This window comes from Xenopus laevis, chromosome 3L (genome assembly GCF_017654675.1).
Source record: "Xenopus laevis strain J_2021 chromosome 3L, Xenopus_laevis_v10.1, whole genome shotgun sequence".
Classification (NCBI taxonomy): Eukaryota; Metazoa; Chordata; class Amphibia; order Anura; family Pipidae; genus Xenopus; species Xenopus laevis.
In genome coordinates this window covers 55076310-55148398 of record NC_054375.1, presented here as the reverse complement: position 1 = coordinate 55148398, position 72089 = coordinate 55076310, and the positions used below count along the sequence as shown (strand labels likewise).

The following is a 72089-nucleotide window of genomic DNA, read 5'->3' as shown; positions in this document are numbered from 1 at the left end:
TATTTGTCAAAGGTGATTGTGAAGGTTATTTTTCAGTCAAAAATCAATTCTTTTGGGTTAAAAAAAAATAGAAAAATCCAAGTTTTTTTTAAAAGGAAAAAACTCGAATTTTTTGAGATTTGTTATACCCCGAAGCTGGAAATAGCTCATATTCAAAAAATATGCCATCTACAACCTGTCAAGGTCATGTAGAAGTCAATGGCAGAGGTCCCTTTTTGAAGATGTTAATAGCCTTCATGATGTTTGTTTTTTTCAGTGGGTTTATTTGAGTTTTTCACCCTGACTACTGACTACTGATTCAAGTTTTTTTTTTTTTTTTTTTTATTTACATTACAACCATCCGAGTTGTGAGGTCTAAATAACCCCCTTAATGGAAACAGACACTCAAAAAGAAAAGCAGTTGGCAATTCTGTTGGTCGTGGTTCACAGACCTGGTATCTTCATTCAATGTCTTCCTGCGTCCCTTTTTAAATAAAACAGATCTGCTAGACCCCCCCAAGTAAAAAAAACTGAATTCAAGGAGTTCTGTTTAAAAAATCGCACAGAAGCCTTCCTCCTCCTTTCCTGTATTAACTGCCTACAATGGTGTTGTTTTTACACTTGAACCAATGCATTGTTCTGTATTTTTATCACAAAGGCATACACATTGCCAGTAGACTCCCTCCCCTCAGAGTTATGTCCTATTTGTTGACAGAAAATAATTTTATTAGTTGGTGCAGATTTGCAGTGTGACCACTTGTTCATCTGTAACATACTTTAACCCACTTTTGTCAGGTTCATGTGTACTCAGCTGTAGCCATATTTGATATAAAGTAGCTGCTGGCTGTAGTTCAGGCTAAGCGATAAAGGGGTTGTTCACCTTCCAAACACTAATTTATTCTCAGTTGTTTTCAGATTGTTCAACAAAAATAAACTTTTTTGCTTTCCATTTTTTTTGAAAATTGATTTTCATGTCCTTGGTGTTTGTCTAACTGCTCAGTAATTCGGGTGCAGATTCTGAACTGTTACAATTTGCTACATTAGGTGATACATTTCTCAGCAGCATTTGTGGAATATTAGCAACTATTGTATCAATTCTAACAGCTGCCTGTAATGAAACTCAGAGATTCTGCTCAGCATGTACAAAGATAAGAAATGTATCAACTAAATGTATCAATTTAGAACAGCTACAGAGTCGGTGATCCCCCTCACAGAGTTGTTTCAGAAAGACATAAGGTGAAAAATTAAACTTTAAGTTTCAGTTTTTAAACAAAATGTTAAAAAAAAAGTTTTTTTCTCTGTGAACTATCTGAAAACAACTGAACTCTAAAAAGTGTTGGAAGGTGAACAGCCCCACTTTACTTTACCCATTCCTATTTTGTTTTGAGGTCCCCACAGTGTCTGTGCTGTCTGGGGGTAATTTTTCCTTAATTAACAATTCTACACACTGCACACCACAATAAAACTTTAACATTGAAATAAACTGTAGTGAAGCAATTGTACTGTAGATCAGCTGGCATACCATTTTTAATTAGACATTTCTGTAAAAGCTCTATGCTGTATCTGGCAGATTTTAGATTCTTTTCTGTTGTGCTTTAGCTCGTCTGGCAGCTAAGAACATTCCTCGCCGTACTAGCACAATGAGCCGCCCCTCTGTGGGATCCTCATCTCCAGGAGGAGAGTTTAGCTTGGTTGACTTGGCACCAATTAACAATGAGGAGGGAAGTGTGGGGGTAAGTACCTTGTTCAGATTAAAAATATTGTAGTTTGTTGTTGACTAATTCCATTGATCTTAAACCATATTCCTGCTGTTTTCACTTATCCATATTATTTTCCTTCAGGTAAGTGTAGGGTCATTGTCAAGCACCTCAGTTCCGACTTTCATTGGGATTCCAGATACCCCTCCACCTGCTTCTGCCCCCCCGGAATCCCCATTGACCCCTGTGATGGACGACTCTCCCCAGAAAAAGATGGCGGGACAGAAAGGAACTCCTCCCCCCTCCCCGCTGCTTTCGGAGCTCCTGAAGAAAGGCAGTCTGTTGCCTTCGAGTCCCCGGCTGGTATGGAATCCCGACCCTAGTGCTCAGAGAGACTGCCCCCAAACTTCCCATAGTAATAGGGAGGAACATATGCTTGGTAGTCAAAATTTCCTGCCATACTCATTTCATTCTTTTCAGGTGAGCGAAGGTGAAATGGCTATAACATCTGGCAATAGTGCCAGTTCAGGTGTACTCATGGATCTTGGAGTTTTGCCAGTTCTTCATGGTGGTGATCTACATCCTATACCAGGAACAATCCCAGCATCACCAGCCGCTTCAGGTACGTGCTTGTACTCTGGGTTGAGTTGGTTCCTGTTTATAACACAAACTTACAAGTACCGATTAATCTACTCTTCAAGTAGGTTCATGCTTTTGATTTCTGAATTCCTGCTTATTTGTTGTAATCCTTCCATTTCTCTCATGTGGATGGAATAAAACCTTATTAAAATGGTGCCACATGTGACCACCACTACTTTTAATTCTGCCAGATGCTTAAGAGGCCTAAAATGATCTCAATAATGTTAAAGGTTCTTATAAATACTAATCTAATAATGCCATGCTGTGGCACTTTCTCGTGTTCATTTGAGTGGTCTTGTCTTTCTGTAAAGTAGTAACTCCTTATACACTGCTATTTCTGGCCTCCCCTCCTATTCTTTTTCCATGTATCTTCTTACCCTGTTAGGTGCTCCCACTCTGTCCCGGCTTCTAGAAGCTGGTCCTGCACATTTCGCTTCTCCTCATGCTTCATTTTCTACTACTGCCAATGAATCTCCGTCTAAATCTTTGCTGGCTCCTATAGAGTCTCGGGCAACTATTGTAATGATGTCAGCTTTGCCAATGACCCCTGCTGTCCCAGGTAAATTATGCCTTGGACTTTTCTCCTTGTTTGCTTATATTTTAATTTTGATGAACTGATTATCTGCACATTGTAAAGCAACGGGTTATGACCTTGGAGAATTACAGCCCCAGTAGGTTGCCTGTCTCCAAGCCAGAAGTGAGGTAGACTGGCAGGTTAATTTTAATTCAATTTACACTTTTTACAGGCTTAGCACTTCTCTATTTTTGCCTAGCATGCCAAAAGTGCCCATAGACTTATTTGTATTATTGTTATATGATTATCCATCCCCTAAAACATGTGAAATAGCAGATAACTGGCCCATGACAAGAATATCTGGACATCAATGCGCCACAAGCATTCCAAGTTGCAGTGTATTTGTTATTGAGATTTTTATTTAAGGGTAATAGACCTTGATTTTGTATTGTTGTCCAGTGCCTTTTATACTGAGCAGCTCCCTCGCAAGCATTAACCTCAAATCTATTCCTGTTTGCCATTCATTCTTAACTCTCCTAGAAGGCTTAGCCCCACAGGTTGGGAACCACCGCCTCCTAAATGTGAGGAGGGTTTTTGGATCAGTTTTTGGCCTTCGTCTATTTAAGCTCCCAAACATAGCCTATAGGTTACAAGACAGGCATGCTACTGGCCAACAAGACAGCTTTGTTAGCATTGAGGTAATTCAAAAATCCAGAGGTTTTTTTTTAAACTTTAATTTACATTAATTAAAAATATATTTGCCAAGAAAGATATAGTCAAGATGCACAAAATTCATATTTATATATTTATTCCAAACTCTAGAAAAGTGTAACAGAAAAGATGACCCATCCTTCTGTTTTAACATAGTGACTCAGCAAGACAGCAATGACTCTGCTTCAGATCCTCACTCCATCTCAGTATCCATGGACAGCAGTGACATCTCCATGATAATAGACTCAATCAACAAAGAGTGCATGGCAAGCAGTGATGGGGTTGGACAGTCCAAGGATGAAACCTCAGAAGGCAAGGCGGATTTGGACCTTTCTGAAAAAATGGACATGGAAGAACTTGATTTTGAAACTGTTGGAGACATAATTGCCATTATTGAAGACAAGGTATGACTATGACACAGGGACTGGTATTTCAGTCATTGATGTCCCTGGCAGTACACAAGTCACTAATTTGTTGTTTAGCCACTTGTATTTTAGGAAACAAAAACTTACTACAACTTAAGAGATTTAGTAGTAGTACTATGCTAGTGCTCTAAAAATTCATGTTAATAATGTTGACCCTTTTAAACTATCGCTATCCCTTTCATCCCCAAGATTCTGTGTACAGGGAAACACTGATACTGGCATAGTCATGTCACCATAAGTCTGTGGTATCTCTCTGAGCAGGCTACAAGCATATCTTAGGTTTTGTTCCTCCTGTTGGGTATACCAGTTTTGCACTTCCAGCAGATTGTGTCCAGCCTCATCACTAGTGATGCCAGGCCATGCCAACTGGGTGATGGACCATACTCTTTGTTGGTTTCTTGTAAGGTGATTATAACCATACAGGGGAACTATATGCTGTGAAATGAATGTGGTAACTAACCAATTAGATTTCAGTAAGGCATTTATAGAAGAGCAATGGGGGGAGGGTGCAAGATAGACATTTTGAACATTTAAAAAAATGTATAAGGAAAATTAAACCTTTAAAACCTTTAAAAAAAAAATGTATGATGGAAATGTGAGCTATACTTTAGACATTAAAATTATGTCAAAACCACTTTAGCTGTTGATATAAACTATTTAAAGTATGCTATTAATTACCAGATGAAAATTGCATAAATGTTTTAAAGAGCCATTTTTCCCCTTGACTTAGGATGACCATCCAGAGGTGTTGGATGTGGCTGCAGTTGAAGCTGCTCTCTCTTTCTGTGAGGAAAATGATGACCCCCAAGCACTTCGAGGTCCCTGGGATCAGCCTGTCCAGGAACATACAGCTAATAGAGATACATTAGGGCAGTCACTAATTTCAGAGGCCAAAGAGTCCGAGAGTATAATGAACATCATAGAAATGAGCAATGAAATAAAATCGGAGCCTCCGGAGCCTGACCTGGAACCAGCTCAGGAGGAGGCTACTTCACTTGCTCCTCAACAACCTCTTTATCTTGGACACACCGAAGACCTGGAAGTACAAAGAGGAAACACTGAAAATGAGCCAGAAGAGAAAGTAGATCAAGTGAAAACAGAGGTATTTGTTTTGGAGCAAGACCTTTTTAATTTTTTTAAAGATTCTGCTTCTTGAATCTCATTCTTTGTTGCCTGCAGGAGCCCTATACTGAAGCACCACAGAGCCAGGTATTCCCAAAGGAAGAAGAGTCTGAGATCGGAATAGAGCCAACACCAATAGTAACTGGTGCGCAATGATTAAAACTGAATATAAGTTTGTTATAAGTTGCAGTATAGTTAAGGCTAGCAAAAATAGGGATTTTGTGAGCAGTTGATTTCCTTTACATGTTTGCATTGTTTTGCTCTTCTCCCATTCTTAGATGCAGTTAAATCAGAGCCACACCCAGGCAGCCTTCATAAGGTAATCCCATTGAGCTTTGTTTCCTTTGCAATTTCAGTGATGAGCGGTGTACAAACTTAAGCTAATTTCTGTGTCTAGGACTCGCAAGAGGAAGAAGAGGAGGAGGATGTGATGAGTGAGGCTGGGAGCCCAGAGGAACCAAAGGAAGAAGAACCTGGAGAGGAGTATCTCTCTGAGATGGATAATGAGCCACCAATAAGTGAAAGTGATGATGGCCTCAGTATTCATAATGCACATCTTCAGTCCCACACACTAGCTGATTCTATTCCTAGCAGTCCCGCATCTTCCCAGTTGTAAGTTTACAGTGTTCAGTGCAATTGTACATGTTTTTTTAGGATGTTACCATTCTTTATTCAGTTAAAACTAATAAACATTTATCATTAAAGCTCAGTTTGTAGTGAAGATCAAGAGGCAATACAAGCTCAGAAGATCTGGAAAAAGGCCATTATGTTGGTGTGGCGAGCAGCAGCTAACCACAGGTTGGTAACAAAACAATATAATTCTCCAGAATTTTCATAGTTGTTTTTTTCCCCTTTGACTGAAATATTTTGGAACAATCGGCACTAGTCACCTTTTAACGATTAATTGTTGCACTTTATTGGGACCATTAATGAAATGAAAAGTGGGGTTCAAGGGATTAATTAAGCACTGGCACTTTATAAATTATTAGTAGTAAATGAAACCAATGTCAGATTCCAAAATTAAATATAACAAAATCTGTTTGCTCTTTTGAGAAATGGATTTCAGTGCAGAAGTCTGCTGGAGTAGCACTATTAACTGATGCGTTTTGAAAAAAACATGTTTTCTGATGACAGGATCCCTTTAAAGGAGAAGGAAACCCCCAGGGCGCTAAACCCCTCCCCCCCTCCCCTGTGCTGCCCCCCCTCCCTCCTCCCCCCTGGCCTACCTGTCCCCCTGGGCAAATGCCCCTAACTTTTTACTCACCCCTCTGCGCAGGTCCTGTCCACGGAGTACGCAGTCGCCATCTTCTCCCACGCGCGTCTTCTTCCTGCTCTGATCGGTGTTTTCTGGCGCATGCGCAGTAGGAACAGGTACCGGTACGGCTCTACTGCGCATGCGCCGAATGTCACGAAGTGAAATCGGAAAACTTCGTGACATTCGGCGCATGTGCAGTAGAGCCGTACCGGTACCTGTTCCTACTGCGCATGCGCCAGAAAACGCCGATCAGAGCAGGAAGAAGACGCGCGTGGGAGAAGATGGCGACTGCGTACTCTGTGGACAGGACCTGCGCAGAGGGGTGAGTAAAAAGTTAGGGGCATTTGCCCAGGGGGACAGGTAGGCCAGGGGGGAGGAGGGAGGGGGGGCAGCACAGGGGAGGGGGAGGGGTTTAGCGCCCTGGGGGTTTCCTTCTCCTTTAAGAGGGGTTCCCAAACGTTTTCATATGACTGTATGTGCAACATGTTATACTGGTGCAATTGCCTTCTGAATGCTGAGAATCCACTATTTAGAGAGACAAAGTGTAAAGACCTTTTGTGTGCACCTCTTGATACAACTGTGATTCTCCTTGTCTTTACTTTTTTTTTCTTGACCCTGTGTCAATTCTAATTCTAATTTTACCTCTTTGGCTACAAACATGGTTTATTTTATGGATGGCTATTTGATGCAATAAGATAACAATCTGTTATATATTAATGCATTCGCCTACTGCCCTCACTGAAAAACTGTACTAATTAAGTGTTTGGTTCCACAATATTACAGAAAAAACAGACAAGAACTTCAATTAGAGTGGAGAGGAACAAGAATGTGGCCCCTAAGAGGCATAGCCTCACAAAACAGCAGTGATTTAATTTAACTGTTATTAAAGTAATTAAAGACTTTTCCGACTAATCTAATATATCTAATATAGCATTTAAATCCCTGATCAGCGTTTGAATTTCTTTTTACAAATATGTTCTCACTTTGCCTAGATATGCCAATGTTTTCCTGCAGCCTGTGACAGATGATATAGCTCCTGGCTATCACAGCATTGTACACAGGTAAGACAAGGTTGGCTTTATAATGAATTTGACACATTTTTATTTGATGACTATCAATATCTCTTTGTTTATTCTTTTTAAGACCTATGGATTTATCAACGATAAAGAAAAACATTGAGACTGGTTTGATCCGGAGCACTGCAGAGTTTCAACGAGATATTATGCTCATGTTCCAGAATGCAGTGATGTATAATAGCTCTGACCATGATGTATATCACATGGCTGTTGAAATGCAGAGAGATGTGTTGGAGCAGATCCAGGTATCTATTTATTTTCATGTTAAACTGTATTACTGTTATTGCTTAATTCCTAAATAGATTTTACTTTTATGTGGGGCATATATATTGTTTTAGGCACAGATTATTTACTATTTGCATTCATGAGATTGGGCCCCTTTACGTTGATAGACACATCACCAAAGTAAAGGCAACTTCACTGTATGGCCAATTGATGTTGCTTCTAGGGAGAATGCTAGAGTCGAGCTAAATGATGGCTGCCATCCATATATGAATGCACATATTAAGAAACGTAATACAGTTATGGGACCTATTATCCAGATTGATTGGGACTTGGGGTGTTCTGGATAATTTGGATCTTTATACGCATCTATTTAAAATTCATTTAAACATTAAATAAAACCAATAAGCAGGTTTTGCTTCCAATAGGGTATAATTATATCTTGGTTTGGATCAAGTAAAAGGTAAACAAATCTGAATTATTTGATTAATAAGGAGTCTATGGGAGATGGCCTTCCCATATTTCAGAGCTTTGTGAATAAGGGGTTTCCGGATAACGGATCCCATACCTGTAATAATAATAATAAGCAATGATCTATACCCTAATGTAAATGTATAGCCTCATTGAATTTTAAACCCGAATAAATTATATAGTAGTGTAAAATATTAAAGGGATCCTGTCATCAGAAAACATGTTTTTTTCAAAACGCACCAATTAATAGTGCTACTCCAGCAGAATTCTGCACTGAAATCCAATTCTCAAAAGAGCAAGCAGATTTTTTTTATATTCAATTTTGAAATCTGTCATGGGGCTAGACATTTTGTCAATTTCCCAGCTGCCCCTGGTCATGTGACTTGTGCCTGCACTTTAGGAGAGAAATGCTTTCTGGCAGGCTGCTGTTTTTCCTTCTCAATGTAACTGAATGTGTCTCAGTGAGACATGGGTTTTTACTATTGAGTGTTGTTCTTAGATCTACCAGGCAGCTGTTATCTTGTGTTAGGGAGCTGTTACAGCAGTAAAGAGTGATTGAAGTTTATCAGAGCACAAGTCACTTGGGACAGCTGGGAAATTGACAAAATGTCTAGCCCCATGTCAGATTTCAAAATTGAATATAAAAAAAATCTGTTTGCTCCTTTGAGAAATGGATTTCAGTGCAGAATTCTGCTGGAGCAGCACTATTAACTGATTCATTTGGAAATTTTTTATTTCCCATGACAGTATCCCTTTAAGTTTGACATCTGTCACTTTTTCAGATATCGAGTGAGAACTTAAGTGTCTCAGAATCAGTAGCAGAGCTGTCTGTAGACATGCATTATCCAGCCAAAGCCTGCGATCCATGTGGCACATGGGAAAATGCAGCAGCAATTACTGCATTCCTTAACCTTTTTTCCTCATCCCCACATATGGTCAGGCCTCCCATTTTAGAATTTATGCTGCTAAGTAGGGATGGGCGAATTTGACCCGTTTCGTTTGCCAAAAACTCGCCGCCGGGGAAATGTCGCGGGTTAAAGTCTATGGGTGTCAAAAAAATTTTTGTTGCGCGCCAAAATTGTTTGGTTTTTTTTGACGTACAACGCCATACAAGTCAATGAGCGTCTTTTTTGCAGCGAAACAAGGCAATAAAATTCGCCCATCCCTACTGCTAAGTCCATTTTGAGTGGTCATTAGTTTGTCTTTCCAAGATCAAATGAATTTTTCTAACAATTCCCTTATGTATGTGTGATTCTATTCTCATCCATAGCAATTCCTGGCCACCCAGTTAATCATGCAGACATCAGAGTCAGGCATAAGTGCAAAAAGTCTAAGGTTTCGAGATTCAACGCGCAAGCAAGATGCTTCAGAGAAGGTAAAAATACCCATGTTTGCTAATGTTTACCAGTGCAGAGAGGTCTAGCTATCGATGTACCTTTTTGATAACAATTATTTATTTTGATTTAGAGCTGCTTCAGTTCCCAAGAAATGTACAAAAAGGCAGTCTGAGAGCCCTATGGCACCTCTCTTTGCATGGTGTGATTGAATTGCTGAACTGCTAATCTTTACCTGGAGTTATGGCCTCATTCAACTGACCACATGTTGGCTTTGTAAAGGGTATTTAACAGGCACAGTGTAGGAAGGCATAAGGAAATCTATTTATGTCTTTAGTTAACTGTGTGAATTATGCTGCTCTTTAACAACTAGTGGAGGAAAGTGTTGCATTATTTCGTACAAATGAAGTTCTTTGTGGTGACAGCTCATGCATGCCAAAGCTTTCAAGCAGTTTGAACCTTTTACTTAGATTAATCAGTAACAAGTGAAGCGGGTACTTGCTATGGTTACTTCAGTCCATATCATGCAATATTTATATAAAAGCTGTGTTCTGCTATGGGTTTCTCATGGTCGCAACTTTCCGCTTAATGCTGTGGTTCTGTCTTCTCTTCTGCTTCATTTGATGTCGTGTGTCTAAAACGTGTGTTTTATGTTGGAGAGTCTCCGTGGAATCTGACCTGTTTTTCTGTTTGTCTGTCAACAGGACAGTGTCCCCATGGGCTCTCCTGCCTTCCTTCTCTCTCTCTTTGTAAGTATTGAATTGCTGCACTGGGTTTGGGAAGTCGTATCTGTCATAGCCTGCTTCCTTCAATAGTGAAAGTTATCAGACAAAGTTCTGAATGTCTTTTCTATGTGCTTTATTGGTAATGCTGTTCTCTTTCTACTGCAACTTGAACTGCTTTCTAAATTCTCTGTGCAGCTTTTCTCTTGAAACGGTGGTTTATAGCAGTGATTTAGCAGAAAGGTATTAATGTGTATGCAGGAGTTTTATTTTGTGCCTTAAAAAAAACACAAATCAGTACAGTGAAATGAAAAAGAAGAATATTTCTTCAGTGCAGATTTAGTTTGAGTAAGAGCATATTCTTCAGAGAATATTAAAATGTAAATGCAGGCAGGGTTGAGGGATGTCAGAGAACTGAAGGTATGTGAAAGTATTGTATTATATACATGAATGGCCTAATGTATTGCAATATAAATCATTAAGTAAGTATGCTGCAAGGATTAAAATGGAATAAAGTGCATTTCCCAGTAAGAAGAGGTTAATGTGGATTGCGAAATGCTTCTCTAATCCTTCTTGTTCACCTTATAGGATGGAGGTACACGTGGCCGACGTTGCGCCATTGAAGCAGATATGAAAATGAAGAAGTGAGCTGTAACCATCTGGAAGATCAGGCGCCATGGTGATCAAGTGTTCTGTTTGGAATAGAAGAATAGATTGCCATTCCAGTTGGAGCTAAATGCAAATTTCTGTTAATATATTGTGAATAACTTGTACATAATGTACAGTAAAACTCTGTGTAAACAACTTTCTTCATTATGTTTTGAATTGTCCAAAACTGGAAAATGTTGCTGTAGTTGAATGTTTGTTGGTGCAATTTGCAATTTTGTTATCAAGTATAGTAAAGTCTAGCCTTGTGTATCTACAGTATGTAAAGCTACACTTGCCCTGGAGGAACCTTTTCCCCTTATTGGCAACGGTAAAATCCCATTTCACTTCTTTTGGATATTGTGAGAATTATTTAACCTCTGTTAGTATTTTCTCCCACTGTTTGTTTTTTTTGAATCTACAATATTAATGCTAAGCATAAGCGAGTGATTGTCATTCTTTTGCTCCTTGGTGGAACTCCTATTAAAAGGGACAGTAACATCAGGAAATAAAGATGGATTCACACACACACATATAATTATATATCTTAATATATAATTGCATAATAGAATATTTTTTTATTAAATTTCCTTCCAGTCTTTGATTTCAGTATAGGCATGGTAATTGTTCCTCGTCTATAACAGTTGTATTATTTGGATAAAATCTATCTTATGGGAGACAGCATTTCTGTAATTCTGAGCTTTTTGGATTACATTTTTTTCTGGATAATGGATCAGATACCTGTACTGAGCAATGTGCAAACAGAACATTTTAAATATGGAACCAATCTTTTCTTATTCGCCAGAACATATGCGTTGTTTTAAGGCAAATACAAAAGTTTTTATTTTGATGACTGCGTCACTTGAATGATTTCTGTAATTTCTTTTGGCAGAGCATTTGTGGGCAGTTCATAAATATGCATTTACTAAGGTTCCGTTGAACACAACCGAGAGATTCACACAAAGATGACTTGAACACAGCAGACCTGAGAGAATAGGATAAGTGTAACCATAAAAACATAATTATATGTACAGAATAGAAATTAATCCTATCCTAATAAATCCCTATATCATTTCCATTCTTGTTGCTACTGGCCTTTTAAGTATTTGATAATGTACAGGTTCCAATTAAACAGTCCCAGGACTTTCATATATGTGTTTCAGACTAACAATATATTTTGTTTGTAAAGATAGAATAAATATTAGTTCTGTAAGACTCAACCTTTGGTCACACTGTTCCAGTCATATTTACATTACAAGAGTCATAAATGAATGTATCCACAGAAAGAGGGGTGCTGCATCCCAGCATCAATAAGTCAACTTTCTCTGTTGTCTCAAGGGGGACACAGGGACTATGGGGTTAAGCTCCACCCTCCAGGAGGCAGGACACTTATTCAATGAAAAAAGGGGCGTGCCAGTACTGTGGCTTAACCCCAGGCTAGAGCCAATGTATTCAGTTTTTAAGTGTCCTGCTTACTAGGAGGATGGACAACCTGCAAGCTCCAAGTTTTCAAGCTTCAAGTAGACAGGGGTGCTACCACAATCAGGGTTACCTGTATCTGTTGTGTACACCCCCTCCGTGGGAGGCCCACTGGAGTCATTCCCTGGCCCATAGGCTATAACAGACTCGGTTAGGCATGCCTGCACTCCTTGAGGGGGAGCAGAGGGCCTTACAGTGTGGCTGCATGTGAGTATAAAGGCTACTTTTACCTCACGCTGTGGTTGCTCTCCCCCCTACCCAATCTATTTCTGCTCTGGCTGTTGTGCTGCATGTGGGGAAGGTTTATCTTCTAGGAACACGCTGCTCCAGGGGTACTGTTTAGGCGTCTCCTTACTGTTGGCGCCATTAGCGCTTCAGCGCGCTTCCCCTGGAACGCATGGGTGAGGAGGGGGCGGAACCGCGTTCCAAGCCTCTCTCTCATGCCGCATCTCGCGCCCTTTCCATTGCGGCGGCCATTTTGCGCTCCTCAACACGCTTCTCTCCTTCCCTTTAGTAACTATTGAGCGCATCCTTCTCTCTAGTGCCTCTACAGAGTCCGTTTTTGCAGCGCATTGTCCTTGCAGCAGCCTATACTTTTGGGGACAAAGCTACCTTACTCCAGTGCACACAGCCAGTTATTCAGCAGGTACCACAGACACTGCTTATGGCAGAAGGTAAGTCTGGGGGACTATTCCCCAGGGCGGGGGGGGGCAGAGCACCAGCAACAGCAGGACAAATCACCTATTTTGCCTGCAAGAATTGCCAATCCAAAATCCCAGGGGGACAGGGGGAACCCCTTTGCAGATCTTGCTCCAAGGGAGCTTCTGTTGTACCTGGTTCAGGGGGCTCTCACCTCCCTCACACAGAACTATCGGGCCCCCCATCAGGAGACGACACTCCTCAAGACAACGCAGCCGGGCCATCTTCAGAACCCCCCTGCTCCTCTGTGGGCTCTGCAACTCTCACAGTCTCTGGCCTCCCTGCAAAATCTACCTGCCCTCGCAGATAATTTGGGTAAAGCCTTGACCAGACTGGGGCATAAGTCCAGCGGAAAACGCAAGAGACCAGAGCCTTCCAGACCACGCACAGGGACCCACACTCCCTCTGATGGTTCAACTGTGGGAGGGGATTCCTCCCATTCAGAGGGCGAACTTCTCCCCTCAGAGGTGTCGTCGGAGGATGAAGAGGAACTTGAGGATGAGGCTAAAGGCCACGATGTCCAACACGATATCGAACATATCATCAAAGGTGTTACTGAGGTGTTAAAAGTTTCTCAGTCAAAGGAACAGGCGCAAACTTCCAGCTTGTTCAAAAGACAACACAAATCCTCGGTTTGTTTCCCATCTCACGATCAGCTCTTAGCTATCATACAAGAAGAGTGGAATTTTCCGGAACGAAAATTTCAAGCCACTCGTAAATTCTCCAAATCCTATCCCTTCTCCAAGGAATTGGTGGACAAATGGTCTATGCCCCCTACAGTCGATGCTCCTGTCTCTCGTTTGTCAAAATCAACTACACTTCCAGTGACAGACGCGGCTGCATTCAAAGACTCATCCGACAGACGTCTCGAAGGTTTTCTCAAAGCCGTTTACTCGTCAGCAGGTTCTACCCTGCGTCCAGTTCTAGCGTCGGCCTGGGTAGCCAGGGCGATTCAAGCATGGGCTGACTCCCTCCTTACGGATATTCAGGAGGGTGTTCCTAGAGTAGACCTCGTCTCATCTGTTCAATCCATAGCTGAGGCATCGGCCTATCTGTCCGAAACCACACTGGACACCGCGCAGATCACAGCACGGACTTCAGCTCTATCAGTAGCCGCTAGGCGAACCCTCTGGCTGAAGAATTGGTCTGCTGACCTCAGTTCTAAGAAGTCCCTAACTTCTATACCCTTTAAGGGACAGAGACTATTCGGTGAGGAACTCGAGAAAATTATTTCCCAAGCCACTGGGGGAAAGAGCACATTCCTCCCACAAGCTAAAGCTAGATCTACTCAGTCCTTTCGTCAAAGAAAATTTTTTCGAGGCCAATCTGCTCGATCTTCACGAAGATACAGTCCACCTCGACGCTCCAATTTTCGAGCCAAACCTTCTGACAAGGGACGCCCAAATTGGAAGAATTCAAAATTCCAGAACAAATCTTCCTCCGACAAGCCCGTATCAGGCTGACGGGCCACCCCCTCCGGAATCGCAGCAATCCATAGGGGGAAGACTTCTGCAATTCCGGGAGGTGTGGAGTCGACACTCCTCAGACGCCTGGGTCAACGAGATCATCACAGAGGGTTATCATCTCGATTTTTCGTCCCTTCCCCCAAGAAAATTCCTCATGTCCAGAATTCCAACCAGTCCCACCAAGGCCCAGGCCTTTCTGGATTGCATCAACAAGATGGAGCAAAGTGGGGTGATCGTCCCGGTACCCCCATCAGAGACCTTCTCCGGTTTCTACTCCAACCTCTTCCTTGTTCCCAAGAAGGACGGATCATTCAGGCCAGTTCTGGACCTGAAATTCCTCAACAAGTACATCCGCTCAGTTCGCTTCAAAATGGAAACCCTGCGATCAGTCATTCGGGGCATGGAGTCGAGGGAATTTCTGATGTCTCTAGACATCAAGGATGCTTACCTTCACGTCCCCATTTGGCCTCCTCATCATCGGTTCCTGAGATTCGCCTTCAAGAATCGTCACTTCCAGTTTGTGGCTCTCCCCTTCGGTCTCACATCAGCCCCCAGGGTGTTCACCAAACTCATGGCGGTGACGGCTGCGGCATTGCGGCTTCAGGGGATTTCGGTGACCCCTTATCTGGACGATCTGCTCCTCAAGGCCAGCACAGCAGAGAGGAGCGAAGAGGATCTCCGTCGAGCGATTGTCCTTCTACAAGAATTCGGTTGGACGATCAACTGGAAGAAATCCAACCTTGTTCCCAGTCATCAGATGACCTTCCTGGGTCTCGAGTTCAATACTCTGACACAACGGGTCTTTCTCCCACTCGACAAACAGGAGAAGATACGTTCTCTTTCCAAACTTCTTCTGCACTCTCAGTCTCCTACTGTTCATCTGGCCATGAAAGTCCTGGGATCCATGGTGTCCACCATAGAGGCGGTACCCTTTGCTCAACTTCACCTACGCCCCCTTCAAGCCAACATTCTAGCTGCCTGGAAGGGCGGATCTCTCCTTCAGAAGATGACTCTCCTACCCTCCACCAAGCTGTCTCTTCAGTGGTGGCTCAAGCCGAGCAATCTTTCCAGGGGTCAATCCTGGGCCACACCGGATTGGACGGTTCTCACGACCGACGCCAGTCTCCTGGGGTGGGGAGCAACATTCAACTCCCTGTCCGCACAAGGTCTGTGGTCTCCCGCGGAGTCCAAACTCTCTATCAACATCCTAGAACTCCGCGCCGTAAAGTTGGCGCTCCTTCACTGGTCCTCCCTTCTCCAGGCCAAAGCGATAAGAGTCCAAAGCGACAACTCCACCACAGTCGCATACATAAACCGTCAGGGAGGAACCCGCAGCAGAGCAGCGCTAGCGGAAGTTCAGCAAATTCTAAGTTGGGCAGAATCCAATGCGGCAAGGCTGTCCGCCATTCACATCCCGGGAGTCGACAACACCAGGGCAGACTTCCTCAGCCGCAATCTCCTGGACCCAGGGGAATGGGAGCTTCACCCGGAAGCCTTTGCGGATCTCGTTCGTCGTTGGGGGCATCCGCAAATCGACCTGATGGCCTCCAGGAACAACCGCAAAGTCAACACTTTCTTCGCCCGCTCCCGGGATCCTCTCGCTGCAGGAGTCGACGCCATGACACAACGTTGGCTGTTCGACCTGGCCTACATCTTCCCGCCTCTTCCCATGTTACCGCGGGTGCTAAAGAAGATCAAGCGGTCCCCTGTCACAGTCATTGTCATAGCTCCATTCTGGCCCAGAAGAACGTGGTTCTCGGATCTCCGGGACATGTCCATAGCACCGCCCGTTCGCTTAGCCCTCAGGCACGATCTGCTCCGCCAGGGTCCCATCTCCCACCACAACCCGGGCCTCTTCGTTTTGACGGGTTGGCTATTGAGGCGGCCATCTGGCAACGACAGGGAATAGCGGAGGATGTCATTGCTACTATGCTGCAATCACGCAAGCCCACTTCGTCTAAAGCTTATCACAGAGTTTGGCGCAACTATTGGAATTGGTGCAACGACACCGCCATTCCCATATCCAGCCCCTTTTCCTTCACGGACTGTAACATCCCTAGAGTGCTGTCTTTTCTCCAACGGGGTCTGCAGTTGGGCCTGAAGCTCAGTTCCTTGAAAGTTCAAGTTTCTGCTCTATCTGTCTTGTTCCAACACCGTTTGGCTCTGGATGATTCCGTCCGCACTTTTCTGCAGGGTGTAGCACACATCAGTCCTCCATTCCGTCCACCAGTCCCCGGCTGGGACCTGAATACTGTTTTGGATGCTCTCTTGGATCCCCCCTTCGAACCTCTCGGGACTGTCTCTGAACAATGGCTTACCTGGAAAGTTGTCTTCCTCGTGGCAATATCATCAACTCGGAGAGTGTCTGAACTCGGTGCCTTATCCTGCGATCCTGCCTTCCTCGTCTTCCACAAAGACAAAGCGGTGCTCCGCACCTTACCGTCCTTTCTGCCTAAGGTGGTTTCATCCTTCCACATAAATCAGGAGATCGTTCTACCCTCACTCTGCCCGGATCCCAAGAACGACAAGGAACGCAGACTTCATGGTCTGGACGTTGTCCGGGCTCTTCGCTGGTATATTCAGAGATCCAAGGATTTTCGACTGTCTCAAAATCTTTTCGTACTGCCCTCTGGGGCCCGCCGCGGTCTGGCAGCATCCAAGACCTCCATTGCTCGATGGTTACGGGAGACCATTCGTCAGGCTTACCTAGCCAAAGGTAAATCTCCGCCGGAGGGCGTCCGAGCCCATTCCACGCGGTCGGTGGGAGCCTCCTGGGCTTGGCGCAACTCGGCTTCTTTGGACCAGATCTGCAGAGCGGCTACCTGGTCCTCCGTTCACACCTTCACAAAATTTTACAAAATTGACACGTTTTCCTCTGCGGAAGCCGCTTTTGGCCGCAAGGTGTTGCACTCTGTGGTGCAATAATGTGTCTTTTCTCTCGCTCCCACCCTGCTGTTCTGGGACTGCTTTGTTAGGTCCCCATAGTCCCTGTGTCCCCCTTGAGACAACAGAGAAAACAGGATTTTTGATACTCACCGTTAAATCTGTTTCTCTGTGGTCGATAGGGGGACACAGGGCTTCCCGCCCTATGCGAGTTTGACCATGTTGGTCTGTGTGGAATTTCTTCCTGAGTTATCTGTTCTGCCGTTAATATATTTTTATGAGCATTACTTATGTTCTTTGGTTAGCAGGTCTTTGGTACCAACTGAATACATTGGCTCTAGCCTGGGGTTAAGCCACAGTACTGGCACGCCCCTTTTTTCATTGAATAAGTGTCCTGCCTCCTGGAGGGTGGAGCTTAACCCCATAGTCCCTGTGTCCCCCTATCGACCACAGAGAAACAGATTTAACGGTGAGTATCAAAAATCCTGTTATCTGTTCTGTCTGCTGTATTTCAATTGCTATATTCTGTTAGTGTAGGATAACTGACTGTATTGCTTTGCTCTACTGTGGACTCCTCCATGTTTAGTATTTACTGTGTGTTAGTGATGCAGTTGAGTGCTCCATCTGTCTACTAAATAAGATGTTTTGGAATATTTTGACTGTTAAGCCCTAGCTGTAGCCATTCACCAAAAAAAATCACTTAGATGAAATCCAGAGCCTGGGCCTCCCAACTGGGGACAGTCCCGATTTTGACAGCTCAGCCCCCAGTCCCAGATTGTTACTGAAATGTCCCAACTTTCTCTTTGACCTCCTGCTCTGAACAGCCAGAAAAAGATACAAAGTTTCTAAAACATAATTGTTTTTTGGCAAAGAGCCCAGAATACATGGCAAGTGCATTTTTACATTTGTAACAATTTAACAAAAGCAAAGAAACTATTGTAACAGTTTAAGATAAGCAAAGAAACTATTGTAACAATTTTAATATAAAAAAAACTGACTTGCAGCTTAAAGGGGAACTAAAGTCTAAAATAGAATAATGCTAGAAATGCTGTATTTTGTATAGTAAATATAAACATGAACTTACTGCACCAGAAGCCTAAATAAATGATTTATGTTTTCAAAGTTGGCTGCAGGGGGCTGTCATCTTGTAACTTTGTTATACATCTCTGCAAGACCAAGACTATGCACATGCTCAGTGTGGTCTGGGCTTCAGTTGAGAGGTTAAGCTTAGGGATCGTCATAAATTATCAAAACAGCACAAGTCAAATAATGTCTACCATAGAAGCTGATACAGCAAGACTAATTAATAATCAGAATATGCAGACTGCAGTGGGTCTATGGATTCAAATCTCTACACAGTCGCCAGCTGCTTTATAGGGAAACAAACAAAGCTGCTCGAGGTCAGGGAAGTAAGGTGGGGGGGACTCTACCCTACCATTTCAAAGTATGATTGTTTCCCTGCAGAGCAGTTAGGGACCGTCTGATATTTCCTATCCGCAGCTGTCAGAGCAAGTAAAATGAAGGGGAGATGTCACTGCATACAATCAGGTTTATTATAAAAATGGTACACATTTTTTAAGTAAAGTATATTGGAGATAGATCTCTTTTTCAGGGATTTTATTTTTTTGCCTTTACATCCCCTTTAAAGGGCAATTCACCTTCATTAGCAAAGCTGTAATAACTCAAAAAAAAAAAAAAACAATAGAAAGAAATGTGTTCAAACATTCATAACCTGCCAAATTTTGTAAAATGAACATTGTAATTAGTGCATGTGGCCAAAAAACAGCCACATGGAGCACGGCAAATCTATTTGTCCCTCTTTCTATTTCCAAAATGTTGAGAGATATGGTATTTGCATCCAAGGCAATACTATTTGGCCCAGTGCTCGCTATAAACTCCCACACATTGCTCAATTCTTTAACAGCTGATTACTCCCCACATAGCTCTGCTGCCTACCACTAGTTTTGGCCACCTGCACAACTGAAAAAGCTTCCTTTTGACATTGCCATCTTGGCGACTGGCAGATTGAAAGTACATATGCATGTTTTGTTTATTTGGCAGCTGCTGTGGAGGAACTACTGTATGAAATAAGGCTTGCACACTGGGAATTGAGTTGCAGTTAGGGTTGCCACCTTTTTTGGAAAAAAAATACTGGCCTTCCTATATATTTATCATTTTTCCCTATTAATAACATTGGGATCAACCATCATTTTTACCGGCCAGGCCGGTAAAATACCGGCCAGGTGGCAACCCTAGTTGCAGTGCATAGGGCCCAGTGGAGACCCTCCAAGATTAGTAGGGGATTTAATTTACAGTACTACGCATGGGGGGGGGTGAAGCCTCTAGACACAGCATGCGTTTGTTGCTCCTTACTCCCTCCGTGTAGGCCGGCAAAAACGATGATTGATCCGAATGTTGTTAATACAAACAAAAAGATAAATATATAGGAAGCTGGTATTTTTTTCCAGAAAAGGTGGCAACCCTACCTCCATGTTTCCAAATGTAAATTCTGGGAAACCTGGTGTAATATGTTCATATGGAAACACTTTGGTTGTCTTTGATGGTCTTTAAAGTAACAGTAACACCCTGAAATGAAAGTATTTTAAAACAATTAAAATATAATGAACAGTTGGCCTGCACTGGTAAAACAGGTATATTTGCTTCAGAAACACTTCTATAGTTCATATAAACAAGCTTCTGTGTAGCTGTGAGGGCAGCCATTCAAACACAAGTTATTTAGCAGACAACAGATGCACACTTCAGAATACCATTATATCAGCTTGAATGGATGAAAAAAAAAAAAAAAAATTATATATATATATATATATATATATATATATATATATATATATATATATATATATATATATATATATATATATATACACACACACACACACTGTGTACGACATGATAATAAATCGACTACAATAAACTGACGTGAGTTCCTCTTACATATAGACTAGAGCACAAGTCACTGATTGGCGTACATTTGCTCCTCCCACCGGACACGGAAGTCCTCAGAGGCGAGAGCGTGCGCGCTTACATGTGGTTATAACTTCATCCTGCTCGTGTGCGATCTAGGAAAATGACTAAAGTGAAGAAGGAGGAATGTGAGGAGGTGCCCGAGACGCCGAGTAAATCATACGATGAGCTGTTATCGTATCTAAACCCTGTCGCTAAACCACTCGCGGGCCGCAAACTCACCAAGAAGCTGAACAAATGTGTAAAGAAAGGTACCGTGCTCACTTCAATTCCCTCGCTCTGGTGGAGACGTAATTAGAGTTTTCACATCTCGTGAATTGCGATTGAGTCTAAAATGTGTTTAAGACGCGATAACAGTCAATGCGATTACTTGCACTTCAAGCTGGATGTAGTTACTGATGCACAGAGTAACCACAGGCGGCACATGCCATTGAAATTCTTAGCAGTACTGAGCATGGTTTCAGTGGAAGCCTGTGGCCAGCGTTTTGTCATTAATACACACAGATTTGTCCAATTTGTTTTATTCCTCTTGTCACTTTCCGAAGAAGATAGTACTTTAATAGAAATGTTATTTCCTTTATAGTAAGCGGAACTATAACTGCTGTAAGTTAATCAAAGATGAATTATTTCCTGGCTGGGTGTCACACAGTGAACTTGTTTTTAAGGGGCTTCTTCATTCATTAACACTACCACTGCTGACCCCAGCAGTCTGACCCCAGAAACCAAACTGCCTGAACCCTTATACAACCTGTTCCATGTGCTGGCCCTTTATGGGGTATTGTCTCTTCACCCCCCCCCCCCATTTCATCATGGAGAAAACTCTGTGCTGTTGTTGCAGCTAATACAGGTCACTCAATCTGATCTGAAGTGTTTTAGCTGTGGCGATTCTTAGCTCCCACAACGGCCATGAATTTTCTGGCATCTTGTTGCCATGACAAAATGTCATGCGTCTTTGTCCTGTTAGGGGATCTAGAGCAGGGAACCCCCAACCTTTTAAACCCATGAGCAACATTCAAAGGAGTTGTGGAGAAATGATGGCATGAAAAATATTCTTGGGATGCCAAATCAGTACTGTGATTAGCCACTTGGTAGCCCCTATGTGGACTGTTGACCTACACGAGGCTCTGTTGGGCAACAAAAACTTGCCTCCAAATCAGTAATTCAAAAATAACCACTCAGCGTGAGGCTACTGGGAGCAACATCCATGAGCTACTGGTTGGGGATCACTGATCTAGAGCTTTTGGAGGGCACACATCATTTCACTCTGAAACACTTCTTAAAAAAAATGTAGCACATGCTTTGTTCGAAGCTTCTTCCAGCAATTAGGCCCTATATGCTTGTCCAAATAGAGGGGGGGATGGTGGTTAGCACAGCTTTCCCAAATGGTATGCATCCAATTCCTTAATAGTTGCTGTGCTGCAAATGATCCAAGTATAGGAGAAGGAAGAGGAACTAGTTTCTCTTCCTTCTCCTATACTTGACCCGATATGCTTGGCCATTAAAAGGTTAATGTATCCCTTTAAATTACTCTGCCAATAATAGCTATTTTTGAGTTCTCACTGTTATTTGAATTAAGGTGTTTGTAACTTCGGGTGGGAAAATAAGAATCACAGACATTGCCATTCCGTTGGTTTTAGAATTATTTTGTTTAAAATCCCTTGCATACATCACAAGGATCCATCTTCTTTCAATTTCAGCCATAAAACAGAAGAATATCCGCAGAGGAGTGAAGGAAGTGCAAAAGTTCATCAACAAAGGAGAGAAAGGGTAAGCACATTTATTCTTCGTTTGAAACCTCAAACTCCATATTTTCAGTGCAACTAGTGTACTGATGGGTAAAGGCTTATTTGCTGTATCACATGGGTCTGTCTCTAATGTGTGTATATATAGAGGGGCAGATTTGCTAAAACAATCTACTCTTATATTGGTGACTGTTTTTCCCAGAGCACAGCTTTCCTGTATTGTACATTATTAGAAATGGTGAAGCCCTTGGAAAATATTTCACTGTTTATTTTGATTGATTCTGATAAAATATTGGCAAGCCTTTACTAGAATTGTCAATAATGGGTTAATGTACAGCTGTATCTTCTAACAATCCTGACTTTTTAAAATGTTTCTAGCATTGTAGTAATGGCTGGTGACACCCTTCCCATTGAGGTTTATTGTCATATCCCTGTAATGTGTGAGGATCGCGGCATTCCTTATTCATACGTTCCATCCAAATCCGTGAGTATGCTTTTTCCTTTGCTTTTCTTCAAGACTGACCGTTCATTGCACTGTATACCATTGGCTGTTAGAATGTTTCAGATCAAGTCCCGTTTAAGACCCAATAGACGTGTGAAGACCTGTTTGATCATAAAATAAATGATAGATCTATGTAAATATCACTGTACAAGCCATTTGGTTTCAAACATTTCTTGGTCTGTGAAGAAGCTTCAACCCTAAATTTCATTCATATTGAACTTCAATTTGGACTATTTATAGGGAAAAAATAGGTATTTTTCACATCTCTCCTAAAGGGTCTTCATAGTCAAAGTATACTTGGCCAGCCCCACAGTATGGGGACATCTGCTCTTTACCAACATCTATTATTTACCAAATCCAGTCACTGCAAGATAGTATGTGATTTTTACTTTAGCACATTGTCCTGTAAAATATGTTACAAATGGTCAGGTCTTCTACTTAGTTACATCGCAAATACAAATTGTTCTTCTAAACAAAGTCCTCCTTCACTGAGTTCTCACATTCTAGTCTTGTTTCTTGCACGTGCTCAGTAATGATTTATAGAAGCCAGTCTCACAATTGTGCATAATACTCTTCTTGGTCAGACACTTCTGCCAAATCTTTACTGTGCAAAGGAATGGCACGTGCACCTAAGTGATTTATAGAGAATCTCCTAGAGATCAAAAATTCCTATAGTCGCCTACTGTGTGTGACAAAAGGCTTCTGGGTCTGTAAGCCAGTGCAATATAGAAGGTTATGTTTTTTTACAGTAGAACCCCCATTTTATCTTTTTCACAAGACCCGAAAAAATGGTGAAAAGAATCCTGGAAAATGTAAAATCACTCGAAGTTAGTGAATCGGCCCCTTAATGTCCTTCAGTCAAAACCTACAACATGACAGACAAGATCCTCTATTCTGTAATGTTAAATCCTATAATGATCCGAAATTGGCTGCTTTTGATTGATCCATGTACAACCGACCCGTTTTTCCACAAGAAGCCAGTCATTCCAGCCTGTATGATGAAAATGTTCTGTGTTTTAATTTAGCTCTGACAGTTGTCACTTCAATTGGCATCTCTTCTTTTTAGTCTGTAGATCCAGTATTCCAGTTATTGTAGGTCTTGTTCAACTATTTCTGACATGTGAGGCATGATTTATTTATCCCTGGTCATCTGAGAAAAACTAGACTATCCTTGTACAATATTGATATTCAGTAACGTGATACATTTGCTCCTGTTTCAGGACCTAGGAGCAGCTGCAGGCTCCAAGCGCCCGACCTGTGTGATACTGATCAAACCACACGAGGATTACCAGGAAGCATATGATGAATGTCTAGAGGATGTGCAAGCCCTTCCTTTACCCTACTGATCAGGACAATTTAGAGGATATTACTTTTCCATCAAGAGTTCTGGCCTAATGTAAAAATAGTACCAGATATCTCTTCATAAACATTTTGTGTGCGGTTCTCCAGATAAACTGTGAGGGCATACATTGTTTGCCATGTGTATGCTGACGTTTATGGTTGAGCGACTGAAACCACTGCTGGTTAACATTTTAAAAAAAAAAAAATGTTTTTGTTAAATGGATCCTAATCTTGGAAGGGGAGCTTCTTTTAAACTGATACTGGCAGTTGCTGTAGTACAGATCTACATGGCATCTCCCCCGCCTGCTATTCTGGGTTAAGCATAGCACAGTGATAAGGATCAAAACAGGTTGATTTTTACTAGAAGTATCAAAGAATAAATTACCAGTATATTTTGTTCTCTATGGATTATTTTCCCGCCTATTTGCTCTCTTAAAATAACTGTTAAAGGTGGCAAAACCAGATCAATTAGTGTTTTATGGTAAGAAAGGATGTGGATTTATTTATTTTTTCTAGGGCAGGTCACATTTCCATTAAGCTGGCCATAGATGCAAAGATCCGATCGTACGAATCATCGTACGATCGGACTTTCCCATCTCCCGACCCGCCACTAACCATTCAGATCAAAGTCTTACCAGTCAGATTAGTTAAAGAACAGATCAGCAATGTTCTGCCCCTGACAGCAATCGTACGATATCTATGTCCAACCAAAGCTAGTGACAGTCTCCCACTGAAAATCATACGATCGGCAATACACGCAGAGATATTATCGGCAGCCGACAGAAATTTTCTAACCTGTCCGATCGACCAAACAACCGATCTCCGCCGGACGAAAAATGTCGGGGACTCTCCACACACGTTCCGAAAATCGTACGAATCCTCGATTCGTACGATCAGATCTTTGCGTCTATGGCCAGCTTTAGAGACCTTTATTTTCTCGTGATGTACATTTTCCATTTAACTTTCCTCCCCATTACCACACCTTTCCTGTTGATAATGATGTTAAGAATCCTAGCATAGTACAGTGGTTTGGGGCAAGCTGTTGGGCCGTGCTGTGACGTCATGTGGGTAGTTGAGAAAACATACAGTGAGTTTGCGTGACAAGCCAGTAAGGTGGTAGCAAGTGCCTGGAAGGCTGTCACAATTTAGCATTTGAGTTTAATCCTCTGCAAGTGTGGGGTTAATAGGAAAGACCCTTACAAGTTTTCAGTTTCAGGCAAAATTGCATCAGCGCCACTTCAATTAAACCTTAAAGGGGAGGTTTACCTTTACTATATTATATAATATTATTTTTATATTATGCCTTTCCTTTTCCTTTTCTCTCATTCAAGCAACTGCCTGCTGGCTGGGGTAGACTGGACAGTTGAAATTCCTAACTCCAGAGCTGCTGAACAAAATGCTAAATAATTCAAAACCCATAAGTATAAACAATCAAGACCTATTGCATATTTCACAGAACATGACACTATTTCAGGTTACTTGAAAGGTAAACTGCCACTTTAAAGGGGTTGTTTGCCTTTTGATACTTTTTCTCAGTTCAGTTGATTTCAGATCATTTTCTGTTTGCGACCAGTTTTCTAATATTGAACTTTAAAGTTAAAATTTTTACCTTGTATGCCTTTGTAAATAAGCTTGGGGAGGGGGTGATCATATATCTAAAGTGATACATTTCTTATCTTTTGCCCTGCTGAGCAGAATCCCTGTGGTTTATTAAAGGCAGCTTTTGGAATAGATATAATAGTTGCTAATATACCATAAATAATGTTGCGAAATGTATCAACTTATGGAGCAAATTGTAGCATTCAAAATCTGCACCTGGATCACTGAGATGCCAGACTGAAACACCAGGGACTGGAGTATTCGGGTAAGGCCAGACGTGGTGTTTTTACGTTGCATTTTTAAAAAAAGAGCAGCCAGGCGTAAATATGCCACTGAAACCACATGCGACCATCAACATGCGTTTTTCAGCACGTAGGATTCTTTTTCCCCACATGCACTTCTCATTGTTCTCATTGAGAATTTGGACGTCATATTTAAAATACGCTGCGTATTTACGCAAAGTGCTGTTTCAAATGTGCAGTTCCCATAGAGTCTATTGATCTGGCCTTGCCCTAAAACTTTAAACTTACGTTTTTTAAGAACAATAACAAAATAGAAAGCTACTGAAAAAAGTATTTATTTGTGAAGAACAATCTGAAAACAAATCCACTGGAAACATTTACAACATTAACAACATTGTATAGAGATATGAATACACAGTTCTGTGTAATTGTATTAGATATATGTATGTGGTGCAACTGTCGCTATCTCAGCTTGGTCAAATATCAAACCTTGCCTGACAGTTATGTTTTTGGGGGTGCTTTCACCTCTGAAGAGCTCAGTGTCTTACCTTTCTACAACAATCCCTTTGGACAACATAAATTGCAATAGCCTTCCACTCCCTGATTTCTCAGGCATGGACACCAAAAACAGAAGGAAATTCTCTTAACCGTTAATATGCTGCTTAAAAAGAAAATGACATTCAGTTCACTAGAGGTGGTGCATTTTGGTATATAAATACTATGGACAATACAGCAAGAGGTTCAGCAAATTTGCTGGGCTTTTTTCCCACCTCCCAGCAAAGCATCTATGGTCACAGATCTACTCTCACATAACTAATACTGGGTGGATACCGACTGGTCAGAGAGCCAGTCTATATACCAAATACATAAAAAAATAGTATGAGGCTGACACTGAATAACTGTTCCCTCATTTGGCTGTGCCTGATTCTAGGGTGTGGTATTGGTTAGCTGTGGAGGAGATGTCACATAGAAGTCATAATTGACAGACTTAAGTTTTGACTTACTTTTACGGACAGAGTTTAAAAGAGTAGTCTTTTGATTTTTAAACCTGTCCAACTGCACAGAAGATTTTCATTAGTCCAGAAATCCGTTCTTGATGCCTTCTTTTACTGTGGAACTATGGTTACTATAATGAGGTGTGTATACAATAGCATAGCTCTAACAGTGAGAAGCAAATAATGTAAAAACAGATTATATTACTTTATGGAGCAAAGGCCAAGGAACAAAAGCGCTGCTCACAAACCTATTCTATTTCTACTTTGTATTTGTCTCTTAAACATTGGGTTTCCAGATTTTGTCTTTTACATGATACTAAAAGAGGAAGTAAAGCTCGTCTGGCAAATTTTTAGCTTAAAGGAACAGTAACGTCAAAAAAAAAGTGTTTTAAAGTAATGAAAATATAATGCAGTGTTGCCCTACACTGGTAAAACTGCTGTTGTACAGTCACTACTATTGTTTATATAAATAAGCTGCTGTGTAGCAATGGGGGCAGCCATGCAAAGGAGAAAAAACTCAAGTTACACAGCAGATAGCAAATAAGCTCTGTCTGTCTAATGGTGTTATCTGTTATCCATTAGTTAACCTGTGCCATATAGCCGTTTTTCAATTTCCGCCATTGCTACACAGCAGCTTGTTTATATGAACTATAGTAGTGTTTCTGAACCAAACACATCAGTTTTACCAGTGAGGGGAACAGTACATCATATTTTCATTACTTTAAATCACTTACATTTTTTGGTGTTACTGTTCCTTTAAGATTGATATGATATATTCACTCAAAAAGCGTATATTGCCTAACTATTTTAGCAAAATCTAGAAAAATAATGCAAATCAGAAGTAAAATATGTTTTTAATATACAATGCCCCTTTTTCTTAATTTTTTTCCTTCAGTTTTTGTCATTTTAATCTCAGTTGAAATATAATAAAAGTGGTGAATTTATTTACGCCACTTTTTACGCCAAAATCATTATTTTTCTGCTTTAATACTCCTCTAACCAGTGATAAAAGTTTTTGCTGGTTTTACCAGATTTTTGTGATTTTACTGCAATCTGCATTGTGTGCAATATTTTATGTCATTTGGAACTCTATTGGCCATACGTATGTTTGTTCACAAACGTTTTTACAAAGTTTTACCCAAGTCGGAAACCCAACAAATCTATTTCCACTATATTTTGTCTCAGTATCACCATTTTTGGGATCCCTATCCCCCTAAGTGTCTGGGTAGAGGCATCTAACTATAAATTAATCGGCCAGTAACACAATTAGCAAAAGATTTCTCTGACCTTCTTCATACGTCCAAAAATGGTGCAGTTGTCAAAAGTGCAGGCAGGAGGCTGTGTATAGTTTAGGAGTAAGAATCTCAGTAAGACATTTTATTTCATATACTGTGCCCTGGTTGGAATTATAAAATGGGAAATTCTTTTAAATGGAGGCTGGGAGGGAAATGTATATATTTATGTATATATAAAATATATATTTTTTCTAATAATGACAATTCCCCACTAGGTGGCACTCTAAGATGATCAAACCAATATCAAAAGCTTAGCTTTTCCATGTAATCTGTAAATATGAGTGGGTAATGAGGAAAAAACTAGGACAGAAGTTGTTGATATTAGGCAACAGAAAGGCATATGTGTATATCGTTTTACTACAGGTGTTCCTGTGCACTAAAATGGTTGCACAATTACTTCCACAGGATCTTATATTATAGTTTATATTATAATTTGCACCTATTTCAGTGACTATTGATTTAATTGTCTAGGCAACTGCACCCCTCCAGGTATTATCTACTATGACTCCCAGCATCCCACCAAAAGGAAAAGCTACGATTCAGTTACATTAGGAGTGCTGTATGCTGCTCCTCACTGGTTAAGGCTGATATCTATGCTTGGAAACATTCCCTTTTAAATCAAATATTCCTGTATTCATGAAGTCCCTGCCTGTCTATTTACAGTCCTACTGAGCCCAATACTCAGAACCAGTCCCCACTGAGGCTTGAACAGCAATTGTCATAAATGAGTTATGCACAGCTGTTCCATTTCTCATTCTCTCTCATGCATTCTGCTGCTCATGGTGTTCTGCCATATGAAATTCCATGAAACGCCTGGGAACATTTAGCCTTTAGAGCCAGAGAAAAAGCTACAGTGACAGTTCCACCGGAGAAGGAACAAGCAGAACGCAGAAGAAAGGCACTTAAGAATTCAGTCTGTACACATTAATAATGAATAATATGCACAGGGTATGTAGGCACAATTGAGTGCATCAGAACTAGGGAAACTCAGTATTTTTTCTTTTGTGTTTGATCCAGGAGGACATATGAACCTTTTATAAGTCTTATACTGCTGTACAACAACTCCCAGTGGAATACTAAGCATCTTTCCAGTACAAAAATTCCAGCAGCCATAAATGTATTTGTGACTGTAGTTGCAGTAGAAAGCAGCTTGTGCCTGTTTGCATTCTCTGCAATTCTTATTTTTGTTAAATTTTGTTCCAGGAATCAGAACAAACAGCCGGTCGGGTACCCGCAAAAACCTGCGGTACCCTGCGGGTTGTGTGTAGAAGTTCCAGGTGCGGGTATAGACGCGGGTCGCGGGTCTTCTCAATATCGATATTTACTCCTTTTTTCTGATCATGTCTACTTTCGATGATGTCACTTCCGGTCTACAATGACAGCACTTCCTGATTCTTGATGGTCAGCGGGTCTGGGTTGCGGATTAGGTACTTGCGGGTCGGATCGGGTAGCGGGTCCAATCGGGTAAGAATGCGGTCCGGGTTGCGGATTGCACAGGACTCTAGATTGTGGGAGCACTCCAGGGTTAATTAAAGTGTGATAGAAGTGCCACATTTGCTCCTACATTGCAAAATGAGTTGCTAGACCAATGCATTCCCATATAACTGCTTTTATTGGGAATTTAATATGTGCAAATGAATACATTTTAGACAGGGGGAGGAGGCTTTGTTAAAATGTTATCATCATAAAATTGCCAAGACCACCATAGCACAGCAAGTTAAATCTCATAGTTTTGCACAGGTATACTTGTGGTATGTGAACCCTTCAATTTACTTCTGGTCATATTTTTCATAGTCTGGAGGTTTGGACTTCTTTTCTGAAGAATAACTGCTAACACACAAAAATACAAAATACTTAAAGGGGTGGTTCACCTTCAAACAACTAGTTGTTTTCGGATAGATCACCAGAAATAACGACTTTTTCCAATGACTTTCTATTTTCTATGTGTGACGGTTTTTCTAATATTGAAGTGTAAAGTTTCATTTCTCTCCTTCTGAAGCAGCTCTGGGAGGAGGGGTCGCCGACCCTGTAAACTGTTCTAAATGGATACATTTAGTTGATACATTTCTTAACTTTGTCCCTGCTGAGCAGAATCTCTGGGTTTCATTACAGGAAGCCGTTAGAATTGATACAATAGTTGCTAATACTCCACAGATGCTGCTGAGAAATGTATCAACTAAATGTTGCAAAACTGTAACAGTTCAGAATCTGCACCTGAATTACTGAGCTGCCAGACTGAAACACCAGAGACACGAATATTCAACTTTTAACTTAGATTTTGGAAAAAACTTATGATGGAAAGTAATACGTAATGGAAAGTAATGGAAAGTAATTGAAAAAAGTCTTTATTTCTGGGGAACAATCTAAAAACAACTGAATTGAAAAAAGTGGAAGGTGAACAACCCCTTTAAAGGGAATTTGTCTGATAAAAGAAAACATAGTTCTAAACAACTTTGCAATATACATTCATTACATATTTTCTATGGTTTTTAAGTTATTTGTATATGTAATTCTATTAAAAGCAGTGTTTGTCCCTTTCTTTTGTCTGCCCTGATGTTTTACTGTTGATACAATGTAAGACAAGGCAGCTGATTAACAGACCTGACATTGCCAGGGAACCAAGACTTTTGCAACATTGTTTTACCTTAATAGGTTCCTAAGAATACAGCGTTGATTTATTTATCATTTTGTGGAGTGTTTTTATTTAGTTTTCATAACAGAATAAAATAAACAAACAAAGCAGTTTGTTAGAACATTCCTAGCAATTACTGAAAATGATCCAAATATTGATTTCAACTTAGATGTTACTAGTAGAATAGTAGTCAGTACAACAATATTTCGCACATAATTTAAGAATACTTAACAACTTGTATGTAACATCCGATTAATTTGGTGACTCCTGGGGGTTAATCGTCGATTCTGCTCCCGTTGTCAGTGAAGATTTTGGATATATTAATCTGTTTCTTGTACAGTGATGTTATTGGATAGTAATTCTGTGTCATATTATTTGTGGAATTTTAATTTATTATTCCATTCTGAGAGGAATATTCTGGCATGTTACATTAGTGTGTCCTCAGCAAGTGTATGCATCTCTCATGGTAATTCAGCCCTATTACTTCCAAATTCCATGCGGTTTTGCCTTGGTATCCTTATGCTGTGAGTGCCCTTCTGCCATCAAATAGTGCTCAGCTGTTGCCCCCCTTTCTCCCTGTTCAGCATTCCCCAGCTATATTTATCCACTCTCTCTTACTATTTAACTAGTCAAGTCCAAGTTCTGAAAGTGAATCTGATTCCAAAACTGTTTGGGAGACAAGAAGCAGGAGGTGGGAAAATTCCATGGGTCTGGCAAATGCATGACAGATTTATACCCAAAGGTGGTCAAAGCTTTGTCTAGTACAGTACTCTACTTCCATTGCACATAATATTAAATTAAAGGCTCAGGGGGCTCTGCTCTTGAATGCCCGTGCTATGTACTTGCTTCGGAAAAAGTAATTATTTATTATCAATCACTGTTCCTGAAGTTGTGCAATAGTGTTAATTCACTGTGAAGGCTGCAGTATTGCCACAGATTAAGGAAGGGTCTACATTTGTGTTTGGTGGTCAGACCACCCATGTGAATAAATGATAGAAAATTATGGGAACAAATGTGGTGATACACATTAAAATTCCTCCCCACGGAAACGCATGCTATAATGCCTGTGTCTAAGGGCCAAATATATCTAGCCATGGGTGTTCTGATCTGGGAATAGCATTGCAGTGACTCATCATTGAACCCTATGAGCAGTGCATCAGAAGAAAACACAGGCTAATTACAGGGGAGCAGATTTATTATAGATCAAACTGGGGAAGCCAGAACCAATATGAACTATTTGACAGTATATAACTGCATTCCTAACCCCTTGGTCATGTACAGCAATGGTATTTGCTTCACTAAACGTGCCATTACCCTTATGCAGAATGGAAGCAAAGATCACACAGGGTAACGTATTACTTAATATCTATCTACCCTCTGTTTTAAGGATATGGGCACACGGAGCTGTAGGCTCTGCTGGTCTCAGACTGTGTATTTTTGCAGGCCGAGAGAAGCAAATCATTTCCATGCCCCATTTCAATTGATCTGAATTAGAGCTACCCGTATGCACTCACACACAGGTGAGCAGAAGTCATAGGACTACCATTCTAACCTACATGCATTTTTCATTCAGGACTTACAACTTCCTTTAAAGTAAAAGAAAAAAAAATTGAAATTGTGATAATAAAAGTCTCCCTAATAGAAATTCTATAGGAGTATAAAGTTACTGGATTCCCAGCAGTTCGAATTTTAGCCTACTAAACAAGACGATTTTCTGTGAAAACAAATAAATGTGTTGATCCGTCGTCAGAATTTGTTCTATGGGGTGTTAGAGCTTAGTGCCAGCATCTAACATTAACACATCTCTCAGTCGTTATTCCCTAAATAACAAGCATTGCAAATTAATGGGAGATTACGAGTTTGGGGGAAAAAAATATGTTCTGGGTTGGTTTATGCCAGCAAGTAACAGAGATTGGGAAATCTGACAGCATTTAAAAAAAAAAAAACCATATTCCAAATAAGTCTGTTTCCGGCATGGTGAAAAGGGTACAGCAATTTGTATGGAGATATATGATTTTTTGACTGCTGCCTTGTCAAGCAAATCCCCGCCAGCCAACATTACTCCACAGCTATGCATTTAAATGAATGAAATGGCTGTGAATCAGACATCCCGGTTTCAAGATGCTCATCTGGAGACAGTATCCAACGCTCACTTAGGATCAGCCAATTGATGACATTTTTGGGCATGTGATGCAATTTTTCCGGTGCATTTGGTGGGAGTCAAGAAACAGCTGGGCTCAGTTTCTACTCCTTCTGCCAAGTTTTGGTGCCACCCACAATGTTTTACTCTCAGATCATTCCTCCATCTCCCTGCAGCTGTGGGTGACAAGCCGGCACTTGCTGCTAACAAAGTGAGAAAGCACTGATGAGCAAGAAAGGCACACATACAGGAAATCTGTGGGACATAGGGTACAGTACTATATCTTCAGACAAGAGCAAGAATGCAATGAATCCGATTCCAGCAGCACATCCGAGGCACTGCACAATGGATGGAATGTCGCTCATGTGCATAATGGCTAAATCATATTATTTGCTTGTATCTTTAAAAAAAATGTTTTCTTGCTAGTAATGGGTTTGCCAACAATTTGAATTAATAGATGAGGCAACCATACATGTCTAAGTGATGAAGAGGTGTCACCAATAGCTGAAAGACCCTAAAAAGAGGGACAAACTATGGACTTTCCCTGTCATGGGACTTAACCATGAACCACAATTGTAGCTAACAAAATGAAGGCATGGTCCAGACACACATTTAGGCATTTTAACATATGTGAAAGGGTGAGGGAAGCCCAGAAATGCATTCCCTTATGTATTAACTCTTGTTTTATCAATTGCCTTGCCACTTTCTAAAGCCAGCAGCCCCATGCCAAACGTCAGACTTCCTCTGGCATGGACCTCTTCTCAACGTGATCTGGGGTTTAGTGGATGTGCCAAACTAAGAGTGCAGGATACTGCCTTCTATATTCATGGAGAATTAAGGAAGGGGGCCAAGCTGGAAGAATGCAGATAAGTGAGGGTTGAAAGGGAAGGGGTTGAAGTGATGCGGGGGTCCATACCATAAGAACCAAGAGTGTGTTTATCATTTAGACAGTAAGCTCTATGGGGCAGGGACCTCCATCATCTTGTCTCCTTGACACTTAGCTCTTAATCTTTATTGTTACTGCACTTTGTACATTTGCTTTGTGTTTTGTACTTATTTGTATTTATTATTGTAATGACCCCCATTTGTTCCACTAATTCATTGTTCTGCTGTACAGTGTTTCGTTCTCAAGTAGCCCTATATCAATAAAAATATTCATTTCAATGTTTAATTCAGGATGTCCATGTGTACTTCTAGAAGTTGCACTACCCATATCCCCCCCCCCAAGGTTTTACACCTACTTCATGTTTTTCTCTTCATTCAGACACAAGAAAAGAGTCCTATTCATAGTTATTAAAAACAACCCAATTTATTTGAGATATAATTGGTTCACAATGAAAAAAAGAAAACTGTAATAAAAACACAAATGGAAAATGTTACTTCATTTATGTTAGGTAAGTGCCAGGCAACAGACCAGCCTCTCTTCCCTAGTTTTCAAAACCACTGAATAAAGCGGCCACTTGAAACTTGAAACGTTCCAGCTGATGTGAAACCAGAGACGAGTATAGCACTAATAATAAACCTATTGCATTCTTGCTGTTCCAAACAGCCAACAACTTTACCTGGCACTGGGATGCAAGGATGGGTTGTAGCCTATTCCCAGGACAATTATACAATTATACGGCTGGTGAATGCCAGAAACTGTACCATGTGAAACGGCATACTCAGCAAAACAGGCCTGCCATTTTGCCACCATTCCTAAACTGCGAGTGGAGATACATGCACATGCATACAAGGGCATCCCATAGATGTAAACAAAATAACGATACCTCAGTGTAACAAGCACTGATCGTATTTACAAAAATAAACATCTGTTAGGGAGGTATTTCAGTTTTTTTCTGTATTAAGTTAGAAGACTGATCACATTTGTCAGTGGTCAGGAGTTTTGAACATAGTAGTATTTATGCTCCAGTCACTATATACATGTAATTATGCTGCTAGTTCCACTCAGACATTCAAATCTGTCAGATCCAGCTTTGTCAAGGACATGTGTATTGGTTATAACCCATTGACCCTGAGTGATAAAAACTATAATACATTTAAAATTTAAGTGGCAACAAGTAGGCGCCACTTATGTACCCAAGATGGATATCAGCCACACAGTAAAGTTGCAGGGGCCTACGTCTTACAAGTCTAATTCACAGCAACTGCTCTTGTAAAAGTCCTGTGCCTTGCTGTGTTCCTCTACTGAGCTCAGTTCTCATACACTGTTCCCCAGGTTAATATTCACCTTCTGTTGGGGGTGCACTAAAATGATGAAGAGCTCCTAAAAGTTTTGTCAGATCAAAGGCACAAATTGCCTTTTTCTTCTGAGTGCTGCACGGGGCAAAATGAGTAAAGTGCCGCAGGAACCGTGCACAGACAGATGCACCATGCAGACACCTACCATTCTCTCCTAAGGGCTTTCACCGTAAAACATGTTTCTAAACATACCTATCGCCTCTAAAGTCACCAAAATGATCCATAAAGAATCAAGGTGCCATTTATACAGTGTGTGTACAAATATAAAGTGATTGAGCCCTTGTAATGAAGGCAAATATCAGATAACATTAATTAGGCAGAGCGTACTTCATTCTTTTCTTCTAAAGCTTTTGCCGAAACAAGCTATGCTTTACTGCTGAACCCTCACTGTCTAAAGGTGGCCATACACAGGCAGATTGAAGCTGCCGATATTCAACAGCTTATCTGCCAGTGTATATGGGTTCCGACAGGCCTCCATAACTGATGGAAAATTCAGCCAGATATTGATTTATTGATTGGGAGGTTGATTTTCCCTTGCAATTGAAGACCACATTGGCTAGTTGATGCGGTCCTTGTCCCTTCGACGCCCTTTGTCATTGTTGTATCCGAATGTTTGGCTCTAGGGCCAAACAATCGGATTAGCCCAATATCACCCTGCCTTTGGTGGGCATATCGGGGAAAGATTCGCTCTTTTGGCAACATCGTCAAACGAGTGGATCTTATAGTGTATGGCCACCTTAAATCAGTGGTCCCCAGCCAGTGGCTTGTGAGCAACAACCCCTTGGATGTTGCTCCCAGTGTTCTAAAACCACGTGTGCTGCCAAACAGAGCCTCCTGTAGGCTGCCAGTCCACACAGGGGCTACAAACTAGCCAATCACAGCCCTTATTTGGCACCACCTGGAACTATTTTTATGCTTTCATGCTCCCCGATTCTTTTTATATTTGAATGTGTCTCACAGGTAATAAAGGTTTGGGACCCCTGCTCTAAAATGAAGGCCCAAGGATATGTAGACACTGCAAGGCCAGTGATTATAAATCCTGCCTAGGCTATACTAGTGCATCAAAGATAGATTATGAAAGACCACCTTGCACCTGAAGTGCATGTAATTTTAATGGAATCCTAATTTCTAAAAATTTCTGTAAAACACTTGTCTCACAGTGACTCGTTCCATTTAAACGAAATAAACACATTAGTGCAACATCCATTTCACACTACTGAAAATACTCATATTTATATACAATAGATGCCATTCGTTAAGGGGTTACCTACTAAAAATAATTTAGTTTGTTTACAATGCCGATTGCATGGATGTAACGGAACATGATTCCCAATTACCAGCAAGTCTCTCGTTGCCACTATTGGAGTGGTAGTCATAGCTCTGGTGTTTTGTCAAATGGCAAAGCTCATTGTCACTTTAAGTGGAAAACAAGTGAAAATGTATTTCGGAGTCTAAGTGATGGTCACACCAATCACTGCTAGCGATACTGCATCACACCACCATAATGGTTCAACATGACTTCATATCTGCCCGTGTATGAGAGGATATCAAAGTCTAATCTCTCACCAAATAGCAGTCCAGCCATGATAGAGAAACGTTTTTGGTCTGTTTCCATGTTCAGGTTTCCACTGTATCCATCCAGATGGCAGGGGAGCTCGGAGACTGTCCCACACCCTGCCTTAGTTCTAGGACTTGCCTCTCAAGAACCTGATTGCGATGATACATCTCTCGGTAACTAGACTGTATCTCTTTCTGGTACCTCAGCACTTTATCCTTTTCCTCCTTCCAGACTTTTCGCTCAGTCTCAAAGGTCAACATCTGGGCTTCATTCTGACGCCTTTCAAGCATTAGCTCTGCCCGTAGGCGTTCTAGGTCTATAGTGTCTGAATTATCTCTTGGCAAATCCACCGGTGCTTGGCTTTTGGCATTCTCTAAAGCCTGGAGGCGAGTCGATAGTTCTGCAGATTCTTTCTCTTTTTCCTTCACTAGGACTTTTGCCTCCCGAAGCTGTGATTTCAAACTGACCACTTCCCCAAGCTTTTGATTGATCTCTGCTTGCGAGTCTCTCAGCTGTTGCTTAAGAAGAGAAATCTCACCAGCTTTCTGAGAGATCTGTATGGGAGACAAAGGATAAAGCGGGTAATGCTCAATGATCTTCAGGGGGCCTTTTAGTATTAAAATGAAAACATAAAAAAGACCTATGGCACATCTAATAACTGCTGGTTTCTTTCTCTAAATGCAGCACCAATATACCCAAAATGTTCTCCAATTGCTGAAACAAATCAGTACTGGGACAATTCAAATTATACTCAACAGAAAATGTGATCTGATTTCAAAAGACATCAACAAGCATTGATAATGGGATAGTTTGCAGTTTTAATGCCTCATTATGAAAAAATGCAAATGCAAGAAAACTGCCATGTGTGCCATTTGCCTGAGGGGTGTGTTAATATATGGAGAACACACTGATGTCATTTTTTTAACCCTTGCAAATGCATTTTGGAAATTGCATTTAAAATAATAAAACAAAAAGTGATTCAATGTGATTAGTGATTACTTTTTTGTCTTTTTGTTTTTCTTTTACCATTTTAGCATGAATTTCAATAAGACTGTAGTTTGGTTAGACACCAATTGGGTAGGCTTTAAAATAGCGTCGGCGAAGAACCACGTCATTCAACGTATTTAATGTATGAGCCTGCAAGGCATCCCATAGAGTATAGATGTTGGCACCATGTAAATGGCCAAATCTGCAGAATGGCAACCGTCGCAAAAATGTTGGGCTTGATAAGTGAACCTATCATAAATTTATATCCTATGTCATTGGAGCTTTACAAGCTGATAAAATCCCTGATTGGCAGGACCACTTTCTATAGATCTTTAAAAATATTTAACAGGCACATGTGCCTGTTAAAGTACCACAAGCCTTTATGTTGCTAATCTTACCTCCCACTTTGAGTCCTCTAATTTTGGGCCAGAATTATCTGACTGGGATTGTTTTTGTCTCAACTCCTCACTCTCGCCTCGTAGGGAGTTGAGCTCCTCCTGAAGACGCTTCTTCTCCTGCTGCACTTTGTATAACTGCAACTGTAGGGCTCTTTGGCTGCGTAGAGCCTGCTGGGAAATCTGCTGCAGCTTAGACATGTACATCTGTTTCAGCTCATCCAGCTCCTCCATCCAAAGTCGACGCTTGTCTTCAAACACCTGTAAGAGTTCCGGGGGGGGGGGGGGTAAAAGTATATAAATATGAATCACATAGATCATGTCTGGCAAGATATTGTGTCACAAACTTTAATCACATGTCTTCTTCTGCACATTCCAGTGCTTCAACAGAAATCCAATATGATGTAGTGGGGGATTGTTTATTAGATAGAAGGGAATTATCTTTAGTATATGAGGACAATAAAAGTCACCTCAGTGTTTTGTTACATCTCTGGTGGCTTTGAGACCTTATCTGATGATGCAACTCCTTAATGACTTCTAATATCCTTATAATGATACACAAAACCCTTAAACCATAGCAATATATATACCTGGAATGATCCTAGGGGGGTTAGCTTTCTGACGATTTGTTTTAAAATGAAACAACGTATGGGATTTGAATGAATATTTTAGGGTGAGATTTAGTCGCCTGCTATAAATCTTCTCTGCTGTTGGCGACTAATCTCCCCGAATGTGAATTGCCAGCGGGATGGTATAAGTGTCGCTTTGGATTTCCAAAATGGCCCGAAATCTCCTTGTGAGGCAACTTTGGGCGACGTTGGAAAACCAAAATTCATTTTAGCAATGAGATCCTGAGAATCAACCATAAGGGTGGTGGCAGATGGGGAGATTAGTCTGCAAAGAATATGAATCACGGGTGAGGCAGCTTCAGGAATTCGAAGAGATCCCGGCTGTGATTCGTATTCTTGCTGATGGGAAAGCAGTGCGAGAGATTAGTCGCCCGCAGTAAAGGAGGTTTGACGCTGAGCGAATAAACTCCCGTCTGCCATCCTAAGGGTGAAGACGCACAGACCTACTAGCAGCAGCTACTTGTCATGGCTACAACATAGACAATGCTGATAATTAGCTTGCTAAGACACTACATGTGTTTTAGACGAGGCCATTCTCAGTATTCCCTACGGCAGGGTATTTTTTTTGGCATTTTGTAGCCACAGCAAGTAGCTGCTACAAAAAGTAGCTCCAGAGCTACTAGTTGCAGTTACTTTCTGTGATTACAAGATACCGACATAGACAATACTGAGAAATGTCTCTGCTAAAACATGTAGTGGTGATCCCTTATTACCTATATGTATTTAACAGTATGTGGTACAATATTTCAAATAGATGGATTCAAAGCTGGTTTAATACTGAAATATACATTACTGATCAACTGCAGATTAAAAACAGACACAAAAGCACTACACTTATATAGACATCTCTTGTTTCTATAGGAAATGGAACACACATATTTATCATGAAAACTATTTGTGGAGGGGCGTGTGTGCCTCACAAGCATCATCTATATTTATCAAAGCCTCTGTGGCAGCCGAGTGATCATGCATCATTCACACTGATTCAATCGCCAACACTCGAGTCACTCACCAGTGTGGTCTCACAGACAGACAGACAAGTGCCTCTTGGCCCTTTATAAAAGTCTTATTGATGACTAAAGCAGTCAGTCTTAACCTTTTAAGAAGTCACTTGTTTCCCAACAGAGATCAATGTGATTCACGCATAACCAACAGTGTTTTCCTAAATATTCACAATCCTGTGTGTCATTGAACTGTAGATTCAAGTTTTTACAGTTCACAAAACTATGACTCATAATTCCTTTGTAGGGTTATAGTGAAAGGATATATAAGGACATGTAAAACCAATGGTGGGATTAATGAGATGTGGGGCCCCTAAGATACATTGACAGACCACCCCCCTCCTCTAGGCTACTGCTGGGCCTGGATACATGCAGATGTGGACATGCTTACACCCAAACTCTTTCCACCGGTCAAGTTTGGCATGCCAATCGATCAGCACGCATCCAGGCGCACACACACACACGCATGTGCCTTGCCTGCCCTTTTCTCCCAGCAGGTGTGCCTGAATGGATCCAGTAACGCAAATAAAAATAAATATTAAAAAAAAACTAGATGGGTCCCTGATCACACTGGGCCCGTAGACTATAGAGCCTATGCATTAATCTGCTCCTACGTAAAAAACATTTCATGAAAGCTCATGGTGCACATTGGGGTATATAGCGACTGCTTTGTAGGCCTTGGTGCGGGTGTTGATACATGGCCACTTTATCCAAGTGTATCCAAGTTTATCCAAGGAGAGAACTTGAGAAAGGATATAGGTTCCCCGAAACATTGTGTGGAGATCTCAATAAACCAAGAATATTTGGCACATTTTACTGAAATCAGTGCCATCTGATTTCCTTCTTGTTCTCATCTTATATAGAACCCCTGAGCAACAGAGTTCCCAGATACAGCACCACATATTATGTCACACAGAATCTGGATTTGTGTTAAAGGGGAACTATTGCGAAAATGAAAACTGAATATAAGCTTCTACTGAAATAAGAAACTTTCTAAATACAATCAATTAAATATTCGATACCGTTTCTGAAATAATCAAGTTTATCTTCACTATCCCTCTCTCAGCATTTGTTTGTCTTCATGCAGCAGTTGGGTGTCAGATACTCATTGACAGTTAGATCCAATATATATTATAGGGGGGGCTTCCTTTCCTAGCAGATGTATTAGAGCTCATTCAAATAACGGATTCCAGTACAAACAAAATCTAACAAAATAACTGCCTTTTGCACAAATCCTGCATGTAGAGAGACAGGATTTCTGGTGATTTTAATAGAGTGAGCTCTAATACATCTTCTAGGCAAAATGAGCCCCTATAAGATATATTGGATCTACTGTAACTGTCAATGAATATCCGATACCCAACTCCTGCATGAAGAGAGAATGAAGAGAGACAGACGCTGAGAGAGGAATAGTGAACATAAACTTGATTATTTCAGAAACGATTCAGAATTTTAATTGAACTTATTTAGAAATGTTCTTATTTCAGTATGATGAATCATATATTACATTTTCATTTTCGCAATAGTTCCTCTGTAAAGTTATCCAAGTGTACATCCGACATTAGCAGACATTAGCAGTATGCCCTCCCTTCAATGGAAGACAGAAATTTGGTAAAAAGGACACTACAGACTATTTCTTAACCTAATGATAATACATAAAAACCCTAAATGACCATTTGGATAAAGGGAATATTTTACATAAACTTATTGTCAAATACCGACCTTAGTGAAAGGATCATCATTGTCGCTTGCGTTCCTTCTCAGCTGCCGCGCTTCCATCCCTTTCTCATGAAGCCTCTCCTCCAGCTGGCGTGCTACATCTTCCACTGACTGAGAGTACTCATATGGTGGTGGTGGCTCGCCTGAACACTGCAGACGGCTCAGAGTGGCCATGCTCCTGCACGAGAGAGTTCCTTTCTCACCAGCCATGGTGTCTCGTGTCCCTCGTGAAGCCTGGTCCAGCGATCCTCCAATGTGATTTATGTGCCCCAAGGAAGCACTTATTTGGCCCCTTGCTACACTAAAGCCAGGGCTGTAAGAGTTTAAACTATTGATGGAGTTTTGTCTTGAATCAGACAGACTGTCGTCCTCTTCATCATTTCCACTTTCACTCTGATTATTCGAATGACTATTGCTTGGCTGTAAGGGACCACGGCAAGGTGGACTGCTCACGCAACTCATTGTGTTCAGGCTGCCATTGCTTTTGGATAGTTTGTTGCCAGACTGATACAAGCTCTGAATAGACATGAAGGCCTTTACGTTTGACCTCAAGGCAGAAGGTCCAAAGCGAGACTGAAAAGAAAAGAGGTGAAAAACCATAAATCTCCTTCTCTGTGCCCAGAATAAAGCACCTTCTTTTCGTGCCTTTACCTGGTAAAAGTTATTCATGTACATCACTGAGAATTTATGGAAATTGCATCAAATTATAACTACAATGGCAATTGACACCAGCGCTGGCTGTGTGCCATTCTCGCCAGGAAACTTGTATGGGAGTATTAGGAGCTGACGTGACTTCCAGTGCTTGCCATTGATTAAAATGTGACCCACAACCATTATGAACGTATTCTCCTTAACAAAAAGCTCTGGTCTGGCATTAACTTTAGTAACTTTTGTAACCTGGTACTCTGTCTTACAAGTGTATCATGTGATAAAGTGCATCTAGAAAACCATATAATAAAACTCATTTACTTATACACACAGTAGTAACCTGCTACTGAAATATTGGGATCACGTTTTCCTTCTATGTATTGCATTTATTTATATAGCACTACAGATGTTTACCATACATTAAAAGGCATAAACACAAACAGGGTTATAGTTATAAATTAGAGTATTAGAGTAAATGAGTATTCAATACAGGATTTTCACTATCTAGCTATCTTGCAGTAAACGGTTTCCTCTAAGTTAGTGGTTCCCATATTGTGGTGTTTCCCCCCTGGGGGATATGGGGTACTGGTAGGGGAGCTCAACCTCAAGGCAGATTAGGGTGAGTTTTTGGGTAAACCATACCTCCCAACTGTCCCATTTTTAGCGGGACAGTCCCGCTTTTGACAGCTCAACCCGCAGTCCTGGGTTTGTACTGAAAAGTCCCTACTTCCTCAGCCAGACAAAGTTTCTAACTTAATTGGCTTTTGGCACAGAGCACAGAACAGCCACCATGTGCAGATAAGATACTTTGTAACAATTTTGAGATAAGCTAATAAGTAATCGTAACAATTTAGATAAGGAGGTCCCTTGGGAAGAAATTAGACTCACATCTTAAAGGGCAATTCATCTTCACTAGCAAAACTGTAATAACTGAAAAAAACACAGAAGTAAGTTCAAACTTTCATAACCTGGCAAATTTAGTAAAATGAACATGGGGACTTGGCCACAAAAATGGGCGTGGTAAAAATTCTAATGTTTTTGTCCCTCTTTTATTTCTAAAATGTTGGGAGGTATGGGTAAACTCCCATTTACTCTCCAAGAAACACCTGAAAGCCCACTTTGAAGGCCAGTAAGGGTGAGATTTAGGGAGACTGTCAATTCAATCCAAGGCCAACATGAAGGTTAATAAGATTTAGAAATTCGGGTTGAAAATGTATTTGCTGCCCTAGATAGGCAGTTTGCGGATTACTGATGGAGGGGACTCACCTTATCCAAGTGCCCTCTCTCCGGGAGGGACGACTTGCTAAACTCTGTCCCCCGGTGATCTTTGTGGTAGAATACAGGGTAGTCATTCTCCCCTCCTTCCACACTGTGTTCTCTTCTGAATCCCAGGCCAGAGTGGAACTTTTTGTTACTTTTAACTTCTTTCTTTGTGATGTTCAAGTAGCTCAGCAACTCCTTCTGGTGCAGTCCCCTCTTGCAATTGGGTTCAGGAAATGGCTTAAAGTCCAAGTTAAATCCGTCATGTGGAAAGTCCTGCTTGTCAATCAGGCTGCTTACACTTCCCATTTTACAAGTGTACGTCACAGACTCAGACGGGAAAGACTGAAGTTTATGGAAATTTCCAGGGTCACAGTTCGAATTGAAGGTCTGAGCAGCTGCCATGGAGATCTAGCAGAGGTCTCGGCACATCTAGGAAAGGAAATTGAACATAAAAGTCAGTTTAGTATCAGAATTTAACATTGGTTTCCTGTCCTCTGGGCCTGCAATGCAGTCATGCCTGACAATGGTACATATACTTGGGACAGCTTCTTTACTCACTGGCTTGAATTGTTCAAAGACAAACTATATAGCTGTAAAGAATTCTGCATTCAGGGCTGAACCAAGTTGGGGTCTTTGTGCAGGAACAATAATACATGAGTAAATAAAAACCAACAATGTAAGCACCCACGCATGACTGATTTGGGCACCGTGATTCCCATAATTACCAAAGCAAAGTTATTTTCTGCCATTTTATCGCCTGCAAAGGAGGCAATTTTCATAACTTCTAAAAGTTAGAATCTACCATATTTTACTCAACATTGTGCATTATTCTGGGGCTGTAATTTTGGCAATGCTGTTTAAATAGGCAGTAAAATGCCTTCTATTCATATCTATATTTTCTACATATAAGTGGATAATGATATATAGCACATACCTAATTAAGCATGAATCAATCTGATTGGATGGATACAGTATGAGCTACCATACATGCGTCTGGCTACCTTCCACTGTTCAATTTATTCAATTGATAGCCCAAATGACCAGACCTACAGTCGATGCACAATGCACCCACCACAAAATCTAAATAAGCAGATAACTTAGCAGTTAGGCAGGTTAAAAAAGTTAAAAGGTTGAACTTGATGGACGTGTGTCTTTTTTCAACCTAACTTACTATGTTACTATGTAAATATTACCCACAACTTATTTGTGAGTGCTTCAGGGTACATGTGTATGGAGAGTGTCTCTTGTTCCAAGGCTCCAAATCATATATACAGTACAAATGTGAAGGGAAGGGACATTGAAATTAACAAGGCTACAAAAGACCAAGTCTTTATGAACCTATTTAGAGTACAGGTATAGGACCGGTTATCTAGAATGCTTAGGACCTGGGGTTTTCTGGATAACAGATCTTTCCGTAATTTTTATCTTCATACCTTAAGGCAGGGGTCCCCAACCCTTTTCACCCGTTAGCAACATTCAGTTGTAAAAAGAGTTGGGGAGCAACACATGCATAAAAAATGTTTGGTGCAAAATAAGGGCTTTGATTGGCTATTTGGTAGCCACTATGTGAACTGACAGCCTACAGGAGGCTCTGTTTGGCAGTGGTTTTTATGCAACCAAAACTTGCCTCCAAGCCTAGAGTTCAAAAATGAGCTCCTGCTTTGAGGCCACTGGAAGCAACATCCAAGGGTTTGGGGAGCAACATGTTGTTCATGAGCTACTGGCTGAGGATCACTGCCTTAAGGGCAGGACTACATGGCCAATTCAGCTGCGATCCGACGTGATGCGCAAAATCACATGCGTCACGTCAGATGCGACGGAAATAAAGTAAGTAATTTAATTGTCGCATCGTGTAGCAGCACTGATGCGACGCGACTGTCGGATGCAGACGCTGCGTCTGCATCCGACAGTCGTGTCGCGTTGCATCAACAATGCGACACGATCCGACACTGCCATTACTTACCTTGTTTCTGTCGCATCTGACGTGACGCCTGTGATTTTGTGCAGCGCGTCGGATCATGGCTGAATCGGCCATGTAGTCCTGCCCTAAGTCTACTAGAATATCATGTAATAAACCCAAAGGATGATTCTGCTTCCAAAAAGGATTAATTATATCTTAGTTTGGATCAAGTACAAGGTATTGTTTTATTATAACAGAGAAACAGGGAATCCGTTTTTTAAAAGTTGCATTATTTGGATAAAATTGAGTCTATGGGAGACAGCCTTTCCGTAATTTGTAGCTTTCTGGATAAAAGGTTTTCAGATAACTGATCCCATACCTGTAGTCATTTTACCCTTCAACAAAGAAGCTGAAATGTTAGCACCAGTGTCAGGAAGCAGATTGGTTAACTACAGGCTGAAGCAGGATTAAGGGAAACAGCTGTTCCATTTGCAAAGTTCAGGTTTTATCCCCACACAGCTGGAGGGGAAGAGGCAGCCGCCTATGGAGCAATACACCAGCCATTTAACATGAGTCACTGATGAAAAGGAGGATAGGGCATATCTGTACGCAGTCACTTTCAGAAAATGAGGTTCTCAAAAAGGCTATTGTTTTAAGGTCCCTTTTTTGGACATTTCATTGACGGCAAAGGGCATTATGACTGGATTTCTTGAACGTGTGCCAAGCAGAGAATAGAAAGGCTGAAGTGAAATTGATAAGGTGTCATGAAAGAGTTAATATAAAGCTGACCAGAGTTAATCAATCAGGCCCACTTCTGAAAGCAAAATTTCCGGTACACTGACTGCATTTAAATGGCATTTAATGGGATAACCCTGATACTGATTCTGCCTTCCTGCCGGCTAGAATGTAAATCACCAGCGGGATGACACTAGGAACGATTCATTTTCCGAAGTTGCCCAAAGTTGCCTCACGAGGAAACTTCGGGCGAGTTCAGAAAGCCGAAGCAAAGCACCATCCCGTTGGCGATTTACTGTATATACTCGAGTATAAGCCATCCCGAGTATAAGCCGAGGTACCTAATTTTACCTCCAAAAACTGGGAAAGCTTAGGGTGAGAAATGCTGCTGCTTCTGGTAAGTTTCAATCAAAAAATTGAGGGTTTCTGCTCCCATTGGAGGTGCCGGCATCTCGTTTTTGGACGCCGACGACCATTCTTGGATGCCGGCGACTATTCTTGGACGCTGGCAACTATTCTTGGACGCTGGCGACTATTCTTGGACGCCGGCGACTATTCTTGGACCGTTTTTGCGCTTGACCCGAGTATAAGCCGAGGTAGAGTTTTTCTGCATATTTTGGGGGCTGAAAAACTCGGCTTATACTCGAGTATATACGGTACATCTTCCAGCAGGGAGTCAGTTTGCGGAGATTAATCGACGAAGAAGCGCATTGTCGCTGCCCTAAATGTTTAAACACTTGCTTTCTGAATAAAATTTACTTGGATGCTGAGCAGAAATATACTCTAGGTTCAGTAGCCAATAGCAACCAGACAGTAGTTACACTGAAATATTCCTTTGCTGTTTTATAATACAGGTATCTGAACTGTTATCCAGAACGCATGGGACCCGGGGTTTTCCAGATAACGGCTCTTTCTGTAATTTGGATCTTCGTACCTTAATTATATCTTAGTTTGGATCAAGTACAAGGTACTATTTTATTATAACAATGAAAAAGAAAATCATTTAGTAAGGTTTGAATTTTTTGGATAACATCTTATCAGAGATGGCCTTCTTGTAATTTAGAGCTTTCTTAATAACGGGTTACCAAATTATGGATCATTCATTGACTGCAGTGGTAAAACTTGTACAAGTTACAGCAAGCACGTTGTACTAATTGTGCCCTCTGATTAGTGGGTATCGTTTTTTAGGCTGAAGCATGAAAAATCACAGGAGGCCATGTGAGCCTATTTAAGGAAGTGACACAAATGTATATGTAAGCCTATGATTAAGGCTGTGACCTGTTTCAATAAACCACCTTCTTTTTTTTACCGGAGTGCCGCCTTTTGCATCCTTTTGCACAAATATGTCTTTTTTTAGGCCAAAGCATGAAAAATCAAAGGAGGCCATGTGAGCACTGATGTAGGGCTTTATACAAAACCATATAAGATATCATTTATACCTCTCAGTTGCTGTTTTCTTACTTACATACATACAATGTAATATGGTTGCCACCCGGCCGGTATTTTAACGGGCTAGCCGGTAAAATACCTGCCAGGGCCGGGCCGGTATTACAAATTTACTGTCAATTTTTTATAAAGGTGGCAACCCTAAATGAGATACTGATCATAATATTGTCTTTGCATGCTATCTATAATTTTGCCATAACAGTATTTACAGATGCTTTTACATTACCCATCTGATCCCCTATGTTCCTCTTTGAGGGGGGCTGCCATATTTAAGCTGTTAGCATTAGAAACTCTAACTGACATGTTGAGAAGGGACAGTAAGGTTGGCAAAACAGTCAGGTTTAGGAACTTCAAGTAACAATTACTTACAAAAGCAGCCCTATCAGTGAAAAACGATCAACACGAGCTATAGGTAACTTTTGATGTACATTAATATTTTGAATAGTAATTTTTTAGTGTCAGTATCACTTTAAGAACTGAAACTGGATTAGCAAAACCTAGACAGGATTAGCACTGTACTAATGGCCTGGTGTTAGCGGACGTGTACATTGTTGGAAACCAAGACAAAGATATATCACACTGCACATCTCCCACAATTAGAAACAACCCTGTTACTCTGTTCCTTCCTGAAATTGAGGCATCTATTAAATAAAAGGATCAAATAGATTTCTGAAGTTTGAGCCAGAGACAGATGAATTCCACCCACAGGATTCTTGACACCAAACCGTGAGCACATGTTTATGCACAGACACCAAGTTACAGTATGTTCAGAGAGGAAAATGGAAGGAGCTCACAGGAGTTTGTGCCAGTACTTATAACAAATAACATGACAGAACATCGGATTTTTCTGAAACTCATCAGAGAGAAGCCAGGGTTAAAAGAATTAGGAGAGGATTAGAGAGGGGCAAGGAAATAAATCTTCCTGGGATTGACAGGCAGAGATAAGCCGAGTGGCCACAAATCAAGCAGTGTTACACAAAAAGCCAGGTGGCTAGCACAGGAGCTGTAAGGAAACTTGCCTAACACAAAATATTTCATGTCTACAGCGCCTTGCAAAATTATCCAGACCCTTGAAAAAATACTTTTCTTATTCTAATGAATTTTAAACTGGAATATTTTGATTTCAAAGCACTGGAAAAAAGAAAAATATAAAGAGAGGAATTAAAAATAAATAAAGCTTTGTGTGGTACATAATGCTATGGGACTGTGAAGTCACAAAATGAATGGATATCTAACCAATATGGCCACCAACACAGTGGGACAAATCGGGATGATCCAAACACTTGGCCCAAAAGTAAGTGATTGGATCATAATGGGGCCCGACGGAGACTGATCTTTTGAGGAAAACATTAGTTTGTTGATGTGGTCTTCTCCTAATGGGTTTATGTAGGCCCCATTATAATACAATCATTGACTTGGGACCCAAATGATTGGATTTTTAAACTGTCCATATATCGATTGGTAAGGACCTCCAGAGGGCCCAATACATTGGCCAATAGTCTTCAAAATAGGTCTCTGTATGCCCTTAACACTGGACAATCTCTTATCAATTGCCAGTCTGAAGTTGGGACAATTTGGGGCATGCCCTTGAATCTAATTTGGCGCCATCAAATTATGCCAAGACACCCCATCCTATTTAATCACAACTTTTTCCACAGATAAAGTCAACCAAATCAATACTAAAAATGCTGCTCACTTAAGCTTATGTATGCTCACAGGAAGGCTATGACCAAATCAGATGGAGTCCAGAAAATACATATGATAGTTCCTGCTATGTGTATAAATGAATGCACTGCATTTTTCCTTGTTTGTGAAAAAAAAATCCATTTGTCAAATACGTCAGCCATGGACCTAGCAGGTCACCCCCTACAGTGAGTGCATGAGGAACAATAAAAACCAAGTTCTCAAAAGAGCAGGGCTAAAAACTGTCCTGTTGGCTAAAGGTTAATGAAGGCTGACCCTGTTTACAAAGTGTTAAGCTAAGGATATACATTACTAAGTACAAAACCAAAGGATCCGGATGATTCCTGTAATTCAGAAGTTTAAACAGTCACTGCAACATCTGGAAGTTTATTTTGCTAAATGTTAAAATAAATGATGTATCACTACTAGGTTAAACAAAAACACAGCTGGGAACCAGGAATGAAAAGAAAATCTGAATTGTGTGCTGTTGGAACTCTATTGTCTGACCAATCTTCCACCAGAACACACCACACCAGAGAGGGTTAAATGTACCTGTCTGATAATCCGGTTACCTGTAAGGTTTCTTCCCACCGGAGCCTGCTTATCGCACATTCCTCTACTGATATGGGTTTGTTTAATTAATTAAGGCAAACAGTGCAAACATTTAATGGGTAAGCGGCTGGGTCAGGGCTGCTTGTTGATGGAATGTGTTGATTTTAATGCAATTGTCATACACACAATGAGTGGAGCCACTTGGAGCCACCGAGCAAATTCCATGAATGCCTCCCAGAACAATAATTAATTCACAATGTACAGAAGGCATCCCATCATGCCATATGTGCTACTAGGCTTTCCAGGAAGAACATACCACCAAGCGATCTTGGCATCTGCCATTGACAACTCAATCCAGGCATCTGTACTGACATATTCACATAAACATACTCAAACTAAACTACTTTTTTCAACTCTGTGACTCATAGAATATTATGTTCAACTTTATTTACAGGCAGACAATTTCCTGGCACATGGAGTCTACGGTTTGCATAAACTGGAGAGTCCTGGGACACGAGGGAGCCAGCGACCAGGGTCTCAAGGAACCAGCCTTACAGGGTGACCCAATGACAAAGCACAGGAGGCTGCAGTTCAGCTAACAGGCCTCAGCAAAAGTGCACAAAAGAACCGACTTATGTAGTACGGGAAAGGGGCTGCAAAATTCACTCACTGACCCTACAGTATTGTGGCCCTTTTGGTGAAGCTTGAGGACCATGGTGCCAAACATTGCTGCAACTGTATAAAAACAAGGAAATAAAATAAGAAGCACTAGATGTTACGGCACTGAAACAATTTAGCAAAATGTAACTATTACCATCAGATGAAGTTAAACGGACACATCCTAGGATCAGACTCCTATCAGCATTTTACTGTTACGGTTAAGCAGATGGCATGTGGTTTAATGAGGCTAAATAATTCCCAATATCAACCCTTGTTAGCTCTTGAATTGGAAAATACTGGCACTATTATGCCTGAAAACATTTGTGATCCATCAGCCTTATGGGACAATAAACTGGGCACACATGCTCCCTGTTGACTGATCCATTTAGGTGCTGGGTAATTGGTTGGATCAACTTATATTAATCCCCAAGAGTGAATGGTTAAATCACACCAATTTCACACTACTCCACATGCAATAATAACAAAAAAAAATTGCACTTCCAGAACAGCCAGTGACACCATACATCTACTCATTGGCCAACCATTTTTATTAGTGATCACTACAAATGTAATCACAACATAAATGGCTACAGCTCCTCACCGGGAAGCCTACTCTTGAGAAATGACGGGCTTAGATGTTTCTGGGAAGAAAGGGGCCAGGGCCGGAGTAATTTAAACAAGTTAAAGCAAAGTCACAGCACAAATGAAAAGATTAAAGGGAAGCAGGTGAGGCTGTTTGGTAAGGACACTTGTAAAAAGAGATTAAAAGACAAAGTTTTCACATTTGCAAATATTTGACCTGACAGTTATTACTAAAGTTAAAATGCCCCTGTTCTCTATTGATCGGTCTTTTGTGTTTTTGTTTTATGATGTATTTATGACACTGTGCAAAGTGCATGGATTTTCTAAAGACATGTTTACTAAAGGGGCTAAAAGCAAGGTGCAATTCATCTTTTTTTTTTTTTTGCACAATTATATATTTTTTTCCTCAGAATACCAGCAAACCACAAAACTGGTGTTCACAAGGCACTTTTAAAAGTGGCTATAGATTCTTCAGTTTCGACTTGTTGATATGTTTTGGCAGATGGTGAGTGAAGGAGGGAACAAAAATGTATATGCTGTGTGCTCTCAACTTCTGGCTCTACAAATATTTATATATAATGTGAGTTGGAGGGGGGCGGTCACAAGCTTGTGAACATCTTTTCCTGCACCTGACAAAGGGGTACAACCCAAATATTGTTTGTGACTGGATAATGCAAAATAAAATCAAGGGATGTTCCATACATATTGTGATAATCCTGTATTAGGTAAGCCTTTCTACATACACCTATTTCCTATGAATCATAAAAACAATGGTAAACGGTGATCCACAAGGGAGAGACCTGGACAGGTGTGATTCAGTGGAACAGCATCCAACCCCTGAAACCCACAGCCACACATATGCCCAATTACTTACATAACCAGCCCACTGCCTTTGCAACAGAGTTCTGTTCCAGGCAATGTTAGATTGTAAGCTTCACCAGGGCAGGGACTGTTGGGAATGATGAACAATCATTGTTAAATGTTGTCAGTGCTATAGAAATAAAGAATATTAGGGACACAGGGGATGCCCTTTCTCCTCCACCCAAGTGGCACTGTCTCTAGCCAAATGTCAAAACATATTAATGCTCAAAGTATTATGGGACACACAAGGTTGACTTTGCAGTTCAGGCTCAGTTTACAGCTAAGCCCAAGGCAACATTATCACAAAGATGGGGGAACCTGCTCCCAGTGTATAAAAGAATGCACTCTTTCAGGGCTGCAGGGCCCTCATCTTTCTTTCTCTCTGCCATGGAAATCACTATGGCGGCTTCAGAAGCAGAGATGCCAGAGATTACAGGATCGGTTATCCTAATCTTCTGAGAATGGTCTTGTCGATACTGAGCCAGGAGTAGCTGGCAGAACAATGGCTTTCATTCTGCTTTAGGAAATGTGTGTCTGCAAACCTGCACACCACTGACTGCGGCTTTATAAGAAAAGGTGCAGCTATCGACAATGCTGAAACAGGCCCATAATAAAGGCTCCTATTTCCTCTAGCACAGCTTTGCACTACTCTGGCCTGTGTCTAGTAAAATACTAGACACAGATCTTTAAAGCAAAACTACACCCTTTTTATGATTAACGGCTCCTCTAATTATTTTTCTCACATAATAAGCTGTGCCTTGCTTTATTGCACGCAGTAAGAGAAAGTAATGGAACGGAGAGACAGGTCATACTTTCCCTTTAAGATTATACTTTGTGTTAGGTCAAGCTCATCTTCTACTCCTAAAGGTTTAAACTTTAATAACTTTGTCTGTGTCTCACCCATCATAAACCATCTGGGTCTGGGGAACCGTCTGGGGAAATCTTCTACAGTATATTTATAATTATAAGGTGTCTTCTGCAATAATGTTTTCATTGTGTGGGCCCAGATTGTTTTATACAATGAGAGTTAGACAAACAATGAGCAATGGGAACTGTATATAGGCCAGTGTTAGAAAAACACAAGGTTGCAAGCGCTGCAGTTTTGCAACACTCTGCCAAGTACAGGTTGTTACCTACGCTAAAAGCAGGCCAAAAAGTACAGCTAGTACCTTCAGAAGAACAAAGCGGATGCAAAACACTGAGTTCGGCCATTAAGCTGACACACTATTGCAGTGAACTGCGGGGGATATGGTCATCTTAAAACAACTGCTATATTTACAATTCAGTAGTAGTCCATTAAAACTGTACTTCACCTTTAAGCTAACTTTTAATATGTTACAGAATGGCTAATTTGAAGTAACTTTTTAATTGACATTCATTTTTTCTTTTATAAAGTTTTTGAATTATTTGCCTTCTTCTTCTGTCTCTTTTCAGCTTTCAAATGGCGGTCACTGACCCCATCTAAAAAACAAGGTTCTGTGAGACTACAAATGTATCGAGTCTCTCATTCAAACCACTAGTTACTAGGGTGAACCGGACCCTAGCAATCAGTAAGTTGAACAAAAAGCTAAATAATTCCAAAACTACAAATAATAAAAATTGAAGACAAGCTACAAATTGTCTCCGAATATCACTCGTCATCAGGGGTCCTTAAACTTTTTTACCAATGAGCCACATTCAAATGTTAAAAAGATTAGTGAAAAAATGCACGCTTGAAAAATGTCAATTGAGATGCCAATAAAGGCTGCAGTTGGCTATTTGGTAGTGCCTATATGGACTGAAAGCCTACAGGAGGCTCTTTTTGGCAGTACACCTATTTTTTATGCAACTAAAACTTGCCTCCAACTAGCCTGGAATTCAAAATTAATTTAAAGTTGAACAACCCCTTTAAGTACAGGATATTGGCCAAAGCACAGTCCTCTGCAACCTGAGCCAGATTTTATTCTGCGTAAAGTGCAAATAGCATTTTGTACCACCAATCCCCCTGGATTGTAAATTCTCCACAGATGTACTATAAGGGCAGGGGGACACTGCAAATTTGGGAAGATTTAGTCGCCTGGCGACTAATCGCCTCTTCTTCGGGGTGACAATCTCCCCGAACTGCCTTCCCCCTTCTAAAATGATAATCACATGCGGCAATGCACTCGCGGCAATGCACTCGCGGCGCTTCGATTTCCGAAGTCATCCAAAGTTTCCTTGTGAGGCAACTTCGGGGCGACTTCGAAAATCGAAGTGCTGCGAGTGCCACTGCGCTGGCGTTTTCTCATTATAGCCGGCGGAAGGCAGAGGGAAGGCAGTTCGGGAGATTGTCTCCCCGAAGAAGAGGCGATTAGTCGCCAGACGACTAAATCTCCCCGAATCTGCCTGTGTGCCCCTGCCCTAAGGGGTGCAGTTATGTGCTCTGTGGCATTGGAAAGTGAGCCCTGGATTATCGTTTACTTACTTTAAACTTGAAGTCTTAGGAGTTGCAAGGCAGGTTTTAACAGGTTTTAACAGCAATGCATTTATTACCATACTCCCTGCAAATTATTATTAGTGATTTCCTCTGATATCTAATATCTGTGTATTTCCATTTGCCAGTGACTGGATCTACTATGGGTTATTCCTTGGAGCTTATTAGTAACTCTATTGTAATACCATAGAGTCACTAATAAGCTCCAAAGTGACTGGATCTACTATGGGTTATTCGTTGGAGCTTATTAGTGACTCTATTGTAATACCATCTTCTGTGAGTCTGCAGCCGAAACTGCCTCTGTTACAGGGACTTCACACTCGCAACTGAAAAAAACTTTATATGTTGAAGTGGGAAATTCCTAAGAACAATTCCCTCAAACCAGACTTCCTCATTTGAATCATTCACGTCGATAATGTGAAATCTACAGCAGTTTCCCGCTCTGATTAAATCAAAGCCTGTCAAGCCAATTATTTGGCAACAGGGCAATTAATCGCTTTCTGTAAACAGAAACTGCTTCATATTTTGCCTCAGGTAAAAATAATTATCATATGATTAAAATGAAAAAAATAAATAAACCTTGCAGGTCAAGTTTCACCTGTTGTTTCCCCATGTGTGGTCATATGTAGGAAAAGAAACAGTTTTCCAGCAGAGCCGCAAAGACAAGGATACTGATGACTCTGCTCTGAAAAAGAACCAAAGTGGCTCATGAAGAAATCACTGAATCTTTTAAAGGGGTTGTTCACCTTTCATTAAACTTTTAGTATGCTATAGAGAGTGATATTCTGAGACAATTTGCAATTGGTTTTCATTTTTTGTTATTTGTGGTTTTTGAGTTATTTAGCTTTTTATTCAGTGGCTCTCCATTCGAAACTTCAGAAATCTGGTTGCTATGGTCCAAATTACCCTAGAAACCATGCGTTGATTTTAATAGGACACTGGAATATGAAAGGGCCTGAATATAAATATAAGTAATAACAATAACTGTAAATTTGTAGCCTTACACAGCATTTGTTTTTTAGATGGGGCAGAGCCAGGAAAGAGCCAGAAGAACAAGGTAAAAAAGCAAAAATATAGACCAGTTGGAATGTTGCTTAGAATTGACCATTCTATAATATACTAAAAGTTAACTGAAAGGTGAACCACCACTTTAAAGTCAACTTATTTATTCAATGCCATTTTCCACAAAGTTTTCCTATTTAGTTTATACTAAGAATGTAGTTTAAAATGCAATCTGCTTGTTGGGGGGGGGGGGGGTCATTGATTTTTGCTAACAAAAAGCTGGTGCTCTGCGAGGCTGCATATTTTTTACTCTATACTGCTTATCTTTTTCTATAGGCCCTCTTATATCCATCATCTGTTCTGACTTTCAATATGTTGCCTGAATGATAAAAACAGGACCATTGAAATTTCAAGCTGGAGAAATGCAGAACAAAACGTTAAATAACTTAAAAACCTCAAAAGATAAAAGACAATTTAAAATTGTCTAAGAATTCTATTTTCTACAAAATACCACTCATTGAAGCCCCCAGAAAATCTAAATACCAATGACCTAAGAGTTTTGCTAGGGCCTTTTATCATTGACAGTTCACAAAGTTGCATGATGTTTCCCCAAGCTATGAATGTGATAGATACAAAGGAAAACTCCAATACTTTATCTCATCCTGAAAGAATGTGTAAAAGAATTTGGCTTTACATGGCCAAGGTTCAAGGTGAACATTAGCTCATTATTTAAGAATTATATAAATACTTAGCAAGGGTATCTGATCTTGAGAGTGTTGAAAATACTTTGTGGCATTGCATTTAATCTGCCAAACCCAAAAGATGATAAGACACCCTTCGATAGACCCAATGCATCCAAAAACAGAAACAGGTCTCATCTTTAATTGAAGTATATTACAAGCTACTTAGATTGCACCCAATATGATCATTATACATCCAAAACTATCCAGTGCCAACACATGACCTATTTGTTCTCTAGTCTAGTGATAAATCTCGCAAATTGTCTCTCATAACTGAATGAAAACAAATCCCACCAGCAACATTCCAGCATCCATAGGAAAACCATTCCAAAAGAGTAGAACCTGGGAATGAGCTGCTGGACAGGCAAGTGTCCATATACATTTGGCCACAATGTGTATACTGTATTTTCATTAGTGTCAGGCAATTACAGTTCTGCTAAGGCCTTAAAGGGCTTTTCACCGTCCAAACACTTTTTTTCACTTTTTTGCAAAATTCAAGTTTAAAATTTATTTTCCAGTCTCTGGTGTTTCCGTCTGGCAGTTGAGTAATCCAGGAGAAGATTCTGAACGGTTACAATTTGCTACATTAGTTAACACATTTCTCAGCAGCATCTGCAGAATATTAGCAACTAATGTATCAACTATAACAACTGCCTTTAATGAAACGCAAAGATTCTGCTCAGCAGGGACAAATATAAGAAATGTATCAACTAATGTATCAATAAAAAACAGTTTACAGAGTCAGTGACCCCCAATCTACCTATATCTGAACTGTCTGAAACCAACTGAATTTGTAAAAGTGTTGAACGAGATAAAGCTCAGTACAATCATTATTGTTTTCATATATGAGATTAAATCATGTTATTTCTCAGTACATGTAACACTTTTATCGTTCTTTGTCTATGCAGCAGTTAAAGGAGAATGAACATTACAATCACTAATGGGTGCCAAGGTTTAGACCCCCAGTGATTCTAGCCATTCACCTCTTACCCCAGACCAGAGCTTTTCACTGACAAAGGGTACTTTATGCTGAGCACCATGCCACCATCTTTTTCTAGCCTCTCTGCTATCCCCTGGCAAAGTGCATGAGCAATAGAGAACAACTACTGACATTTCTGTACTGCTCATGCACCGCTTAAGAATCAAAGCATATGATTCGTAATAAGTCAAAAAAATTGTGGCCAGTGCACACCCAGGTTATGTGGCTTACAATTTGGCAGATGAACATAGAATGATCTTGCACACTAACCAAACATAAAGGCAGGTAGTACTGCAATTAAACATTCTTTATCAAAGATTTATATGTAACACACATTACAATACTGTATATGTCAGTACATAATGACCATGTTCATCAAGGCCATAAAAATACATACCACCCAGCAATAAACAGCATACACGTATGAAAGCGGATACTCTGAATGAGAGAATTACACCAACATTTCAGCAAGAATGCCTTAGTCAAGGGAACTCTTACAATTTGGCACCCTGTACCTATTTTAGATTTCTTTCTATTTAAAGGCACACAGTCCTATCTGACACCTTTACACTCAAGCTCAGGTGATGTATGTGAAATATATTGTTGTCTATGAAGCAGCCATTACCAAGCAATAGGTACAATGTTTCTATATTCCTTTACCTACGTCCTTAAACCCATTACAATTATTGAATACAATTTCAGACCAGAAAAGGAGTAGAAATGAAACTGCATTACTAGTAACAAAAACCAGTCTATATACTTTTTCACATGTTGATACATCAGCCCTGCTTCTTTTTCACGGGACTCTTCTGAAGCTTAACAAATGTGATACTTTATTGGAGACTCAACGTTTCGATCCCCCACAGGGATCGTCGCCAGGAGAATACAGAATAAAACACACACACATATATAAGGATATATATATAAGATGTGATTGGATAAGATGTGATTTTTGACAAATAAATCAACACGAATTCACCAAAACTACAGTGAGTGCTGATCTTCTTTCCATATATATATATATATATATATATATATATATCTATATATATCTATATATATCTATATATACAGTATATAAGCCATAACTTCTCAATATCTGGAGGACTAAAAAATTTTTGAAAATGGTAAGCCTACAGAGAACAATGAAACCAGCCATCTCATCATCACTCTCTTCTAGATAAGCCACAACAATACCTTCAAGAGAAGTGTCTCCATAGACTTCCTTTTTGCTTATCTGCTGGCAGGGACTGTCATCACATGACATCAGCCTTCAGTTAATATCGCATGGGGTGTTTTGTGATCAAAACTCCCTTTTTCATTTGACAGGTAGGCCTTTCCTTTAAAACACTTGGGTTTTTTGAGGTCCATCTGTCATTGCTATGTGTATTCTCAGGACAGGTGGAGAGGGGCACTTTGGCCGCCATCTTTTTTTCCACTTCCTTGTAGTGGTGATCAGAAGGGCCCATGTTACTTAAGCCAAAAAATGCAAGAAACACAGCTGAAAAGCAATTCTATCTGAAAATGCGCACCAATACATTTTCATGTGAGAATATCTGGAAAAGAGCCAATGCTTGCATGTTCAAGAGGCTTGTACAAGGTCAAATGAAGGAACTTCTTGGACATTTTGATGGCATGTGTCTAAAACATGTGAAACTACACTCAAACCAATGGCATGTGCTTAACTGGCCATAGACACAAAGATAAAGTCACACGACTTTACGATTTTCGGACCGAGTGTGGATTGTCCCGATATTTTTCATACAATGGTGATCATTGTTTAGTCGACCAGACAGGTTAGAAGATTTCTGTCAGCTAACGATAATATATCTGTTTGTATTGACGATATCAATGGGTGACTGTCACTAGTATTTGTCGGACATAACATTCGTATGATTGCTGTCATGGCCAGAACATCATCTGAATGGTTAGTTGCAGGTCGGAAGATTGTTCGTAAAATATGAGACTAGAATCTGCACATCTATGGCCAGCTTAACTCTTCTCTGCCAGTTTCCTTTCATTTAAATGATGGGCAGCACAAAGAGGTGTTGAGTGTTTCTCTGCTGGCTGAAAAAACACTGGCAGAGGAACATTACTTGTGTCATTGGCCTTGAGGGTGAACTAAAAGGATATATAGCAGAAAAATGTACATTTTTACATGTGTTTACTTTTTGGATATTTTGATACATACTGCTTGTTACATACTGGTTTCATCCCTAGAATACACATTCGAGTATTTTCAAGTTGCTAGCTGGCTGTTAAGAGCGGTGACAGGGGTTTTCATTCATATCAATAACAGAAAGAAGGGGATATTTTGAATGTCAACTCCATCAGAGAAACACTATGTTTTTGTGCCTTTATAAGGCAATTGACTCTAAAAGGACAACACTTCTTACATATGATGGGGCACTGCTTTGCTTTTTAGCCAGTGCCAATTTTACCTCCTGGCATCTTGTGAATTTGGAGTTGAACTACAAATCCCTGGGAGCTGTTGAAAACTAACGCATTAGTGATCTCTGCCCTAAAGAATAAGGGGGTGGGGGTGCAAAAACTTTTGATTCAAACTATGAAAGGTTTTTACCAATGTTTACAGAAAGCTGTATTTCTCATTTTCGCACACAGCCATTCAGTATAACCCCCATAACCAGGAAGGCATGCTGTAGAACCAGTTCTCTTCAAAACTTCTGGTATTTTAGACAAAACACAGTTCAAGGCTGAAATGCCAGATGATTAATAATGTCACAGAAAGACATACAATAACCATTCATGTGATGCTCCTTAAGCCCTTCAATTCATGCTGAACAGTTAGAAAGGCACAATGAAATTACTCTACCACTGTTACTTTAACAACACATGAACTATCATATCAAATTCTTACCCCAGGCAGTCAGGCCATTATGTGAGGGTGTTCTGTTCAAAGTAATGAAATAGAGAGCTCTCCCCTGAGAATCAGCCCGATAGCTGGGGGTGCTATATTGGTAGGAATATCAAGAGTGTTTTGCCATGGAAGACAAGCCATAATTGTGCAAGAATGTATCAGGAGGAATATAAGAATGCTGTCTACAAAGACACAGGACACTATAAGAGATAGCTGAATTGGGTTATGTTTCATAAACTGCTTTCCATAGACACTAGCTAAAGTATTAGTCCCAAAACAGTCAAGTATTGTTTCCCCTCCTTCTTTCAAGGGATAGAACACATAATGACCACCTCCACTCACATTGGTATATATGCTGCTGGCCTATAGTAACCTCAGAATTGCCATGTTACACTGACTCACACCACTTTAGGATACAGCCCCTAATAAGCTAATAGGGTGTGATTCTGGGGGAACACTTATTTGCTTCCCTACATCAAGATAATTAAAAATTCTATATTTTCATGTATGCAATGAGGCTTGACTCCCCCAAGTCACTTTTGATAAAAAGGTAATAAATAAAGGTAATAAAATATGTTGCCTTTAAGGATGAGGACTCAGACTAAAGGAACAGGTGTCCTTCCTGGCTGGGGCCCCATCTATGGAAACAGGGTTTTATTAACAAAAAAAGAAAAGATTTTCTGCTATGCAAGATTTTCTATTGCTGATTTCCTGTACCTCAGCGCATGACAATAGCCAAGTGAAAGAAAAGCAATAGGTTTCTCCGGCAATGTAAACAACAAAAATCCAAGACCTACAAACAAATACACCTGCAGGCAAAACTGGTCTGTTTCCAACAGAAACTAACTCACGCAGTGACCCGAAAGCAACCGCATGAAATCGTAGCGAGCAGAGGTTTGGGGTTTCAATAATCCAGCCAGCACTATAAATAACTACTGTGTGTAGCAGCAAAGGGATTACACAATAAGCAGACAAGTTAGGCTAGACTTGCAACAATCTACACCTAAGTGAGAAACCCTTGTCATGGCTGGGAACCGGCATTAACATAGTACTGTTGTCAGAGAGGGTGCCTACAGCCAAAAATCAGGTGCTTACAGGGGTACTTCATGTAAAAACAGTTTTTTGCATAATGAAAGGAAACATAATTCTAAGCAATTTTCCAATACACATTCATTCAAAATGTTCAATGGTTTATAAGTTATTTTCAAATCAAATTGTTATTGAATGTTGCATTTCAGTTCTCCCTCAAGAATCAGAACCGGGACTACAAAGAATTTAAACAACCGGACAGATACTACTTTCCATTGCAACTAAGGTTATAAATAACTCTAAACACATTGGAAATTTTGAATTGATATATAAAGCAAAGTTGCAAAACTTTTTTTTTTAGGGTGGAGTTCCCCTTTATAATAAAGAGCAGCATTTACGTCTTCTACAGAAGTGCTCTCCAAGTTTTTCAATGTGATGGACAGATTATCCTGTCTGAGTATAATAGTGAGTTGCACAGTGAAGTTTGCCTTTTTTGCTTTCCAACAACAGTAATCACTTTGTGAATAACAATACCATAGCACACTTTAAACCAGTAGGGTCATGCTGGGACCAGGTGGCCATAATAAAGTATTGCTTTCACAGAGCAATGCAAGCACGTTTGCTGACAAAAGGTCTGCAGAGAAGTACAAGCTAATGAAATCTGACTTGCCTCTGCATTTAAGTTATGTAATGTACTGAAAAGCAGAATAATGAATATTTAGCAAGTAATGCGAACATTACGTTCCCATGCAGTGGTCTGTCTGATTCACATGATTTTAGGCTGCCTTGTTTTAGAATATCCTCCAAAAAGTAGTTTATTATACATTTAATTGCTGTTGTAAGCAGTATCTATCAATAGCTATATAGAAATAACTTTAAACAATTAACAAATCACAAGGAATGCATATTGGAAAGTTGCTTACAATTATGTTATCTCTAATATCAAGCAAAATTTAATGTTTATCATCCCTTTAAACGTTGTCTCTTTTCAACATTCCTAGGGAAAGGGATGTTGCGCTACTTTGAATGGGAAAGAGCTCTGTGACACTCAAGTTAGAATTCAGTGCAGGGTCAGACTTGGGGGGGGGGGGTCTGCTAGCTCAGGGGCCCCCACTTCCTCTTAAGCTGGCCATAGACACAAAGATAATATTGTATGAAATGAAGGTTCGTACAATTTTGAGTGGAGTGTCCAGAGATTTTTCGTACCATAGCAATCCGGTTACCAGTAAAATCTCTGCATGTATTGCCTAGCTGATGATATCAATGGGAGGTTGTCACTACTATATGTCGGACATAACTTTCATATGACTGCTCTCTGTCAATTAATGACCAGAGCATTGTATGATTTGTTCTCTTTACTACTTTATATTAATTTGAATGGTTAGTTGTAGGTCGGAAGATTGGCACAGAAGACCTTTCATCTGACATATGCAGCTTTAGGGACCCCTGCCCCATTCTTGAGCTCATCCAGAGGCCACAAGCCTCCCCCCACCATGCAGGTACCTTTTCACATCTGCCCTCTGCCACAATTGAGGGGAAGTCAGGGGGAGTGTGGCGAGTGCCACAGCTTTCAGTGGGGGGCTCAGGGTTTTTTTCCTCCACTGTCCCGCTAAGTCCCGTCCAACAATGACCACGTGCACCACTCAAACCTACCTTGCCTAGTTCCATCTCATAGCCTTCAATTTATGTACTCCAGTTCATTGCCCAGACTTTAGTAAAACTAGGCATAGCATGGTAAGATCTCCTTGTTTCTTTACCTGATTTGGCCTTCCATGTTGGTGATGTGTTCATTTGGCACCCTGGCCAATAACCGGATCACAATGAGGGCAAGGAAATTTGTCACGAGGTGATGCATAAGTTCTTACCCAAATAGATTATCAAAATTGGCCAGATATAAATTGTGCAGGACCTCCAAGGGCCAATAAACTGATGACTAGTCCTGGAGGGATTCAAGTATGACCAGCTTATCTTGAATCTGGAGAAATACTAGTCAGTCAGGCCACACATGGGCCAATATGCTGCCAACTCAGTTTGGAATCTGTGTATGGACAGATATATATTTCCAAACTATGAGAAGCATGAATCTGTTGTATTATATGATAAGTTTACCGCTTTCCATGGTGGGTCCGGGTGCTCATGCCCCAGACTTTCAGCAAAGGGGAGTAATTCACAGAAATTCTATTGCATACGGGCACCACTACGGAACACCAAAGGCAAAAATAGTAGAATCCAGGTGCCCAAAATTTAAATGATACAAAAAAAATCTTTATTTTACATTATGTATAAAAATAAAAGCCTTACGCGTTTCGTGTCACCCAAGGACACTTAATCATAGTTTTATGTAAAATAAAGATTTTTTGTATCATTTAAATTTTGGGCTCCTGGATTCTACTATTTTTGCCTTTGGTGAAATCGGATTTCTATGAACAGATATATTATGCCTATATTACCTCCACAAGGGGTCTATTCCTCACATATGCGATTAATATCAGCGACAACTTAATTCCAAGATCACACAGTCCACTAAATCTGCCCAGGCAGTATCTGTTTAAGTTTCTCCAATACATTGTCATCTCAGGAAATGGAAAATTGCATGTGCCATCAAATTACAATTAAAGTCACTCACTGACAAACTGAGGGTTCCTGGGTAGCTACTAAACAATGTGAGCAATGATGATTGGCTAAACAAGATAACACATAATAAGTGTTTAAAAATGAACTCCTAATAATGTGGAGATTTCCTCATTGTTCCACGAACAGGGTTGAATAGGAATGATCCAGGAACGAGATTTCAGCCCGTTATCCCTCATTAATCAATCAACATGCACCATTCCATGTACCTGCACAGCAATCTGTCCTTCCTGCTCTTGATTAATGCCCTCGAGTACACACTCTTTTCACTGCAGTTGGCACCATTTCTTCTGTTTCAAAACAAACTGTCAAATACCCTGAGAGATATGTTACAAACATGCTGAACATACAGAGTTTATGTGTGTGTGTGTGTGTTTGTTTACTAGCCTGGGGCCTTTCTATAGCAAATACAAGCATTTTCATGAATAAAACTGAATATTTACAGATCTCCCATACTGATAAGCGGACAAGCTCTAGCCCAACTGTCAGTCTGCACTAATTATTTTTAAACCTGAAATAATAGTTAGAAAGCCAAGGAAATGGTCAGTGGTACATGCAGTACAGATCCAATTACACACAGTAATACAGAAGCACATAACAAACCACAACGCAGTGGCCCTTAAGTTCTGTGGAGCCTGGGGATCGGGGAGGATACTGTGACAGACTGAGGAGGGAAAGGACTCAAACAACAGGATACTCCAAAGTCGTCTTCTTTCTCAGACATAGGATAGATGGACAGGAAGAACAGGTGCTGTGGCCATGTTTGTAGTTTGTACTAACTATTTAATGCTCAGATTATTAAATAGTTACATAGTAAACGAGGTTGGAAAAATACATACACCAATCAACTTGAACCTCTCAAAGTGAAACCTAGCTAAATTGTGGCGGATCCAGAGAGATAAAAAAAAACCCACAAAACATCTGAAGTCATCTTTATTTTCCCTCAGAGGTAGAAAAAAAAAATTCCTTATGGTTCATAGATAGCAGATGAACCACTAACCGTGTACTGTGTTTATATCAGCAAACTTTTATTGTTTGATTGTATTCTATCACACAATTATATATTTATACATAGTTAAGCACCTTTTCTGCAGTGTAAACAACCCCACCTTAGCCAGCCTTTCTTCAAAACGGAGACCTTCCAAGCCCATTACAAACGTGGTCGCTCTTTTCTGAACTCTAGTTCAATCAAGTTTCTTTGGAATACCAGAGAATGACACTGTACTGCATAGTCTAGATTGGGGGTCCCCAATCTTTTTTTACTTGTGAGCTACATTTAGATGTAAAAAGAGTTGGGGAGCAACGCAAAGATGAAAAATGTTCCTCTGTGGTGCAAAATAAGGGCTGTGATTGGCTATTCGGTAGCCCCTATGTGGACTGGCAGCCTACAGGAGGTTCTGTTTGGCAGTACATTGTTTTTTATGATACCAAAACTTGCCTCCAATACAGGAATTAAAAAATAAGCACCCGCTTTGAGGCCACTGGGAGCAACCTCCAAGGGGTTTCATGAGCAACATGTTACTCAGAAGCCACTGGTTGGGTATCACTGGTCTAGATGGAGCTCTGTAGGTCCCGAATACAAAATAGAGTTTTGAAGAATACTGAGCTGCTGATATTGACCCTCCTTTTATACTATATGCACAAAAGGATACAGAGCTGGCAACCTGTGCTTGATACCATTGTTTTACCAATACTGCCTTTACTATGAAAGGAAATGAAAGACGTCACAGATATCTATGTATGTACAGGTATAGGATTCATTATCTGAAAACCCAATATCCAGAAAGTTCCGAATTACGGAATTAACATCTCCCATAGACTCCAATATAATCATATAATCCAGATTTTGAAAGATGATTCCCTTTTTCTCTGTAATAATAAAAAAGTACCTGTACTTGATCCCAGCTAAGATAATAAATCCTAATGGGATGCAAAATAATTCTATTGGGTTTAATGCATGTCTAAATTATTTTTTAGTAGTCTTAAGGTATGGAGATCAAAATTAGGGAAATATCCATTATCCGGAAAACTCCAGGTCTCGTGCCTACTGGATAACAGGTCCCATACCTGTATAAGACACAACTAGGATATGCTGTGCTGTACAGTTTTACAATACAGAAAAGTACACGCAAGGAAGACAAACATTATTGATAAATAAATAACTATAAATATGCACAGATTGTGTTCTATGTGGTAAAAGACACATTAGGAAGTGCTTTTGAGAAAGTGGCTGGATAGCCACGAAACGCGTTAAACTATGGTTCCTTTATGTGACAGAGTGCTTATTTTAATGGAACAATAATATATGAATTTTTAAGCGACATTCAAGTTTGAATTCCTCCCTCCTTGGTGCACCGTGCTTGTTTCTATGGTTTTACATTAGGAAGGGCATGCCTGCCCCATAAAGCTTAGATATGACAGAAACCAGCCATGCACTTTACCATGTCACCAGTGCTTCTTGGCGTTAAGAGTCTGACAAGGTTGGGGGCCCCAATTTAAAACTTAAAGTACTATGCCCTGTCTTGGCCCACTGGACTTCCATTCCTCTGTTCTCTAGCACACACTGCTGACCAGGAGCATGCCATTTGAAGCAAAGAACATTTTATAAGCGTGCATGCTCCTGGTCAGTGATTGCTACCAGAGAGAGCAGAGGACTGGAAGTCAAGTAGATTTGGGGAGTAGTGAAGGGAACTAATACAGGGGGCAGTTAAATACATTGAGTTTCTTTATGTGCTTACGGAATAAGTTGCTTGAACACAATTCCCTTATATTTCACCATTTTTTGTCCTTTATGTACACATAAAACCGGGCTTATACTGTATTTATAGCACGCCAGGTCCAGAGTTTGGACATACCTGACTTTGAATAGCAAATTATGTTGTAAGTCATTTGTACTTTCGACAATCATATTTTCTGGACAAGAGGACCCCCTTATTGGCTTTTGTCTGCCCCCCCCCCCACCGCCCATACTTATTAAATAACCGCAGTGAGAAAGTTAGTGCTGCTAAAAGTTGGTACCCTAGGTGTATTAGCCAGAGGCAACGCAATATACCATCTGTACAAAAACAAAGCAGCCATGAGAAGAAAAAGCTGTGCTGGTGAAGCCTGGGTCTGTAGTGACATGCCTGTGCAGCCAAGCAGTAAATGAGGAGGCACAGGAGCTATCCCACCCATAGCAGCTCTCTCATTTCCCAACTGCCTCACACAAACCTTCCATACACCCCCACTCTCCAGGGAGAAGCCTCTATTGTCACTGGGAGAGCAAAGCAGCCACGGGACAAAAGAGGACAATAACATTAAAGGGGACACACAAAAAACCCTTTGCTATAGAGATGGCGCTGGCTTGGGGACACTGAGTGCAGGCGGATGCCTAGTTACAGGAGATTAGCGCAAACAATGCCGGAATGGCAGCGCACATCTCTCAGGGCAAGCTCAGCATACTGAACACTGGCGCTGCTCTACACCGCGCACAACTTCTTCCAACTGAACCTCTACCAAATCTGCCCGTGTGTCCTGTACAATGACACCTGCCTCTACCACTGGCAGATTACTATGCAGCTATGCGATTCCTTGCTTCTTCTAAAAAGTAGCAAGAAAAAGCTGTATTAGGATATAAGCCTAACAGGTCCCTCACAGTGATATTAATCACTTCTCTGGATCGCCCTCCACTTCCAACCATCAACCAGGGAGCCCCCTCATATAGCCAGCCCCGTATATAGCACACTGAGCAATCCCTGACCCCCCACAACTCACCATTGTAAAGGTGCTTTTTCTTCACTTGCTGCAGAGTCGGATGCGACTTCACTGGAAGGTGTGTGCCCGGCAGAGAAACCTGTGCCCGTCTCTTATTCGAACGGCCGCTCCTCTCGCTGCTCAGTGCAGGAATGAAACTCTGTGCTCCAATCTCCAGTCTCCCTCACAGCCACTGAGAAAGCCCGGCCTGGAGTCACGTTACTCATACACAGAGCGGCTCCACTGACAACAAGCTAATCCCTGACAGCCGGCAGCAAGTAAAACCCGCACTGGATTCACAACACTCAGCACATCCAATAACTTCTTGTGGGGATGTTTAACCTGCTAACATGGTAATGGAGTTGTTAACCACAAGGCAACCTCCTGCTTTCCAGTCAGGACATTTACGAGCATGTTTAACAATTATATATTTCTATTTACAAAATCCACTTAGGTATGAAACCCAGTACAGCAGAACTATACATTAATAGAACAAACAGGGGGCATTACAATAATGATACAAATAAATACAAAGTACTATAATAATTACAAAGAACTATTAAGTGTTAATGATATAGGCAGAAGGTGGTCCCTGCCTGCCCAATAGAGCATACAATCTAACAGGTCAGAATGGAGCCTTGGGGGCCCACAGGGGTTGCAAAACAAAGGACCCTCCTGGCAGTCCCCGGGGCCCCCTCACGACCTCTAAACTCCTGGCACACATCAGTTGTTCAGCCAGGGAAGCAGGTCTGGGCAAGCAGGGACCACCAAGTTTTTTCCAGGTGTCCCACCAGCCCAGTCCGACCCTGCAATCTAAGCAGATGTGTAACCTACAGACACAAATAGGATGACTTTAGTGGCTGTTACTGCCTCATAGGTTCATAAGTACCAGTACTGAGTCTGAAGTTATGCATGTGCTCCAAGGGTCTCTGATTTTATTGCTGAAGTACTGTTTCCCTTTATGTAGCATTTCTGTAAATGATCATGCCTAGCTAGTATCAGGGAAGATTCTACGATAGCTTGCTCTAAATATGAGAGCTAGGCTAAGTGGAAGTTAGAAGAGCAGCCAGAGGCTCCTACAAGGAGAGTAGAAAGGCTTAATACCAAGGGCATAGAGCCTCAAGGGGTCATGTTCTGAAATAGAGAGATTTGCTGAGGAACACCACTCTGAGTAATCCTCCAAGCTGGAGACTAGTGCACATGTGCACTCAGTACCAGCCAGTGGGGTAATTATATATACAGACTTCCAGGTGATAGGGAGGCCCAGATTTTCCTGAAATAAAGCTTTGGTGCAAGCAGGCCAGGGGGCTGGTGAGGAAAAAGAAACAAAGTTTCTCACTTAATTGGCTTTTAGAGAACAGCTAGCAGGTGCAAAGAAGTTACTTTGTAACAGTTTTGAGACACAAAAAACAAAAAAAACTGTTTAGATAATGAGAAATATTTTCAAACTTTCATAACCTGCCAAATTTTGTAAAATGAACATGGTAATTAGGGGGCGTGGTCACATAAAGGGGCATGGTCAAACAATTTGCTGTTCTACGTGCGAAAAAAAATGTTGTCCCTCTTTTTACTTCCAAAATGTTGGGAGGTATGAAAACATAGCTCTAAAAAACATATTAAAGCATACATATTAAAGCATGAAAATGTAATTTTTTTCACAGGAGAAAGCCTTGTTACTAGGGAAGCAACCGGTATTTGTCTTTGCTCTCTGCTCAGCAGACCAGTAAGTTTCTCAGGAGATCCAACTGTAGGGCTATTGTAGCACAGAGCAGAACATTATTTGATCTTTTATAAGTTCCCACTGTATAGATAGAGATAGGTATGTGTGTGTGTGTGCAGTCAGGGGCGTAACTATAGAGGAAGCAGACCCTGCGGCTGCAGGGGGGCCCAGGAGGTATAGGGGCCCCATGATGCCCTAATTCATATACAATTTCAATAAATATTGGAGAAACAAGTCAACCTCTAAACATTTTGGGGGCCTGAAAAATAATTTGCTGTGGGGCCCAGTAATATCTAGTTATGCCACTGTGTGCAGTCCTGGGCTGTATATGCTGGAACGTGCCAGATGGGCTGCTGTAAAATGCTAAAGGTCCAGACTGAAATATAAAATAGGTCCTAGCATTTCAAGTACACAGAGATCAAAACAGCCCTCACCAGCCTTCACTAGCCCAATAAATAATTACTGTCTATGGCATATTACAGCAGCCCCTCCAGGGCCTATATTGTATCTTCAGAACCAGGCAGTGTTTTTTTTTAATACGAAACTGGAATATGAATAGAAAATGTCCTGAATAGAAAGATAAATACAGTAACTAGAAGTTTCAATTACAAAATATTTGCAGCCTTAGTGAGCAAGAGTTTTTTTGCTTTTAGCATCAGTGACCCCCATTTGAAAGCTGGGAAGTGGCAGCAGCAGAAGACAAGTAATTCCAAAACTATAAAAAAAAAAATGAATAAATCAAGACAAATTGAAAGGTTACTAAGAAAAGGGCATCCTCTAACATACCATGCTGCCCCTTTAAAAGATTACTAATACTCTGCTTCTGCTGTAATCCTTATTATTTTTTTTATTTCTTTCAATACTTATTATTTATGGGTGGAGGTGGTATTACTTTTAATTCCACCTCCACCCATAAATAAAACGCAAAAATAAACATCAACATTGTGCAGGTACCATTCACAGTAAAGCTATCCTCCTTCAAACATTCATTTAGTATATATAAGTTTCTCTGTTTGTAATTGCTCTCGTTTTTCTATAGTGCCAGGCAGAACTGCCTTCCCATAAATCTTTCCGAGAATAGAATTCTGTCAGCTAGGGCAGCTGACTGGGAAGTGCAGCACTTAAAGTGGCTGCTGTCATTCGTGAAGTTCATTGCTGATTAGCACCACAAGGTCCCCTGGGAAATTTCATTGAGTGACAGTGACACTTAGTAAAAGTACTAAGGTGGTGGTGCTGTAGATGCATAAAATAATTGGGTTTTGCAAGTAACCTTTATCTTATTCCTTGAGGCAGTCTAGTTATTACACACGTGTCCCTAGCAATCCACTGCTGATTGTTATACTACTAGATGATGTTTCCAATGGGGAGGTACATACTGTATACATGATATGGACATATTTATGCGGTGCCAAATAAAGCCTCTATGTGGACTGGCAGCCTACGGGAAACTCTACTTGGCAATATACTGCCAAAATTCTTATTCACTCTCTCATCATATCACATCTAGACTACTGTAACTCTCTTTTAATTGGCCTTCCCCTCCAGAGACTCTCACCTCTCCAGTCCATAATGAACACTGCTGCGAGGCTCATACACCTCAGCAACCGCTCCTCCTCTGCCTCACCATTCTGTCAATCCCTGCACTGGCTTCCGTTACCTTTCAGAATCAAATTCAAATTAATGACACTGACTTTCAAAGCACTTCATAACTCTGCCCCACCCTACATCTCTGAACTCATCTCTATATACTCACCCAACCGCTTACTACGCTCCTCTACTGACCTGCTACTCAACTCTTCTCTCATTAACTCGCATTCAAGACTTTGCAAGGGCTGCACCCCTCCTCTGGAATTCTCTCCCACGGTATTCGACTATCTCCCAACCTTTCTGCTTTCAAGAAATATCTTAAAACGCACTTCTTTCGAGAAGCCTACCAAACGCAACACCACATACAGTACCACATTTCTCACCCACTTAGTTCGATCTTGCCCATTCCCACACCTTGTGTATTACTCCCTTCCCTTTAGAGTGTTTGCCTATGCATAGGGCCTTCCTCACCTTTTTGTACCTGTATTGATTGTGATGTATGTAACTCCATATGTTCTATGTATATAATTCATGTGATTTAGTTGTATAATTACATTTACTTTACAGTGCTACGCAATATGTTGGCGCTATATAAATACATGTTAATAATAATACTTAGTTTTTATGCAATTTAAACTTGCTTCCAAGCCCAGAATTCAAAAACAAGCACCTGCTTTGAGGCCACTGAGAGCAACATCCATGGGGTTGGTGAGCAACAAAAACAGTCTGGAACCTTATTTGAGGAGGGATGGAAGCAAAATCAACCAAAAATGTTCCAGCAACTCGTGGAAAGCCTGCACAAAAGATATAGCAGCAACGAGAGAGTGCCAACTTTATATTAAGTTTGAGAGAGAGATGTTACTTTTGGAAATATAGTGTAGGTGTGTCTACTCTACACCCTAGTTTAACACTGTATATCTAGAAATGGATTTTGGGGTGTTATCTTTTCTGAGGGGGCCCATCTAGGTAAAAACTTTGGAAAGCACTTTCTAGAGCTGCGGATTTTTAAAAGCAAATGTAAAGCCAAAATGCCTGTGCTGCAACTATTACCTAGGGCTATTATATGAGTAGTATATATAAGTAAATACAATATATGATAAATTAAATATATTCTAAGCTTATTCTATTGTGTATTTCTTTTGATAATTTTCATTTATATTCTGCCTCCTCTTAGGCACCAACTAAAAATGCTACCTGATTGTTAGTGACTCTGACTCTGGTGCCAAAAAAATAATATTAGGGCACATTTATGAATGCTCAACTCAGTTGTGGTAGAGCAAAGTTTGCAGTAGTCATGCAAAAAATGCAAAGGTACTTCACATGGTTCTGCTGGGTCCATTCCTCCTGCTCTTTTGAATTGCTTTAGGGTAAGGCCACACGAGGAGATTCGGGGAGATTTTGTCGCCTGGCGACTAATCGCCTCGTCTTTTGAGCGACTATCTCCCCAAACTGCCTCGGCGTTTTTCCCCATAGGGGCAACTTTGGGCGACTATTGAAAACGCATCGCCGCGTGTGCATTAGCGTAGACGACTTTGCATTGTATCCTATGGGGAAAAACGCTGAGGCAGTTCGGGGAGATAGTCGCTCAAAAGACGAGGCGATTAGTCGCCAGGCGACAAAATCTCCCCGAATCTCCTCGTGTGGACTAGCCCTAAAGTGTGCTTATT

At 40.8% G+C, this 72089-nt stretch overlaps 3 protein-coding genes across 8 annotated transcripts in view; 2 read left to right on the top strand and 1 right to left on the bottom strand.

Annotated features, from left to right (window-relative positions):
- Positions 1-11662, top strand: part of brd8.L (bromodomain containing 8 L homeolog) — an 18420-nt gene extending 6758 nt beyond the window's left edge. Inside the window, exons 8-22 of one of the 6 annotated variants that reach the window (XM_018252270.2) lie at positions 1579-1712; positions 1821-2039; positions 2157-2298; positions 2701-2874; positions 3697-3944; positions 4696-5067; positions 5145-5232; positions 5366-5406; positions 5485-5699; positions 5793-5885; positions 7335-7403; positions 7486-7663; positions 9382-9486; positions 10150-10194; positions 10756-11662. In XM_018252270.2, coding sequence (XP_018107759.1) covers positions 1579-1712; positions 1821-2039; positions 2157-2298; positions 2701-2874; positions 3697-3944; positions 4696-5067; positions 5145-5232; positions 5366-5406; positions 5485-5699; positions 5793-5885; positions 7335-7403; positions 7486-7663; positions 9382-9486; positions 10150-10194; positions 10756-10815 — 2183 coding nt within the window. In that variant the 3' untranslated portion in view covers positions 10816-11662. Of the gene's footprint in view, positions 1-1578; positions 1713-1820; positions 2040-2156; positions 2299-2700; positions 2875-3651; positions 3945-4695; positions 5068-5144; positions 5233-5365; positions 5407-5484; positions 5700-5792; positions 5886-7334; positions 7404-7485; positions 7664-9381; positions 9487-10149; positions 10195-10755 lie in introns of all 6 variants that reach the window. The other 5 variants (XM_018252274.2, XM_018252273.2, XM_018252272.2 and 2 more) reach the window with 5 other exon arrangements.
- Positions 11663-20336: 8674 nt separating this feature from the next.
- On the top strand, positions 20337-24313 carry LOC108710993 (H/ACA ribonucleoprotein complex subunit 2-like protein). The gene is made up of 4 exons (XM_018252268.2): positions 20337-20575; positions 22022-22091; positions 22445-22550; positions 23789-24313. The coding sequence occupies exons 1-4, from the start codon at positions 20428-20430 to the stop codon at positions 23912-23914; spliced, it is 450 nt and encodes a 149-aa protein (XP_018107757.1). The 5' UTR covers positions 20337-20427; the 3' UTR covers positions 23915-24313.
- A 9789-nt stretch (positions 24314-34102) lies between these two features.
- n4bp3.L (NEDD4 binding protein 3 L homeolog) lies at positions 34103-67330 on the bottom strand. Its single transcript, XM_018252267.2, has 5 exons — positions 67137-67330; positions 43257-43682; positions 41346-41915; positions 37997-38254; positions 34103-37165 (listed from the first exon to the last, which is right to left on the bottom strand). Exons 2-5 carry the CDS (start codon positions 43653-43655, stop codon positions 36671-36673), a joined length of 1722 nt encoding a protein of 573 aa, XP_018107756.1. The 5' UTR covers positions 43656-43682; positions 67137-67330; the 3' UTR covers positions 34103-36670.
- Between the last annotated feature and the right edge of the window lie 4759 nt (positions 67331-72089).

What these genes read in the sequence shown, in the direction of transcription:
- LOC108710993 (XM_018252268.2), top strand. Translation starts at nt 20,428, where the DNA reads ATGACTAAAGTGAAGAAGGAGGAATGTGAGGAGGTGCCCGAGACGCCG. An exon ending in GAACAAATGTGTAAAGAAAG is followed by an intron (nt 20,576 to 22,021) that starts GTACCGTGCTCA and finishes TTTCAATTTCAG; the next exon opens with CCATAAAACAGAAGAATATC. An exon ending in CATACGTTCCATCCAAATCC is followed by an intron (nt 22,551 to 23,788) that starts GTGAGTATGCTT and finishes CTCCTGTTTCAG; the next exon opens with GACCTAGGAGCAGCTGCAGG.
- n4bp3.L (XM_018252267.2), bottom strand. Translation starts at nt 43,655, where the DNA reads ATGGCAGCTGCTCAGACCTTCAATTCGAACTGTGACCCTGGAAATTTC. An exon ending in ATGATGATCCTTTCACTAAG is followed by an intron (nt 38,255 to 41,345) that starts GTCGGTATTTGA and finishes GAACTCTTACAG; the next exon opens with GTGTTTGAAGACAAGCGTCG. An exon ending in TAGAGGACTCAAAGTGGGAG is followed by an intron (nt 37,166 to 37,996) that starts GTAAGATTAGCA and finishes TCTCCCATACAG; the next exon opens with ATCTCTCAGAAAGCTGGTGA.